Below are 72,089 nucleotides of genomic sequence, written 5' to 3' on the forward strand. Positions count from 1 at the left end.
CCGATTGCCACATCATTGGCATACAAATATTGCAGTTTTTCATTTTTGGTGTGTCAGACATGTAAACGTTGAACAAAATAGGCGATAGTACGCTTCCTTGCGGCACACCGGCTACCGGGGTGTATGGATCTGAGGTGCTATTTGAAATATGGACAGCATTTTTCCTTTTAGGTAAGAAACTTTTACTGATACGAATAATATATTTAGAAAATTTAGATTAAATTAATTTATAAACCAGAGCGTTATGCCTGATAGTGTCAAAAGCTTCTTCTGAATCTAATAGTACTAATCCTGTAGATTTTTTCTAATTAGTGTTTAAAATTATGTCATTTTTACGCCTGTTTAGTTGTTTTTTTATAAGAAGACTTATAGGTCGGTAATTGGCAGCTAGGCTACCATCCTTTCCTGGTTTTGCAATTGCAACAACTTTAGACATTTTCCACTTTGTTGGGAAATATCCCAGTTTGAGACAACTATTGAAGATTAAAGTTATAAAAACAATTACATTATTCGGGAGATTTTTAATGGCTCTATTATTTATTTGGTCTAGACCAGTAGATTTCTTTAGTTTGAAATTTTTGATGATGTTTATAATTTCTTTAGGTTTAATAAGTTCTCTGGGACTAAGGTTCGGAATAGGATGATTGAGAAAGGTTTCTACTGTGCGATTTGCTTTGCTAAAAAGCGTAATATCCGAATCGAATCGTAATACGAATCGTTTTCTTGCGTGCTGTTTTTTTCCATTACATATTACGCTTTTTAATGAGACTAAGGATCGTATCAGGTACCATTATGTTATACTTTCCTGGAAGTCTTTTTGGTACAGCAAGATCATGCGCTCTGTTAATTCCCTTCGTAATTTTATCAAGCAAATTATCAATTTATTCATGTAATGTTGAAGGGAATAGTGGGGAGTATTTATTTAAATTTTCTTACACATCCACATTCATGGTTGTTTATGTTACTTATATTGACTTCCATTGTCTGGATTGTGTTTTTCAGATGGTTTTTGAATATATCCCAATTGGCATTAGAATAATCGAATCTTAGTCCTTTGGGTTTAAGAGTAGGTGAGAGATTTTCAATATTAAATCTGACTGGTAAATGGTCTGAAGTAAAATCAATCGATGTTAGGGGATCTGATAAACTATGTTAATTATTGGTAACTATTATGTCTATTGTTGATAGGTTGCACTTGGAGTTACTGGAAAATATGTTGGTGTATTTGGGTGGTATATAGAAAATATTCCTTTTTGCAATTCATCAAAGAGGATTTTTCCTGCTTGGTTTGAGGATACATAATTCCACATCCTGTGTCGTGCATTGAGATCTCCTCAAATAAAAAAAAAACTATTATTAATATTTGTAAGAGCTTGGAAGTCACTTTTGAACTTTACCGAGTCGGTATTAGCGCCAGAGTGGTATACTCCAATAATGGTTATAGGACTATTGTCAGATCGAACTTGAATGCCTATGGCTTCCAGTACCCTTAAGTTAAATGAGGGTAGTAGCTTATGCCCTATGTTGCTTTTGACAAGTATCAGTATCCATCCTTTTGCAGTATGTATTCTGTCAATTCTGTATGTTATGTAATTAGCCACACTAAATGCTTGTTCGGGTTTGAGGAACGTTTCACAGACGGTCATGATATCAATGTTGTGTTTTTTTGTAAGTAATTAGAAAGTTCATTTTTTTTGTTAGTAATGCTATTTGCATTCCAGTATGAAACTACAAAACTGTTACCGCCTGCCTTCACGGAAAGCAGTATTTTTGTACAATTTTGAAAACCACCATTATTTGGTCTTCTTTATTTTTGCAGTTCCTCATGCTTGAGAAGGTTTTTTTTTCAATTATTTCAATTATTTCCTCCGAGTAGAAAAGATAATTTTGATTACTTGCTGTCGCTTTGGCATAGGAGGTATATGAAGATCGCTGCGTTATTGTCATGTTAGTATTTGTGTTAGGTGTGTTTATTATGGAAGTTTGTTTTGATGGGAGATATAGGAATTTACTATTTAAAAAGGGTACCAGTTTTTGTGCCTTTGGTCTAGTCTGTGATTTTTCAGCAGCTGTTTTATTCATGCGAATCGGGCATCCAAAGTAATTCGCAGTATGGTTTCCTCCGCAGTTAGCACATTTTAATTTGTGCGTCGGTATAATTCCGTCAGTTGAGTCTGTGGTGAGACTATCACGCAATCTCGCACGCAATCTCTCTCGAAACAAACGCCGCAGCATAAGCCGCATAAGTTCGGATATCCCTATTCGGGTATCCTAAATGTTAACCAATGTTAACCTGAACGCTTTAGGCGCAATAAAACGCTCTCTACCATTGTAACCGCGAACCCAACCGGACGTGTTAAGTATTCTTCTCCAAATCCGAACATAGGTAAATTCTTATCCTGGTGACCCCAAACGCGAAAACTCGAAAAGTTTAAGTTTCGACTGCAAAAATTACAATCGTGTAATTTTTCGTCGCGTAGTTTTACATCCGTGTAAAATCGTGTAATTCACCGTTGCGTAATTCATTTCCGCACAAATCGCAAACCTCTCGCGTCGCGTGTACCACGTGTTTTATTAATCCACTTAGTGAACGCGAGTGTTAAACCTTCGACACGATGACGGATCCCGAACCAGGAAAGATGACCAAGCAGGAAGACGCGGGAACCAAAAACCAAAACGCAGAAACAAAATCAGTGGCAAAAATCCGTGGAAGTGGAAACGTGGTTCGTGTGCTTAGAAGCGGCATTCTGTGTGAATAGTGTGATTTCGGACAAGCACAAATTTAACGCGGTGATAGTAGCACTTAACACCCGCGCAAAATTTTTCCATTACCCAATATCCAAATGTAACAAGTCGACCTTGGCTGATCGATATGCTACCATAAAAAAATCGGTAATTGACTTTTATCTGCCGTCGGAAAACCAACGCCTCACAAGCTTACTCTCCGGCGTCGCGCTAGGCGATCGGAAGCCGAGTGTGCTTCTTTCCGAGATGCGCAGAATGGCAGGAGAAGGCTGCTCCGATAGTGTCCTGTGCAACATTTGGTTACGCGCTCTACCGACCACCGTCCGTTCTATCATCGCCGCTATGCCATCAGCATCGCTTGACGACCAGGCCAACGTGGCCGATAAGATACTCGAAGCACCCACCAATGCCATTTACGCCGTAAATGAAATCGATGCACCTGCAATCGCCTGCAGTTTAGAGGCTCGTATCGATGCACTCTCTCGTCGCCTAGACGAAGGTCTATCTGCTTGATCAGCTGATCGATACCCGTATTCGAACGCACACAGAGATCCCCGATCCAGACAGCGCCTTCCGCCTAGACAACCATGGGGCCAACGACCTTTTAGTGCCACGCGGTCACGAACACCATCACGAGCCACACGCCGCTGGATCTGTTGGTTCCACTATCGCCATGGAAACAAGGCAGAGAAGTGGGAGAAGGAACATTCTGACGATCCACATACTAAATGTATTTTTTTCGGCGAGCATCTCCCGGTTTACTCCCGAAAAAAATAGTGCGTTTCTCTCTCCGCGCGCGTGAAACTCTTACCGGCCCAGCCGAACCCGTTAGCACCAGCTAAAACGCATCCTCTCGGGAACCCCCAAGCAGCACCAACTCTTCTTCACACGCCAACACAACGTTAAACACATCCAACACCAGCATCAAGCTGAACCCCAGTAATTCTGAAATCATCGAGCGAATTTATATGAACGACAGCAGAACCAACAACAGATTCCTGATCGACACCGGCGCTTTCGGCCATACCACCGTCTTACAAGGACAGAATGAACCCGACGCCAGCTAGAAAGCTCTTCGCAGCGAATGGAAGCTCAATCGGTACGTACGGCACTAAGAACCTCACTTTAGATATCGGTCTTAACCAAACATATATGTGGCCTTTCACCATACCAGACGTAGAATCTCACATTATCGGAGCTGATTTTTTAAAGCACTTTGATCTGCTAGTAGACATTAAACACAATCAGCTGATTAAAAATAAGACCGTCATCACTAACACACTACCAGCCCACGTAGCCGTTAGTAGTTCAAGCGATAGTTTCTCCCATCTAATATACGAATACAAGGATATCACAATACTCGACAACAAGCACAAGCCGGTCAACACAAACGTTACGCACCAAATAATCACCACCGGTCCACCTGTCTTTTGTCGCCCTCGTCGTTTGGCCCAGAAAGATTGCGCGAGGCAAAGATAGAATTCGATTTTTTTGTCAAAAATGGTATTTGTAAACCATCTAAAAGCTGTTGGGCAAGCCCTTTGCACTTAGTAAAAAAACCTAATGGGAAATGGAGACCATGTGGAGACTACAGAAATTTGAATGCGATCACTGTACCGGACCGTTACTCCGTGCCTCACATCCAAGATTTTTCGACAATACTTTTCAACAAGAAATTTTTTTCCTGTATCGACCTACAACGTGCATATCACCAAATCCCCGTCGCCCCTGAAGATATACCAAAAACCGCAATTTCAACACCTTTCGGGTTATTTGAATTCAATTTGATGACATTTGGTCTACGAAATGCTGGTCAAACTCTGCAACGACACTTACACTCTATCCTGGGAGATTTAGATTTCGTGTGTCCATATGTCGACGATTTATGCGTTGCATCGGAAGACAAAAAGCAACACCAACAGCACTTGCGCACAGTATTCGAGCGCTTAAGAAAAAATGGTTTAACCATTAACCCCGAAAAAAGCCAAATTGGCCGTCCAGAGGTCGAATTCCTCGGCCATCTTATAAGCGCAAAAGATATCAAACCGAAACCCAGTAAGGTACAAGCTATCCTCGACTTTCCGAAACCAGTCATAGCGAGGCAATTGAAACGTTTTCTTGGCACGATTATTTTTACGGGCGGTTTATACCACACGCAGCAGAAAGCCAGCAAATTTTGCACGGCATGATAAATGGTAACATTAAAAATTAAAGTGTAAGGGGCCGTTCAATTATTACGTAACGCTAAAATTGAGAATTTGGGACCCCCTCCCCCCCCCCCCCCATTGTAACAAAACGTAATTAATTAATTAATACGTAATATTTTAGCCCCTCAATTAATTACGTAATATTCTTCTTTCCACGCGATTAAACGCGCTTCGACAATGTGCATTAGCAGCAAAAAAAAGGGTCCAACTCGTATTTCCGAAAATGAAGACTTGCTACGTCGATTATCTTCCTGTATCGAGGATTTTCGTCAGGTCCTCCGTCAACAATCACTACGAGGATTGGCTTTACGTTTCCTTGGTATTGCATGATATTGTCGAACTCAGGTAGTCCTACTAGTCTTTCATTTTATTTGAGATTGCATTTCGCCATTTTTTCATTTTTTATATATTTTTATATATCCTTTTTTTCATATCCGACGATAGCACAACAATTGGTGCTAGCACAATTGGTACACTTACCCTATCGCTAACAAACTCTCTGTAAAAAATCGTATTACTGACATAAACCGCTAGGCAACAACAAGAACAAATAGGCTTATTTACTGACGCCATGAATAACTTTTCAAAACAATTACAAATACAAACAATAATGATACAAAATGAAGAATCTGAGACTAAATCTAAAGAGAAATTTATACTTAACGTATAATGTATAAAGGTGCGAATACAAATCACACAACTAAAATAGACCCAACCAGTGAGGTCGAAACTATGCAGCTGTGGCAATGATGAATGACGAAAAATAGAATCATCAATAATTTAGCCATCTGACTTACAACTTATTCTATGTTACGTAACATAAACTTGAATCCCCCACCCCCCTCCCTCCCCCTATGTAACAAACCGTAACGTGTGAAGGAACCCCCTACCCGCCCTAACAGCGTTACGTAATAATTGAATGAACCCTAAGCACGATTTAGCACACGCAGCTTTGCTAGCACATCCTTCACCAAGTGCAAACCTCGTCTTAGATGTTGACGCTTCCAATCATGCTATAGGAGCTGCACTTAACCAACTGACCGCCAAGGGTATCGAACCATTAGCTTTCTTTTCGAAGAAATTGAGACCTGCATTACAGAAAACCAGCACTTATGATCGCGAACTTTACGCTATTTACGAATCCGTCAAACATTTTAAAGACCTTTTGGAAGCTCGCGAATTCATAGTATATACCGACCACAAGCCGTTAACTACAGCGTTTCAGCAGAAGCTCGATAACGCTAACCCCACACAACAAAGACGACTCCTTTTCATCAGCGAGTACACAACCGATATTCGACACGTTTCCGGCAAGCACAACCTGGTTGCTGATATGTTAAGCCGCATTGACTCCTTGAGCACATACATTGATTATCACCACATAGCCGAAGCGCAACTAACCGATACCGAACTACAAGACTTTTTAAGTAACCCACCGGAAACAACATCACTAGTACTTAAAGCATTGACAGTACCAAACTCTACCAAAAAAATATTTTGCGATATTTCAACAGATCATATTCGACCTTTCGTTCCTAAAGCTCATAGAAGAATGATTATCTCCAAGTTACACAACCTATCGCACCCCGGTATAAGAGGAACCACTGACCTGGTATCAAAACGTTTTGTTTGGTCATCTATACGAAAGGAATGCAAAACGTTAGTAGAGACATGCATTGAATGCCAAAAAAACAAAATAAAACGCCACAACAAGTCGCCGATCACTACTATAACTACACCGAACGCACGAATCGCACAGGTCCACATGGATCTAATCGGCCCACTACCACCATCAGATGGAAGTCCTATAAGTACATAGATATATCCTATCTTATCCTATAAGTCCTTTGCCACCGGGCAGCTCGCTGAACCGTGATGCTCAGCGCACTTGATGCAAACTGGAGGTTTGTAGCAGTTCGCAGCACCGTGTCCGTAACGTTGGCAGTTCTTGCACTGCATTATTGAACTGTTGTTCGTATAATAGCGCCATTTCACTATCTGGTGGTCAAGTGCTCTGATCGTTCGCAACACTTTGATGTCAACAGAACCTTTATGAAAATGTAGAAGGTACGCAGCCTGATCATCGTACCGCTTGTTTTTGATATTGAACTTCTTTGTGGATGCTGGTGTGATATTCTCCTCTTTCAGTATATGTGGTACCTCTTCCAGCGGCTTGTCGGTCAAACCCAACAGCACGATCTTTGTGGTTTTGTCGTCGTACAGTTGGTACGCATGAAAGTCTGCGTGCGCTTCCTTTAGGTAGTTTATTACCGCTCGAAAATCATTGTTGGTTGTAGTGCGTACCAAAGTCCCGTTACTTGTAACAGCTATCGTGTATCCTACTACACCGGCTGCGATATTTTTTGTGTGGACATCACCCACGTTAGTGCTTGCTATCACGATTGGTGGTGGTGGTTTTGTCGAATTTTTAACGCTTGTAGTATTGGTGTTGATCTCCTGATCCTCGATCGTTTGTAATATGTCGAACGGGTTATGTTCAGTTGTTCTTCCGTTTTTTGGTGGATTTCCAATGGTATCCACCGCTTCATGTAGCATACTTAGAGTGATCGATGACCTCCTCTTACTTATTGCGTGCTCTTTAGCACCCATTTCTGGGCGAAAAAGTACACTATTTGATTTCATAGATTCATGGATCATGAGCTCGAGGATTCATGAATCTCTGAGGATTCATTAATCTATGAAGATTCATGAATATTTGGAATTGAGATTCAGATTCATTCATTCAGTTCAAAGATTCATTCAGATTCATGAATCTGAATCTGAATTGCCCAACACTAATAAGGTGGATAAAGTGGTCAAGGTTTATAGTTTTAAATAGTCTACAAAATAAATGTTTTTATGTATTATCAAGTTTATTACCATGCTTCTTTATTGTCTTCACTATTGTTCCGCTATTTGTTTTCCGTCGATAAAATTTTTGTTGGGTACATGGCGTCATCAGTAGAAGGAACATCCGATACAAATGTGTTATGGAATTAAAACCCGATGAGAAGAAGGTTACCACCGCAGTAACACCAAACGGTATAAAATCCTACCTACTCGTAGCACAAGAAGTGTAAACTGAGTAAAAAGTGTTATGTTCTGTACTACTCAACTGATTTATTTAACCCAACTGTGATTTACGTTTAACAAAATATGTGAAAATCGTACGCGGGTTGTTCTACGTGTTCCTCTTTGTTGTACTCTCAAAACTCTACTACACTGGGTTGCATCGCTTAGCTCCGAATGACAGCGCTGCGTTCTCAACTGTCAAACATAACAGTCCTCCCCGCTTAAAAGAGGACTACGGTGAAAATCGTTGTGGCGGACGACGTGTTCTCTCTGAGCGGCGCGGTGGCGGTGGTAGGTCTTGGCAGAAACGACTCGGACTGCCTGTAGGTGTTGCGAACGGGGTATCCGATGGGGTAGTCGTCTCAGCTGGCGTTGTTGATGAACTGCATGGTTCCGGAGCTGTGGTGGGCTCGAAATAATGCCGACGACGCGTCCTTAGGGTTGAGCCAGACGATGTAACAGGTTGGCTGATAAGTCTCCGGTCTAACGAAGAAAAACACATTTTATTGTCAAAATTCGTTTTTATTATTCAACATAGTTCCCTTCAAGAGCGATACAACGATTATAACGACCTTCCAATTTTTTGATACCATTTTGGTAGTACTCCTTCGGTTTTGCCTCAAAATAGGCCTCAGTTTCGGCGACCACCTCTTCATTGCAGCCAAATTTTTTCCCTGCGAGCATCCTTTTGAGGTCTGAGAACAAGAAAAAGTCGCTGGGGGCCAGATCTGGAGAATACGGTGGGTGGGGAAGCAATTCGAAGCCCAATTCATGAATTTTTGCCATCGTTCTCAATGACTTGTGGCACGGTGTGTTGTCTTGGTGGAACAACACTTTTTTCTTCTTAATATGGGTCCGTTTTGCCGCGATTTCGACCTTCAAACGCTCCAATAACGCCATATAATAGTCACTGTTGATGGTTTTTCCCTTCTCAAGATAATCGATAAAAATTCTTCCATGCGCATCCCAAAAAACAGAGGCCATTACTTTGCCAGCGGACTTTTGAGTCTTTCCACGCTTCGGAGCCGGTTCACCGGTCGCTGTCCACTGAGCCGACTGTCGATTGGACTCAGGAGTGTAGTGATGGAGCCATGTTTCATCCATTGTCACATATCGTCGCAAAAACTCGGGTGTATTACGAGTTAACAGCTGCAAACACCGCTCAGAATCATCAACACGTTGGTGTTTTTGGTCAAATGTGAGCTCGCGCGGCACCCATTTTGCACAGAGCTTCCGCATATCCAAATATTGACGAATGATATGACCAACGTTCCTTTGACACGTTCCTTTGATATCTTTAAGGCCTCTACTATCTCGATCAACTTCATTTTACGGTCATTCAAAATCATTTTGTGGATTTTTTTTATGTTTTCGTCGGTAACCACCTCTTTCGGGCGTCCACTGCGTTCACCGTCCTCCGTGCTCATTTCACCACGCTTGAATTTTGCATACCAATCAATTATTGTTGATTTCCCTGGGGCAGAGTCCGGAAACTCATTATCAAGCAAAGTTTTTGCTTCCACTGTATTTTTTCCCTTCAGAAAACAGTATTTTATCAAAACACGAAATTCCTTTTTTCCATTTTTTTCACAATAACAAAAGTTGCTTGACAAAAGACGCTTTGTCTCACAAACTAATTGACATACAGACGTCAAATTTTGACACGAATCATTTGAAGGTTGGTACTATATAAAAATAATATGCATTTAATACTATCGGCGCCATCTATGTGTCATACCGGGGACTTATCAGCCAACCTGTTATTTTGAGGCAAAACCGAAGGAGTACTACCAAAATGGTATCAAAAAATTGGAAGGTCGTTATAATCGTTGTATCGCTGTTGAAGGGAACTATGTTGAATAATAAAAACGAATTTTGACAATAAAATGTGTTTTTCTTTGTTAGACCGGGGACTTATCAGCCAACCTGTTACGATCGTGCCAAAGCTTTCGACCATACCTATGTGTGCCGAATGGAGATCCTTCAGAATTGACGGGCGGAAGATGCACGGAATCACGACACGATGCTCGAAGAGCAAGCAATTAGCTACCATATTGTACTTTGATTCTGGCGCTTTGTACACTACTTGACTTAGGTCTCGTCCCATTTCCAGATCCTTCAAGATTTTGCCTAAGTGTTCATCCTTCCGTGTTTCACGGGCGATTTGTTCCGCTCTGATAGGAAGTTGTTGAATCTGATGGAGTACAAAACCTTCGAATTCGTCTTCTCCGTCATTTCCTCCTCCGAACAAAGACAATGTGTTTACATCTGAACGTTTCTCACTGCTCGGTATGCGTGAACAATAATCAGCGTTCTTATTATCGTTCGTGGATCGATACACCACTTCGAAGTTGAAGTGTGCAAGATAGTCGGCGTAATTTGCCATGCGACTTATACAAAGTGTCGGCAGTGACTTATGGGGATGGAGAATCTGCGGCAATGGCTTGTGATCCGTCACCAACGTGAACGTTCTGGCGTATAAGTGGTTGAAAAACTTCTTCACGGCCCACACGATCGCCAGCGCTTCTTTGTCAATCACTGGATAACGTTGCTCCGTTGCGGACATAGTAAAGCTCGCGTACGCGTTGGGTCTTTCTAAACCATTGTTCATTCTATGGGAGAGTACTGCTCCGAGTCCTGTCTTGCTTGCATCCGTTGCTAATATTAGAGGTAGAATAGGGTCGTATTGGGTGAGAACTTGTGGTGAAATTAGAGCGTTCTTAATGTCTCGGTAGGCTTCATCTGCATCGGTCGACCATTTGATCCGATCCGTGGCCAGTAAGTTACGAAGAATATTTGCTCTAGTTGATAAGTTCGGAATATACTGCGAGTAATATGTTGCTTTACCCAAAAATAACTGTAACTCCTAATGATTCTAGACATTCTAGTGATGTGGTGGCAAACACACACTTCGAACGATTCAATTTTAATCCGTGTTCCCTGATTCTGCTAAGGATGCTGGTTAATGCTAGTAGCAGCTTTGAAAGTCTTTTGCAAAAACGATAATGTCATCGTAGAAACTCACGACATTTGGCAGACCAAGTAGAATTTCTTCCATCTGACGTTGCCAAATTTGCTGGTATGTTGGCGCCGCCGTATACAGCTCGTGTTGGTCGAATTAGACCATGGGTGGTCGTATTTAACGTTAGCACTTTCGGAATTGCGTATCAATTGGTAAGTGGGTGTATGCATTTGTGACGTCCAGATGACAGAACAGAGTGGCACCCTTCATTCGGTTGAAGATACTTTCGATGCGTGGAATAGGATGCTCATCTATTATCATCATAGGGTTTACTGTCGGTTTGTAGTTCCCTGTTATCCTCAGCTTACCATTCTTCTTAACTACCACGTGTGTTGGGGATGCCCATTCCGAATAATCGACCTTCTCATAAAACCCTGGCTTGATTTTATTATAGATTTCTGCTGCATACCTATCTCGTAACGCGAGAGGGACGTCGCGTGCCTTCGCGAACACTGGGGTGGCATTTTCTTTCAGGTGCACTTTTGCTGGGGGACCTATCAACTTACCGGGGAATTCACTGAAGACAAGGGCAAAGCTGTCTAATAACGTAGAGAGTTGCGTTTCTCGATCTGGAGACAGTGGACTTTTATCTACCGTGTGGACTGGTGTACGTGCAGAGAACATCCGATTTAAGTCAATCTCCTCGGCGAAGTGAGAAATCCAGTCGCGTCCCAAAAATGAATCATGCGTTCCAGATACCACATATGATTGTTTCTGATGCGTTACCGATCCGATGGTGACATGAACCTTAATGCGACCGATACAGGTGACACGATGTCCGGTGTAACTGGAAAATTGGTTGTCACTTGGTTGCAACACGAAGTGCGGTTTGATCGCTCTCAATGTGGACTCCGATACGATCCCACAAGGTGCGCCGGTATCTAGCTCCATTTTCAGTGTCTTACCGTCAATTTTCACTTTTACCATCTTCTTATCACCCGATGCAAGATTGTTAATCCGATTCAGCCGTTGCACTTGATCTAAAGACGTTGGCGACTTTCGGTCGCGTTCCGGAACATTACGTTTCGACTTACCCGATTTGCAAACTTTAGCGATGTGGAAGCGAAACTTTCTTGTTACACAGGTTGCATTTCGCGCTACGGAAGCGGCACTCGCTTCTGAGGTTACCACCTCCACAGCCGTTACAAACAGCACCGTGGTTGCTGTCCGTTTTGCCATAAGCTCTGTTCCTTGGGGCGTTGTCGTAAGCTTGGTTTGCGATGTTCCGGCGTGTCTGCGATCTTTTAACCGTTGGTTTTTCGTAACCTAGCTAGTTAGTTGTCTCAGGAGCAGATGTATTAATGTCTCGAGCGATTTTATGGGTGGCTTCCAACGCCAGAGCGACGTCAAGGGCGTCTTGGAAGGTGGACGGATTTTTTGCGATGATCTCGTCACAGATATCACGATCTATCAACCCATGGAGCATTTGTTCTATCGGCATGCGGTCCAGAAATTCTCCGTACTCACAATAAGCTGAACCTTGTTTCAGCTTTAATACATATTGTGCAATCGACTCGCCTCGTTGTTGTACAATGGTCCGGAATTTGACACTTTGGACGAACTTATTTTTCTTTTCGTCCCAGTGTGCCTGGAGAATCTTGCGCAGTTCCGTATATGTGACTTCCTGCGGTTGTTTTGGAGCAAACAAAAATTTTAAAGAAGAGTTCAGCTCAGCACCCATATGCACACGTGCGAAATCAGCGTACTGAGGCTCCGGGATCTTACTGAGTTGAAGCGCAAATTCGAATCTATTGAAATAATCCTCAACTGTTGCTCCTTCACTGGAACGGAACTCCGGCATACTGAATGTCGGTGGTTTCGGGTGTGGAGCTACGCCATCTGCACTAGGACTGCGTAGGCCAGCACTTACTTGCTCGATCGCAGGTCCGATTGACGCCTTCAGTGCCTGGACGAGCATTCCGGATAGCGCCTCCATCAGCTCCTTGTTTTCGATATCCATCGTGGACCGTTTTCTCGGGTAACAGCGCTAGAGCGTACTTTTCACGAAAGGTTATGTGTGCGCGTGGTGACGCTAACCTCACTTTTCATTTAATGCACTCTAAACTTCGACAAGATCAACATGTAACGGTAGCAGCCGTTTTTTCTAAACTAATTCCACTGAATATTTTGCGCCACTGAGGCATTCTCGTACTGAATTCATGAATGATCTGATTGAAAAACCATTTCTGCTAGTGGTTTGAAGTCTGTACTTCATTTGCATTTCACTTATATACTTTGCTTTTTTGCACGGCAATGATCCACAACGGAACGAATATTGTACACTTACCTGATGGCGCGCTTGGCGTCTGTTGGTTCCTAGCTGGTTTTCCGCTTCCTATGCTCAGTTGCTGTGCCATTCCTTCCTGTACAGTTTGTTATGTTTACGCTTTAACATACTCCCTTACTGATTTTTGTGCTTTATTTCATAAAACAATTACATTCGACTCGTTGCAAAGCAGATGCGACGCAGCTTGGTGGTGCCAGTTTGTTTTTTTTTACAAATCCAAATTGTCATCGCATCAATTCTCATTCGCTCTCTTTCTTTCAATGTTCTATCTCTTTCCTTCCACCAGTCTACCGCAAAGTTTGGTGCTTATTAGAGATGTACATGCTGAGTAAGAGTGAGTGAGTGATTTGAAACCTTCGAGAGAGTGAATGAATATAAATCAGCACGAAGAGTGTTTATGACTCCTTTAACCACTCTTTTGCGTTTATACTCACTCAGGAGTGAGTAAAACTGTTTTATCACTCTTTGGATTATAATCACTCTGTAAGAGTAAGTAAAAGAGTATTATCACTCTTTGGATTATAATTACTCTGTAAGAGTGAGTAAAAGAGTATTATCACTCTTTTGGGATGGTAAGTACCGAGTGTAATCAGGAGTTTCGAAGATAACAGGAGTAACCCTGCTCCGAAAACGATAAGATCGGTAAGGGTGAAGTAGTTCGTTACGAACAGGGACATTCACGAAACAGCGATACAGAAGGACGTGCGTGTGAGAGATGGGAGAGTAAAGTACCGTTACAAGAGGATGAGTGAGAAAACGTGTTTTATCATTCTCTTTGGATTTTATTCACCGCCCGCCGAGGACTTCGGGTTAGTAAGAGTGAGTAAAATGTGTTGTTTCTCTTGTTGGATTATACACATTGAGTAAAACAGAAGGAAGGTAAAAGAAAGTATTTTATTTTAGTGTTTATTATTCTTTTATTGATAATGGTTCATTATAAAGAAAGGAAACAATTGGATGCAATGGGTCCTGTAGAGTGACTGATGGACAACAAGAGTTTTTTTCGTTCATTTTGATACGAAAAACCGAAAATAAGAACCGTATTCCAATACATTTTGAATTTAACGAGGAATGCAAACTTGTAAACATAAATCATATTTCATTAATTTTAGCAGTCCTTGAAAAAAACAGTTTGTATTAAAAATATAGAAAAAATAATTAATCACACATACAGATTTATTCCAATAAAAAAGGAGTGATAAAACACTTCTACTGACTCTTATTCATCGATCTCAACCCAAAACGAATAATAAAACATTGTCACAATCTTTTACTCTCTCCCTGTTTTACTCATTGTTTACAATCCAAAGAAGGTGATAAAACACGTTTTCTCGCTCATCCTCGGTGCTTACAATCCCAAAAGAGTGATAATACTCTTTTCCTCACTCTTACAGATACAGATACTCTTACAGAACTACGTGATTATAATCCAAAGAGTGATAAAACAGTTTTACTCACTCCTTGGTGAGTTTCTAGTCGGCACAGAGAGTGAGAGTGAGTATAAACGGAAAAGAGTGGTAAAAACATAAATGCAGTGTAATATTTTTTAGTGAGTGAGTAAAGGATTCAAATTTTTAAACTCACTCTTTGACTCCGATTCAAATCATTGAAAAGAGTGATTATTCTCATCTCTAGTCGCAATTACGACTGCGACTTGTCAAACACTATACAAAAAAAAAAATTGTCAAATTGTCCAGATGTGACGACCCATGTATAGAGTTTGACAAAGTCGCAATCGCAATTGCGACAATCACTAACTGTGTAGAGACAGTCTAACATGTTAAAAAAACATAATGAATGAATGAAATAGATTTTAGATTTACAAAAGCAACATAAAACCTATAAAAAAATAATAATTAAATAAATTAAATTAGTTAAATTAAAATTAAATTAATAAATTATAGAAAATTCAAAATATAAAGTCAATGATTATGCTGAATAGAAAGAAAAAGTAGATAATAGATTGTAATACGATCTTTTCCCGAGTTACGCGAATAATGCGTGCCAGAGAAACTCGCTTAACTTGAATTTTTGCGTAACTCGGATTCCCTTTATAATATCGTTTATAGTTAGTATTCAGTGATCGATTTCTCCTTTTCACGTTACGAAGCACATAAATAGTTGATATCTTCACATTTAATTCAACAATTACAATAAGTTTTTATCCAAAGTAATTTTTTAAATATTACAGTGTGAAGTATTTTTGGGAAATTTGAAATTTGACACATGCAAACATCAATTCCACATACAAAATTGTACAACACGAATTGTAAAAATTTTGGGATTCGCGTATCTCGAATTCGCGTAACTCAAGTGCCGTGCAATTTGGGAAAAGACTGTACTTCTGGCAAAACAGGGCTGCTGAACCAAGTAGATGTTTTGTTCCAATTTAAAAAAAAAATGCGTTTAACACGTTCAGAATCCAAAACCCAAATCCAAACACGCCATATCACCCAAATTTGGGAAATGCCTTATGGAAATCACTTTGAACGATTTTGACATGGCATAAATATAAATAAATATCGTGAAAATTGGTTGTACGGTTTCGGAATAAACATTGTTTAGTTTCATTTTGTCGTTCTGAATTATGCATTGAGCGTTTAATTTGAAGAAAAGATTCATAGAATCAGAACTACGATTCGGGATGAGAATCCCTGGACCACCACAAATATTTCTTTCATTCTTAGAACATTATCAATATTCCAGTATTGTCATGTCTGGTCAAGAAAAGTCTTAATCAATATTAACTTTCATTCGAGACACGCGTTTTTGTGAGGTTGTAGCTAAGATAGCGTTGAAATATTTTCATTTTTATTCAGACAGCAACAATTTCGAAACACATCCTATTTGTTACTTTAAACATCTATTTAACACTACTAATTTGTGGACGTGCACTTTAAGCTGATTAACCAAACCAACATCATGAAAATGTAAGCTTATCATTGAAAATTCAATTTGCGCATTGTGATATGTATATTTTAATGATTCGTCTAAGTCAGGGGTCTCCAAACTTTTCAATCCGCGGGCCGCATTGGTTAAAACTAAGATAGTGTGGGGACCACTTACACATTACAGGGCTTTACATAAGAGAGGATATGGCGAATACAACTTATCGAACACAAACAAATAGGATAGACATGAAGATAGATATTCCTACAACAAACTTTACTGAATCGCTAGAACTATATATGGTTAGTTAGTTAAGAATTTTTTTATTGTACAATTTCTTGATGTGACATCACATTGTCAATTTAGAGTAATGGGTACGATTGATAATCTTTCCGCTTTAAAAATTGATACAATTTTTGCTTTAGCGTAACTAAGTGTTCTGTTTTTATAATTAGTGTTAGAACTTGATAATGTGAGAAAAATCATTTACAAAAAAACTGCAGAACGTGCAGAAAAAAAATTTACTAAATTAAACTGCATCTATAGAAAACCTAATTTACCTACATTAACTAAACCTACACCGAGATTATTCTACTAATTGTTGTAGAAATGAATTTGTACTAATCTGGCATTTGCTGTAATATTTACGATAAATATGGTCGCTATAATTTACAATAAGAAGTTTGTTTTTCTGTGCAGATCGATAGTGCGATACCGTGGTGGTACATTTAAGATAATTTTTAGTAATTTGTTTTGACAAATTTGTAACTTCTTTAAGTTTGTTTTGGCGCAAATCTTCCTTACAAAAACAACGAATAGAACTGGATATGGTACCGGGTGCACTATTTAGTGACAGTCAAATCCGGTCGTTTACGTACAAGCTGATTCAAGAGTTGTACTTCAAAATTAAGTAAGAAAATTCACCAATCACCAATAATATCATCATCGAACATAATTTTAAACCGACATTTTAAACAAGCCTCGTGTAAAACTTAGTACATTAATTTCATAAATTTTATCTCAACTCTTGAATCCGGCAGGTACGTAAACAGCCCGGCCGGATTTGACATTCACTAAATTGTGCCGCCGAAGCAGAAAATTGTAAATTTTCCCGTAGCATTGACTATCCAGCTACGGGTAAATAAAGTCACAGAAAGCCATAAATGGCAGGCCTAGACCTCTTGAGATTGTTGTACCGAAAAAGAAGAAGAGGAAGAAATTGTGCCCGTGACTCCATATCCAGCGTTTGCGGTTCAGTCAAATATGTTGTGTTTCACTATCAATCGCACCGTTTATCTTATAAGCTTACGCGATTCATTAATTTGGACTCGTCATATTCTATCTGTTGTAAAACCTTATATCTTGCGGGTAAGTTACACAGATGCTGCGCTCGAGATGATTTTTTTTCACATTTTATAGTATTAAATGCTACTAACTAGTACAGTAATTAATATTTGAACAGTTAAAAAATATTACAACTTTCCTATTCCTTGTATAATTAGACATTTTTATTAAAATGGTAACATCAGCAATTGCGTCGCGTGCCGCACTGGAGCCTCGCCAGGGCCACATCCGGCCCGCGGGCCGTAGTTTGGATATAATGATATAATGCATACATCATCGACGGTAAAAGCCATCAAATTATCATGTCCAGGCAGGATAATTAAAAAAGCCAATGAACTGCAAATTAAACAAGGTGACTTTCATAAATTATAATTAACTGAGGTAAACTATTTTAGCATTTGTGTTTTGTCGCTGACGCTTATATATTTTGCCATGGATCAGTGTGCTATTTTACCGAACAATTAAAAAAAAGTTATAACTCTAAGTGAAATTCAGTACAGAAATAAAAATTCATAACTCATGATTTAGATCCCTGAGGGAAGCAACGTGTCTTAACTTTTAAAATGTTAGATACTTTTAACCCGAAAGCTGGATGTCGTCATTACTTCAGAGTCGTAGGTTTGGAGCCATGGGTTCAGAGCCATGGGTTCGGAACCGTGGGTTCGGAGCTGTGGGTTCGGATCCGTGGGTAAATTTTTCGGAGCCGGTCGATTGACGGCTCCGGTTCCGGAGACGTTTTCTCCCATCACTACAGTGAATACGATCCAATGAAAGTGAAAAAAACACGTTTTCCCACTCATACTCAGTAATTACAATACCAAAAGAGTGATAATAATCTTTAACTCACTCTTATATCTTTCTCTCACTCTGATCATAATCCAAAGAGTGATAAAACACTTTTACTCACTGCTGAGTGAGTCTCTAGTCGGCACACGAAGTGAGAGTGAATATAAACGTAAAAGAGTGGTAAAATCATTAATGTAGCGTAATATTTTTTAATGAATTCCAAATGAGTAAGTGCATGTTTCAAATCCTCAAATCCACTCTTTAACTCTGATTCAAATCATTGAAAAGAGTGATTATTCTCATCTCTACCTGGAACCTTTCAATGCTACTCTGAAAAATGTTAATATTTTAATTATTTGTTGTTATGTTCTAGAACATGCTATAAAAATTACTTTCCGACTGATAAAAGTAAAATGATGGTGATTAACTGATGGCTGATGCTTTTAGGTAGCAAGGTTTGTAGTTCAGTGGTATGGTGGTAATAGCGTTGTTGGCCGTACGAACGCAGGGACGGTAGTAAATCGCATACCGATAATGAAAATAGTAAAATATTGTTTATGATTTTCTATTTCGAATAAGTATAAGTAAAAAATTACATTTTCAATTCATGAAAAAATGAACTTACATCCATATTCATTCAACCTTAAGTCAACACCGAGTTAGTATCAACTAGTTAGTATCAACAGATATTTGTCTTAAACATTCTAACATGTTCCTTACATGCGTCACGTTCACAATTTTGCCGAGCCGGCGCAGAAAGAATATGTTCCTGATTTCCCATTCACATATTTTTTGGATTCAGTGTGGTTCTTGTCGTTAGACGAACCAGGTCAATGGATCCTCCTTTGGCTGTCCATAGTATAACCAATAAAAGAGCCAGTGTTAGCTGTATAAAAATGTTTTAATAGTGGTAAAAGTGATCCAAAGGCTTTGACATAGTGACAGTTACGTTCAACCAAACGAAAATTCTTTTTACATTCAACCGCGATGGAAAACTACATGGATTCGTGTAATACTAGATGCTGGGTGTTTGCATTATTATTAACCAGCGTTGTATGTTACAGTAGGTTTCTAATATAGTTTATGTGCAATACATAATTTCTATTTGCTATATGTAAAATTACATGCATAGCACGGGTTGCCCAGTTTAGTACAAATAAGTATAAAATATGTGTGAAATAATGTTATTTTGTGTAAAGTAGGTGATCTCATCTAGCTCTATCGTGGATTCCTTGATAATTTATTCTGAGGTGTCATTATTTATTTACTACCGAATGTTTTAATTAAATAAAAATCAATCCTTCAACATATTTCTTGAAGTAAACTGACAATTAGAGTTTACCACCATCAACACGAAAAGTACGCCAGCATATAGCTTTAGGCAAATCTAACAAGATTACATTCTCTATCGGAAAAGTATCTTCCCTTCAATCAGCTTTTAAATTGAATGATGAACTTATTAGATTCACCTTCATAAATCGTAGAACGTTTATTACTGATATATATTAACTATCCCTGAATTGAAAATTAATTGCTAAATTAGCAATTAGCTAATTTGTAACAGATTATAAGACTTTTTTGATATTCAACGAAGTGCAGCATTGCTGTTAAATCGTTTTGGGCTTCATAATCCGATAAAAATGTGGTGCTTAACCAAAGAAATATAGCAGAAAAAATTGAACAATTAATTGTGTTCATATGTTTTGAAAACATGTAAAATGTTACAGTATTGTTAGGCCAGAATGTTTTTTTTATAAAAGGGTATTTTTATTCGGTTCGATTTTAATTAATAATTTTTGAACGAAAATTCAACATTGCCATAAATTAGATGTCTATATTGTTTTTCCAACGTTTGTTGGTGAACATAGATTAATATAAGGAGCTTGAGCTTACGTGTTGAACAAAACGAATCTTTAAGCGTAGTTACAGTTCTAAAAAAAAACAACTGATGTAATGAAAACTGCAAAAATCTCGTAAGTCAGTTCAGCTCGCCGTATTCATTTTAATCACTTACTATTTAAGTGATTAAAATGAATACGGCGAGCTGAAAGCTCACGTCATCAGTGGTGTATAATGTACCGACAATATGCAACAAGAGCAAACTCATACAGTTACATAGAGGTGGCCTGAACATCAAATTTATTACGTGTATTTGGGACATTGAACGTATTATGCTGCCGATGACTCGATGTTTGTGGACCACTTGCTTTGTTTTAATGAGATTTTTTTGCACGATACCCTTAAATCATTTGAAAGATGACAAAATTGTGTTATTCCTTCTTTAGTGGCACGACATTCTCAAGTGCTGGAAACTTTGTGTTCAACATTTTTGATGTATTGTGATATATTAACCCCACATTAACTAGGGCTGCCATTTCTGGCTTTCTATGTGTTTCTGTTTTTGTGTTTATTTATCTGTACCTGTTGTACCTGACGGTCAGTCCTGCGTATGGGGGATTGATCCGAATGGGTTTTTGGTCCGGTTCGTTTAAGTGAAGACCGGCGCCGCTACCATCATGCTACTGGACCACCAGCTTAAATCCAGGAAAAAATATCATCTGTTCTTTTCCTGGTACCCTGGTGCTTTTTTCTTTTAATTTTTCGTTCAAAACACTTACCAATAAATTTATTGGTAATTTGTGGGAATATTAACATCTCATAAATCACTCGAGTCAATATGTCAAACTTCCCGAATGGAAAAGGTACTGACTGCAAACTTTCCATTTATTCAACCGCTTTAATCTGGGTAAAACCGGCTAGAACAATGCTATAATTGTTGTGCAGTTGATTGGATCTTTTTTTAGGAAAGTAATCAAACCTTCTTATTAAATAAGGATAACTGGGTATGTCATTTCAAGTAGAAAGCTAATAGCCGATAGTACTTCAAACAAAAACTATCGTTAGGTATTATAGACTATGGTTAGGATAATATCGGAAAATTAAGTACGAATTGGAATGAAATTGAAAGAATAAGTGTATGATAATTTTTAAAGAATCATGGGATGAAAAAAAATCAAGCTAATGTTTTGAGTTTTCGTTATAGCTACCATTTTCTTCTTGTTCTTTATGTATCCTATTATGCCTATTGCCATACTTGGCTTAATAAAACTAATTAAAAAATATGCATGAAATGATATGGATATATGATATGGAAAAGTATGGATGAAGTTGCAGCGATTTTTCATACTAGTGTTCTACTACCTAGAGGAGAACCCAGCACTGTTTTTTGTAGCGCTACTGGTCAATGCTCGTCATGTCGAACATGTTCGTCATATGTCAAAAAAGTTTTACAAAGACCAGAGTGTCAAGTAGTAGCCTTGTTATGGTCGTCATAGTGCAGCAGAACAGTTCTGGCAGTGAAGTGCAGCAGAACAGTCCTGGCAGCGAAGTGCAGCAGAAAATAAACAGTGCGGCAAAGGTATCCCGGAGGTTGAAGCAATCGTCCACTCAGTTTAGAAGTACCTGGACAAGATAGAATTTGTTTCGCGAAAGTGTTCATCAATAGCCGGCATCGCGAAAGAAATCGTTAAAAATTAACAGTCGTTAAATTTTAATCGAAGTCCTTAAAAAATTGCTCGACTTTTGTATGGCTAACGAGATGAATTGACAGTTGCTTAATGTGAAGCAATCGTTTACGTAGCTCCAGTTATTTTGGTGTCAACAAACCAGGCATTGAGTGATACAGTTGAGGACATATTTCATGTTGCAGAAAGGCTAAGATGATCTTTCAGCAATAAAGGTTGACTTATTTGTAGTATTAATGAGTATACACCAAAGAACGATGCATGATTATGTGGACAATTTTTTTTTCATTTGTTAATTTTAACTACAGGCTCTAAGACGACGTTAAATAAACGATCGTGAAAAGCGTACGCGATACAAATTAACAGTCGTTTATTCAACTGCTCCAAAATTTTTTCCGTGTTTCCCATGTGCCTTCGCGGATAACTTTTTTAACAGTCGTTTATTTTAACAGAAATGAACAACCAATAAGTTCTGTTAAACCAAAACTAACTTTTTTTTTATTCAACAAGGACGGCCAGGCCGTATTGCTTACAACTATAGGGGTACCTTAATCTATGATACAATTCACATTCGTTTGAAGACGTTTCCTTCTCCAAACAATGAATGGTCACCTTATCCCGGGTGTACTCGGCCGTGTTGCTGCGTGATATCAAAATTAATATTTAACGACTGTTAAAATTTGCTAACTGTAGTAAGTAAGAATTGCAAAAAAATACATGGTTAGAAATGTAAAACTATACTTCAAAATGGTTAATTACACCGTGTTAACGAAGACCACCATCCCCATAATGGCATATGGCATAATATATACACCATCATTTACATTTGCATATACCGTTTATATATGCCATTTGACCTATGACCACCCGATAGGACTTCACAACATTTTTCTGGAATGCTTATTAAGCATAGGATTCAAGCGAACTTTATTCCATTCCATTAGCTTCAATCGTTTTTCCTCTTCTATATTAGCTCAACGACTTCATCAGATCTAGGTCTGCCATTTCTGGATATCTTTGACATTATTTATACGTAGCTGGATAGTCAGTGCTGCGTACGGGGGATTGGCACGGATGGAATTTTGGAGAGGTTCTGTCATGTAAAGACCAGCGACGCTACCAATACACCATTGGGCCATTTTTATTTCAGCGTCGTTCAAAATTTGTTATTTTATATGCAAGTTAGGTCGTGCTTGCTCAACTAGCGAACAGTGTGCATGGGAATTGGTATCGGTTTTGTTATGGGAAAGAATGGCACCGATACCAACAACACCATTGGTCCGACAATGCTATAACAGTAGTATTTTATTGCGCCAATGTCTCCAAGATTCGAAAAGCATGAAAACATCTGGTGAGCTTCTGATTAAGGATCGTTTATCTCAGGGTTTTCTGTGTATGAGAATAAAACGCATAGTAATATATTAAAAGAGAGGGACAAAATAATACTTTTTTCAATATTGTTTTTCGACGTTGCTGGAATAATTAATACTTGGGGTTTAGCCATGAATGGTGAACGAAAAAGCATTGAATGTTATGAATGACTAATACGTGATGCGATGTGATCATTTTCATTACTTTTATTCCTTTGTTTTCATTACCCGCCTGCATGTTTGGCTCATAGTTTTTCTTGTCTTGATGCTGAAGTACTTTTGTCTACTTTCAATCGATGAGATAAAGTCACCATTATTATTTTTCTCTTTAAAAAGAACGTCCAGGAAGCCTCCTTATCCAACCACAGAGGTTGCGTATGAAGTAGGAAAGGAGGAAAGATGCGCATAGAATTCTGTAGAATGAAATTAAATTCTTGGTTACCCCTTTCCAACGTATACCGTTCTGCATTCTTTACGCCATTTGTGTGGAATTTCGCTCATTTCGACTATTGAACGACCTAACAGCACAAATGGTTCCAAAGGTATGACTGTGTTCTTTGGATAGAGAAATTTTCTTAGTTGTATGTCATGTCGTTTATTAAAGATTTTTTGATATGCCGTTCTTTATACATGAAAAAAAATCTCTCCGAACATACTTCTTTTAATTATGTTTATCGTATGTATAACGAAACTCCATTATACTCGTTTACAATCATTGTAACGATGATTGAAGGGCTGAAATTTATACAAAAAGACAGCAGTGTGATATATATTTCCTTTGCAATTATTAGCATTCTCATATGACTAACGCATACCATTCTTGATGTTTTAGGTTTTTGAGTGCATTACAATTCAGTTCAATTACAATAACGTACATGAAGGTTTTCCGTAACATTTTATTTCAGTTCGACCAATGAAGGATAACCTCGGCCTTCTCATGTTTTTTTCCAATGATCGAATTCATCTGACATTTTCACTTAAGCTATATGATATAGTTATCATACAATTCTACACTAATTTTATTTAGTGTAGAATTTTGAAAATATGGCTTCTATTTATTTTGCTCTTTCAAACAAGCGGTTTACCAGTGTGGGCCATACATTTTCTTTACGATATTTTGGTATGGAAGTTATTAATAGTCAAGATGAAAATGACAATGAAATTGTATCTTATTGTTGTCCAGCTAATATTTTGTCATTAAGAATGTTCAAAATATCGCTGAAGTTAACTTTGTATCCACAATTGTATCTTTCTTCTACATTGCATTTTTTCTTTTACACATTACATTCAAAGATACGGTCCTCTTTCTTTTCTTCTACCATTTGCCTTCTCATTTTACTATGTAGCCGGATAATCAGTCCTTGCTACGAGGGTTTGATCCGGATGAGATTTTGGACCGGTCCTGTCGTGTGAAGACCGTCACACCAACTAATACACCATCGGATCGGCCTATCGGCTCAGTAATTTCAATCTAATTGAGATTAGGACCAAATTTGCGCTTTAAACGTCCATAGTTTCCAACTAAGTTTTACTTATCAGCCGTAAGCCCAACATGAAGATAAAATATTGAAATTTTTATACATTCAAACATTGTTCAAAGTTTAATTTCAGTTAAGTTTTATCCGTTTGAACAACAAACATAAAAAAGCACCATATCCCGTACAAAACATATGGCCAAATTACTATTTAAAGTACACAACAAATTGGATCTTTCCCCATGATGTAACTCGGGAAATTATTGTAACTTAAAATCCATTAACGTATGTGCTAGGTAATATTTGCAAACATTACAGATTTAATTATAATTATGATAAGTCTCATCGAGTACATCGCGATATATGGTTGTCATAAACAACTTGTTAAACAAAAAAAGTCTCAACGATATTTAAGCTGCAATTAATTTGATGGTTCATTGTATTAATTATTAATATTTTCCAGAGTTAAATCTTTTCAGCCATTTATTCTAGCTTCTTGTTAACATTTTGTATTAAAAGATCGAATTCTTATTTGAACGGCATGATGAATATTACGTATAAATGTTTTCATTTATTTCGACAAGTTATTATAAATTACGTTTATAGTTAACTAACATAACGTTTAGATAAATGGAAAATTGACACCTGTGTGTAATGTATGATTGCGATATTTTTATTCTCATATTCACAGATATATCTTCGGAGCGGCTACACAATCTTGATTTAAACCATCAACTAACCAAACTTCTTTGGATGGTAGACTGGCAAGAAAAAGAAGTATTTTTCCATATAAACAACTCTTTCGAACATGGAAAGTACCGGACATTTAGTATAGGGTTTTCACAGCGTGGAGAACTATCCCGTACAGATTTTTGTGTGTTCTCCTCTGTTCATAATATTTATCATGAAGTCTATGATACATATACTTCTCGTGACAATAAACACCTCTTCATTGATACGGTGCAGAATTGTGACGTTATTCACATGGACGATAATTCTATTACATTTCGCCGTAAGTTCGACACTTGCGATCCACAAGATATTGCTTTTCATTCCGGCACTATGTATCTTGTGTGGTGGCGTATGGATACATTGCTGGATTGGAAAAGCGATTTCACTATGGTGCCAAATACAAGCATGCAAAATCAAGGTACCCTACCTGTACAACTGCTAAGAGCTGATAAGATACACATTGAAGAAAAGTCCCAAGTTTTGAAAAAGTTCGAAGTACACCTGGACGCTGTCGTTGTACCAGCGGTGGAAACAACGTACTGGTGTAAAATACAGCAACTCGATCCGTGGTTGATAGACATCAAGCATCATATCGTTCAGTTTGAGCCATTAATAGACAATGAAGATTTAGTACACCATATGGAAATTTTCCAATGTGTCACTAACGAAATGGAGATTCATACATACAACGGCCCTTGCAAAGATATGCCTGCATCGGGCCGCTTGTGTTCGAAAGTTATGGCGCTCTGGGCTATGGGGGCTGGTTCTTTCACTTACCCGAAAGAAGCGGGACTACCTATAGGCGGTAAAGAGTATAATCCACATATCCGTTTGGAAGTACATTTCAACAATCCGGAACTAAAGTCCGGAACCATTGATAGCTCCGGAATGCGCATCAACGTAGTATCGAAGTTACGTCGCTATGATGCTGCCATAATGGAGTTGGGATTGGAATATACGGATAAAATGGCTATACCACCAGGGCAGATAGCATTCCCACTTTACGGTTATTGTATAGCCGAATGCACTCAGTTAGCTTTACCACAGAAGGGTATAGTTATATTCGGTTCACAGTTACACACACATTTACGTGGTGTACGCGTTCTTACACGTCACTTCCGGGGAACAGTAGAGCTCCCATTAGTTAATCGAGACGACTTCTTCTCACACCACTATCAAGAGATACGACAGTTGCGTTATAAACCTCATGTTCTGCCGGTTAGTATTCTCTCAACCTTAATATATAGTTCTTGAATTGGAACGTAGATAACTGTTCGTTCTAATTAGAAACCATTTTCTAATTCTACAAGTCTTTCGTTTCTAAGTTTGTGAAAACCGTTTCTAAATTTGTGATTTTTTTTAAATTAAAAATTTCTTTAGGGTGATGCGCTAATAACAACCTGTTACTACGATACACGTGGTTACAAAACTGTAACTCTTGGAGGATTTTCAATCAGCGATGAAATGTGTGTAAACTATATTCATTATTATCCTGCAACAGCGCTAGAAGTCTGCAAAAGCTCCATTTCCGATAAGTCGCTACAAAATTACTTTCAATACATGAAACAGTATGTATTCAAAAATTCACCGTTTACGTTTACGACTAGATATAAAACGCATTGAATAACATGAATCTCATTATCATTCATGTAAATATATTTTCAGTGTCGAAAAGCAAAATATATCCTCTGCAAGCGGTCCTCGTTCGGAAAATTATTTATCAATTCAATGGGATGACTCGAAGGCAAACGAGCTGGCCGATACGTATCTTTCGAGTCCTCTTAGTATGCAATGCAATCGATCAGATGGAATGCGTTTCGAAGGGTTTGAATGGGAAAATGCACCTATAACATGTTTCAAGCTACCAGTTCCCGTTTCCGAACCTAGAGCATGTGCCTCTATTCCATCTAAATTGCGCTGGTTCAAATCATTGAATGAAGGTCTTTGTGATAATCTTGGTGACTGCATCTATTCCGAGTCGAAATTGAAGGAATGAAATCGTCCGAAAAGAAGTTTTACAAACAACAAATGTAACTGTAATTAAGTCAGTATTGTGTTTCGAAATGACAATCCAATTTGTTGATAATGTATGCAAGAAGTAGTCTCTGTTCGATATTTAAAAAAATAAATACAACAACACAATAAACAATAAAAAGTAAATTAAAATATTATATGTTACCAGTTATTTTTAACTGTTTATTTCTTTAGGTGATTATTTAACCCTATTCTTGGCTATCGGCTACTCGGGTAGCTCAGACATTTTTATGCTACAAATCGTAGCTATTCAAAACTTGTAATATATGTAACATTCTTGGAACTTTTCCAAAAATATAAGTAAGGCATTATTTAAAAATGCCTGAGGTACTGTTTATAGATTATTTTATTCAATACCCATATTCTTGCCAACCGAGCTTCCCACACAACTTAAACAACTTTAAAGTCGTATAACTTTTTAATGTTTCAACCGATTTGGATGATACATTGGAAAAATGCAAACTATTTATGTTTCTAAAACATAAGTTCTTCAAATTTCAGCCGTTTTGATGATATTTGCTTTCTATTGCAGCTCTAGTTTTCTTCAAAACTATGCGGATTTGTTACATGTATGGGTGGGTTTTATGCCAGCTGGGATAATTTCGCATCACGAGAAATTCAAATAAAATATTGCTGATATCAGCAGAGCAGAATGAATTACTCACTCACGAGGTATAGCACTTCACGGCATTTTTAACGATTTTACATGTGGGAGGGTTAAAATATGCACTATTTTTCGTTTCGCAGGAAAGAGACCATGTTTCCCTTCGTCTGTCCCTTTTATTCCTTTTTTCTCGTCCCGGTCAGCCAACGACCCCTAACCGACTCCACTTCGTGCTGGGCAACGACGCCAACGGCAGCTACATGTCAATTGTCTCTGTCACTGGTCCTAGTTCGAATCGAACCGTTGATTTTTATCAACAATACCCAATAACCCCAATAATACCCAAACAATACCCCATACCTGAAGAGTACAAATTTGATCGAAGCCTCAGGTTGATTGGGTGTCGCGGTATGCCGCGGTCGCCTCCAGCAAAACGACGGGTTAGCGGTAAGATTGAGAACACACGGGACGTCCACGTCCTGCCCACGTCCACATCGAACTTCGTGCAAATCAGAACATAAACGCCTATCCTTTACCGTACGCGCAAGCGAGACACAACAGTCGTACGATCAGCCCGTATGCTCCGTACGCGTCATTCTAATAGAAGCATACGTAAAATTCAGAGAGGATCTAGGATCTTACCCCCTAGTTCCTTTCATTAACATTTTCTTTGCGTTTTGAGCTAAACGAATACATTTATATGATGACGTTAGACAAAAAAGAGTTGTAGAAATGGATAAACATTTTTCTGTGAAACTAATGGTTGCTTTGGAAATGGCTTATGGCTTATTAGTTTGTTCATTATCACAAACTAATACCTTCTATTTCTGCCGGTAAATGTTAAAAAACAGTACTACCGAGCATTTTCGTGTGTTCATTTTGCCTAGTCTAAAATTTGTTCATGTAATTATATTTTTTATATAGGTTTTAGATAAACCATTGCAAATAATGGGGTAGTAAAAAAAATAAATATTGTTCCAAAATACCGGGAACCGCTTCGCAATATGTTCGTGGTGTTTAAACATTCCATCACATAAAAAAACAATGCTTTTCTTCCTAGTTCTCACAACGGTTCGATCACAAACCATCTTTTTGCTATCCATCCTTTTTACTCTACAACAGCAAGGCTGAGTAAGCGGGTGAGAACAAGTCCTCTGATCTGCTCTCGTGAGAATTATTTCCGAATCCTCTTTCATTTCGTGCTTTGTGGACGCCTTGTGGACGCGTCCACGGCAGGACCCAAATTTTTTGAATTTTTGAATGACTTCGTGGATTTCGGATGTCCAGTGGACGTACGTGTGTGCCCAGCCTATGACTTCGTTGATTTCGGACGTCCAGTGGACGTACGTGTGTGCCCAGCCAGTGAGATCTTATTACATTACCACATTGTACTAGTGAATTGTTGCGCTGTAGCGGAACTATTATAAATGGTGGCTAACTCGTCGACCAGCGAACGTAAACAGTCGCGAACCAATGTGTTTGTAATGATGGAAATAAATTAACCAGAGTTGTAGTCGTTATACCAAGCAAAAAAGACGCCTTGACTGTCCTTTGTTACATTTAATAAAACAAGTGTTTTTTTATAGCACATTTCCCATAGATGCGACCGCAGGCTGTCTTGAAATCAATGAAGTTTTGGTATTTTCCACAAAGCAAAGATTTAATTACTGGTGCGTTTTCCTTCAACATAACTAACTTATTCAATAATTGATTTGATAACATCTGATACAAACTGTAGCGATAGACGTAAATCTGCGGATTTTTCGAGACAGGATCCAGTAGGCAATATTTTTAGAGCTGTATTTTTTCAATTGCTGGAACAGCTCAAACCATCGCATTACTTATACACTGTTTATTGCTATACCACCTACTTATTGTTGCCAGATGATATGTTTACAAGATTGTGAATTACATGAATTGCTTTCTTTCTCACACCATTCCCTTCGTTCGTGTATGAGCTACGATTTTTCAACCAGCATTCCACCAACCAATTTACTTAAAACAATGAACTTACTGCAACTGGCTTACTGAAACAAAACGCACGCCACACTGCCGATCCGGTCTGCATTAAGACGCTGTATTGCGCTTTGGTGCGGTCAGTGCTGGAATACGGTTCGGTAGTATAGTGGCCTTCAGCTGCTCGATCTTTGGCCCGTTTGGAGTTGATCCAGCGAAAATTCACGTGGTTTCTGGAGAGTCCCAGTGGACTACGAGGAACGCTGTGCGCTGCTGGGCCTCGAGTCGCTGAAGCAACGCAACTGCAACGCCCGTTGCCAACTGCAACGCCTGCTGTTTGTGGCCGGGCTTTTGGACAACCGGATCGATTCGCCGGCGTTTCTATATATGCGTGAAATTCGACGTTGAAGAACGCCGTATTCGCTTCGGCTGCTCTGATCCGCTTATTCGCCTATGCCTTTAGTATAATGTCATTTGTGCTCGCCATCAATCTGATACATCGCGCGTCTCGTTTTTAAACTATATTCGTGCCGTGCGACCTTCTACGTGTTAAACTGACAAAAACTGGACGTGACATAAACGATGCATTTTGTGTATGTCATGTTTTCCCGCTTCATCACAAAGCATCTGAAGTCCAAGTATTAAAAAACTAAATGAAATTGTGTCACCAAAAGCAAACAAATTTGTATTTGAACAGCTAAAGATTTGATTTATGTATGAATATGTGTAGCCTACTTGTTTTAAAGCAAATGAATTGTTAATTGATTTGTTATTCATTGAACTAAAGATCTAAGATAAATTTATTTAAATAATGTCACCATGTTTTGTTTCCATGTGTAATAAAATTGCATTAAAATCAATTATGTTTCTTTTAGATTGTTGTTTTCGTAAATTGTGTCATAAAATGGGAAGTTTTGCAACGAATATTTTCAATAAATTCAATTAATAGTTTCAATAAATGATATATATATATATACACTCGTTACTGCCAAAAATAAAACAAAAATATATTTCTATGACATTCGCCCAGATGACAAGTATCAACAATAGCTACTATTTGCCGTTCAGAATCCAGAATTACAGAATCATTTATGCTCGTTCATAAAATAAAACATACGCATTCGAAGTTACTAAATTTCCTTCAGATGTTTCGCTGACGCTGAAATGAAAAAGAAGGTTTAATTAACAGTCAGTTTTATAGATGCTGATAAAATAGTATTTCTTTGCTGTATGAAGAGCTCGTTTTTTCGAGTAAGCTTCTCATCTTGATTAATTTGTTGCTTCGAATTTGTTTTTTTGGTTGTTATGGTTATGTTCGTCAATGGCGTGGTAAAAGTAATATTTTTATCATACTCATATCATACAACAATTTAAATTTAGTACAAGCATCTGTATAACAGTGAGTTAATAGATGTTGGGATATTTAAATGGGAAAATCCAACAATACGTACTAGTTATCGTTAAATTCATTCCATTCTTGAATTGTTGGATGCTTGCATACCGCTACATAATGACCACCAGCAGTAGACCCTAAAAGTATGAGCTTAGTGAGTAATACAGTGTGGTATTGAACTTATTATGCAGACTACCTATGTGATTCGAAATTCCATACAGGGAGTAGTAAACGGGCCCAGAAATATCTTCAGATGCATACGGTTGAAGATTCAGTTCCCGTTTCTTTGTTGGAAATTCTACTGTATTTGTTAGTTTGCTGAATCGAGTTTCTGAAAATCGTTTTAGATCTATTTGGTTTTACAATTGAGTGGAGTATTGACAACAACACATGTGGTAGTTAAAGTAAAGAATAAAATAAATTAAAAACAAAAAACCTTGAAAAGGATACGAATCACGAGATACCGCGGGAACCGTTCAATTGTCAAGCTTTTAGTGCACTTTCGTCGAGTTTCACAATTAGAACAAGTGGGCTGATCAATACCGTCGAGGATCTCTTCTTTTATAAACATTTCGAGACAATTTTCAAGTTTACATCGCGAATTTGTTGTGGGCAGTGGTAGACTGCAAAAGAAACATTAAGGTTTAAAGTTTACCTTAAGATGTAATCCATTACTGTTTTTCCAGACCAACTTACCTTAAATCCCAGAAAGGATCGAACATCGTACTCTCGGTATCGCAATGTGTGCACTTAAGAGTACTTCTTAGTTGTCCAACAAATAAATCTTTTATGACTGAATTTTCAGCTTTTGAATACCATTCCCAAAGCATATCTGCTTTAACCCGGCTGCTGTAATATGAAAACATACATCCTGTTAATAGCAATCAAATGCCAGTTTATCAAATTAATAACAGATAATTGGAAATTTGTGTTCTGTTATTTTTAAGTAAGAAAAAAACAATAAAGTAATGTTTAATATTAGCCGAAATAATTTTTTTTCTTCAAAAATAGATTACTTTAGATTCAATCAACTGCTATTATAAAAAAAATAAAGGGATTTTTATCAGCGTTTGGATGCTGTTCGAGCATTAGCTAAGATAAGCTTAACATATTCTTGATTGGTAACGTATAGTTTTAAGGCTTAGAGAAAATATTAAGCTTCAAAATATAAGTCAAAAAAACCATTGCAAATTGCATACAGCAAATGAGCTGAAATAAACACTTTTTTTAATTATCCATTTTTTCAAAAATCTCGTGTTATAAAAGAAACTAAGGCAGGGCAATTATTGTAACTAAAACAAGAAGGTAAAAAAATATTTTCGCAAATTTTTCGTTTTCAAATTAGGTTAGCAAGAAACAAAGACGACATAGACCTGTGGTAGATTATACGTTAACACATTGTAAAAAGGTTCAACTAAACTTGACCCGTACTTCATTGCATCATCGATTTCACCTAAAGGATCTCGCTTGACAGCCACGTTCAATGCTCCGTGTAATGAATCAAGGAAAAACCTTAGAAATTCCTGAGCATCTTGTTGCGCTGACCCGGAATACATTCGGTGTTTGCTAGAGAAAGCATGTTTTAAATCTGACGGGTTAATGCTACGTTGTGATCCACTCCACATATTTTTAATTAATTTTGTATATTCTGTAAGCAAAAGACAAAAAAAATTACTTTGTAGCTGTTACTGTATTGGTTGTTAATAAAACCAACGGTCTGTCTTTCATTTTAAAAGCAATTTTTGTGTAACTTTTATTTTTTGGTCATTTATGTTGTATAATCACGTCAGTCAGGTCAAGTAATCCAATAATTGACTCTTTATATTTTCTTATAATCCATCTTTAATCTATATTCCATTCACTTCTGTATTTTATGTGTATTAATCAATACAAAAACTATATTCGAACCAAGCAATCGTATGAGCTACGATGACGATGAGCTACGATGGATATTAACAAAATAATGTTCACAATTGGACATTAACAAATTGCAATGTTCAATTATTGTACAGCAAATTTTGATACGATTGCATTTATCGTCTGAATGAGCTTGAATCGTACATTTTATTAAAAATAACACTGAATAATGTATGCTTAGAAGAACGTCGACAACAATAAAGCACGATTGTCTTAATAGAAAATCTAGTTTTTTTTTTCGTTACAATTGTCAGACCGTTTCGGCGGAAAATCTAGTTGAAATTAGTACAATTGAGAAAATTTATTTAAACTTACCTGCCAGTATGCGGTGGTCCTTGTTTGTACCTAATTCGGTTGATGGTTGACTTCGAAGAAATGATGTAAGCTCGCGAGTATGACTGAGACATTGAATCATAGAGTTCATGAAGCATGTATTCCCGATATTCCACAAACCACAAAGACCTTAGGATAAACCAAACGTAGTTTTGTAAAATTTTTAGCATTTCTCTGGACATAGTCAAAGTCATTGCCCACACTTTTAATAAATACAATACTTCTTCTTTACACAACATTACAGACACAACATCCCCAAGATGTATAAGTCTGCTATTTCTGTTTTTTTTTTTCTTTTGTTACTCGGTCAATTTTGCTAACGGGGGAACGGTCCGGAATGGATTTTGGACCGGTCCTGTCGTGTCGACCGGAAGACCGACCGATACCGGGTCGCCCCCGCTATAAATTTCACGCAATTTAAAAACTAAATCTTGAAATAAAACAGTTGGCATAAATCTTACATTTTTATATATTTTTTCGTTACTTTATTGTTTTTCGTGTAGTTATACGGACAAGCTGTATGTAAATGAATTAAAACAGTAGGTGTTTATTAGGATTGAGGAAGGACGGCTTGGTGGTCAATTGCTAGTGGCACGGTTCTTCACACCACAGGACCGGTAAATAATGTCAAAGAAAGTCAGAAATGGCAGGCCTAAACCTCTTGAGGTTGTTGTGCCGATGAAGAAGAAGAGGTGTTTATTACTCGTTATGAAACCATATTATGCCAAGATAAACTATGTAACATCTTTTGACTCGGATAATACGGCGAGGATACGTCATAAGGAAAGTAAATAAATACAAATATGTTTAACTCGATATGCATTAGTACGTTTAATTAACTCATGTTTGGGTAATGCTCTATGGAAATCACCAAGCACACGGCGTTGAAGGGGTTAAGCGTTTGTTTAACCCTAACCCTCTTTGTCCCCCCTCCTTAATGATCTGGGAGATTATTGTTATAATGTGTGTTCTCTATAACACATTTTATTTATTCTGCAAACTATATGTTCTGTTACTATATACAATTGGAAAATGCGTTACATCTTTATAATCTTGAATTTGATAAGTGTTGTGAATATTGAACCCCACAGTACAAATGTCGCTGATTAACGATGCAATAATAAAATTTAAATAAAATATAATTCAAATTGATCATTTTTTTCATCGACTACGTAATGACAGCTAAGTTTTACGTAAAAAAAGGTACTGTAGAACTCAAAGATGCTCAAAGTAATAAAATGGTATATGTTATGATGAGTCACGTTTAACTTCACATACTCTACCTGCTTTAGTGGTGCGTGATGAATCATTAGCGTCCGACAATCGCTCATAACTGGGTTTAAGTGACGTGGACAATCTAGACGACGATGTTGAAGTATCCTTTTCCGTAGTAGATTGGTCATGGTAATTTCGTGATGATTTGACAGTGTTGTGCAAGTCCACACTGTGCCGAAGCTATGTTATGGATGAAGAGAGCAACAAAAAAGGTTTCAACTGATAGTACATATAACTAAATTAATTAATAATTAAATTAATGTATAATAACGCAGGATTAAGAATAAAATAGGAACATAACTTAAATGTGCAATATAACACATTTCTATGTGATGCACTATATATTTTGATATATTTTTAATCAAAACTAAAATCAAGACATGAAATTTTGATAATAGATAAATACTCATTATTATTTTTTAATAGTCTAAGTTGAATTTGTAGGTTTTACAAACACTGTCTAAAAAGACTAAATGTAGGAAAACGCCAGTTTTGCCAATACGTAAGTCTATTTTGTTTTTGTGTGTGTTTGAAAACTGTGTTTTTTATACGAATGAACTTAATTTGAATGTAGTTAAGAGGCGATTGTCATTCTGTCTACAACCACAACAAGTTATCAGACAAGCAGTGGTATGGTGGTATGTGGTATGTCCCGAGGAGTGTAATAGTGTAATAGTAAATAAGAGTATAGTGTACCAGTTACCAGTGCAGTATCGTGCTGTTTATCCTGTTATCCCTTTCCTTTGTTGTTCGTGCCTTATATCTTGCTTCCTTGTAGGTAAGTCGATAAGTTCATTGGTTTTGTTTTTTGTTATCCAATAATTATTATTTTTAGTACTAAAAATAATAATTACAAAAAAAATCCTTTTCCGATCTCTGTGGTGATCTGACTTCATCCGATGATGAATACCCCCGGAATACCCCAGTGACCCATAAAAAGGGAAGTCGGTCATCCAAGAGGATGAAAATGTAACAAAAAAAACCGTTGCGACTGGTGTCCTGTCCCCGGATGGTGGACAGTGTCACCGCAGCTACTTGATCTCGCATCAGATGAATTTCCGATATTCATGATGTCCGATAAAAAAGAGCTGGACATGATAGCAATAGCATCGTCCTTGCAAAAAAGTATTCGGCAGTGTCGGACATACTTTGCGTCCGCCCAAATAGAAACCGTGTCGTTGTAAACGACCGAATACAGGCGAACGCCATTGTGGTCTGGTGTGGTGGAAGATCTCGACATTCCAGCCGAGGACCTCCTGAAATACGGAATGGGCGGTTTTCGTTCTTTTGCCACACCAGTGGTGAAAGTGACTGAGGTCTCTTCCATCGTAGATGGCAAGAAGTTGTATAAGGAGACCCGTTCAAAACGAGTCACTTTCGAGGGAACGATACTACCGGGTTTCATCGTGTATGAGGGGCTTCGTGTCCCCATTGCAAGACCCTTTGTCCCCAGGGTACCTACCTGCGAGAAATGTAGCCAGATCGGTCACTCAAAGGCGTTCTGAAGCAAAAGGACCAAATGTGTCAAGTGTCAGGGTCAGCACTTGTACTCGGAATGCACCGCAGCGCTATTCAAATGCGTTCAGTGCAATCAGCACTAGCACGAACTTAAATCGTGCCCGGTGTACAAGAGGGCTTAGGCTGAGCTTAAAAAAGCTCAATATCAGCTGGCACGTGGTTCCTATGCTTCGGTTCTGATGGGTGGCCCATCAAGCGAAAACGCAATCCGTCTCTTGGAGGAGGATACTACTTACCCCAGTACGGAGACAGCGCGCCCTACTATCTCGAAGTTGTTGTGAGAGTGAAGAGGAAGGTGATTCGTCGTCGCAGGAAGGCCCCAAAGAAGGCTACACCTCCCATGGAGAAAATATCTTCCTCTCTAAGAATGAAGAAAAATTTTCCCTCCCTGGCAACTCCTTATCTTGCAAGTGCCCGTCCATCCATAAAAGTTAAATCCCGGCAAGACGAGACGCTCCCTTCTAGTACTATCCTCTTCCCAGCATCCAATTCCCGACCCAAGCTGCAGCAAAAGCTGAAGGGTCGTCGTCAGGCTTGATTGATTCATTGATTTCAGTTCTGGGCATCCCAGAGCCACTGAAAAGTATAGTAATAATGGCGCGTCCTTTAATACAAGGCGCCCTGAAGCAATGGCTTACGCAATGGCCCGCTCTGAGTACGTTAGTACAATTGGGCAACTAATGCTTCAATGGCTAACATACTCCAATGGAATTGAAGAAAGTTTTCTTGGAAAAATTACCCTTTTTAAAACCCTGGCAGGCTAGCATAAGCAGCCGTCTCTGAAACCTGGCTTACGCCTGATAAAAATGTAACCTTCCACGGATATAACATCATCCGTCAAGATCGAATCACTGCAGGTAGGGATAGCCGTGGTGGTGGGGTGTTGATTGGTGTTCGGAGAAATCTACCCTTTTTTCGCCCCCCTTCCCCTCTCTACAAGTTATCGAATGTGTCGCAATACAGGTAAAGCTAGGCGATCTTGAAATATCTTTTGCATCTGTCTATATCCCTCCAGAAGCCGGGATTGAAAAAGAGAAGATCACAAGGGATCTTGAAAATATTGCAACGGATGTAAACGGCTTTAAATGGTCTTCACTGGTAGGAATCGTCCGGTTGATAATCCTACTGTTAAATGTGACCCGACAAGAAATATCAACTGGACGAGATACAGTGAACTAACGTCAGCTTCGCTGCCATCAGTAACAACCAGTTTTGATCCATTAGTAGAATAAAAACAAACTCGTTGAATGTATAAACGAGTGTGTCCTTGAAGCCCAAACAAGGGGACCGCATCAAGCAAAGGCCTTTAGCAAACCTCCTACTTCGTGGTGGGACAGAGATTGCTAAGCTGCATTCGTAGCCAAGAGAATGGTCAAAATAGACGTCATGGTTCCAATGCCCTATAACAGTATAAAGCATTGAAACGATCATGCAGAAATCTGCTTAAAGCAAAAAAAGAGGCTTTTGGCAGAAAAACGTCGAAAGCCTCCCGCCTTCGCTCAGTTCGTTGTGGAGCATGGGTAAAAGAAGGCAATACAGCACATTCATCAACGAGAGCGAAACATTTTCAGGAGAATAGTTCTATCAATTTGCTGTAAGAGTCTGTCCAGATTTCGTTCATGCGCAAAAATTTAAACAGCATGCGGCTTCATCCTATCATGGACTCACACTTCAGTATAGTCTAACTCTCTTTAGCTCTACTTCTTGCAAAAATTCTTCACCAGGTCTGGACAATGTTACTTGCAAATTACTTCAAAACATGCCAGACGTAGAATCGTTTATTGAGCAACTTCAACAGGATGTTGGAACTCAATGTCGTTCCGCAAGAACGGAGAGAGGTGAAAGTAGTCGCAATTTAGAAGCCTAGGGGTCATACAGACCTATATCTTTGCTTTCATGCTTGCGCAAGCTACTCAAGAGGATGATTCTTTTTCGGCTGGACAACTGGTTGGAACCCAACGAACTGTCCTGTACCCAGTTTGGTTTTATATGGGTACAAACGTTTGCTTAGAGCTTTTTGTCACAGAAATAGAGTTGGCACATACTCGTAAATAGATGTTGGCCTCTGTATTTCTGGATATCAAGGGGGTGTTTGACTCTGTATCTATAAATATACTAGGTCAACAACTTCAAAACGCAGGGTTAAGTACAAAGTTGAAAACTTACCTTTGTAACCTCCTTTCAGAAAAGGCAATGACTTTCGATAATTGTCTGGTTCAAACAAGACGGATCAGTTACTTTCACAAGCGTCCGAATACATACTTCATGAGCATACCGCAATGAGCAGGCAGCCAGTTAAGCGATATTCGAAACAGAGGGCTTAGTATATCCAGGATTTTGCGGATAAAGTAATCAGAGCTCTTTATAACCTCTACGGATTTCAATGCTTCGACAGCACTAAGGCTGTCTGTGAATATAAAATACTGATCCAGAGGACTTGCACTTGTAAGTAGCAGCGCATAAAAGATAGCAGCAAGCTCAGCTACATAGATTGAATATGGCTGTCTTAGCTTGTGGAAACCCCTATTATAAAATACAATCCGTGGCGTCCGTTAAGACAACCCGTTACAAGCGCATAACGGGCTGAAGGCAAAAATGTAGACCTCGCGAGTATAACACGCGTGATTGTATGGAGGATGCGTGATTGTATGGCATGCTTTCAAATGAATATTAATTACGAAGAACACCCCCGATTTAGCAGGTTCTCTTCCATGACTTGGGAAAATAATCGTTTATAGCATAGAAAAGGTGAGCGGACCAGATGGAAAACATGTGTCAGTAAAGCCAGTTTTTTTGTAACATGTAAGAAGTGAATAATGAAAGCAATGTGTATTTGTGTGAAATGATTTCGTACTGAAAGGCTTGGTTAGGGTGGTTTGTGTATCTATGCTAATAAAACAAAGAAAAACTGATGAAATAAAAGTAGAAGAGTACAAAAAACCTTCGAAACGAAACATATTTATTCTTCCAACCTGCTATAAAGAACGCGAATGTTGAGCTTAGAAGTATTGTGTGGAGCGATGAAACACAATTAGTTGTGTATTCTGTTAAAGAAACGCATGTGGACAACACAATTTTTTTCATTTAAAAGAGATCTCCATATGCGAAGCAAACTGAGTGTATTCTGAGATCAATCATTGACTTTTTTCCGTTGTTGATATTTTTGTGTTATTACAAAAAAACTAATTTTCCATCATTTTAATCTAGCGGATGTTAGGGAAAATAGCAAGTTATAAATAGAAGTCAAGATTCTAGTTCATAACTTATTTTATAGTTTTACTATGAAATAGAGTTTGTTTTTATAAGTTTCAGGGTTTTCAAGATATGAATGGTATGGGTGGTGTAGCCATATCGATCCCACAAGACAGGACTGCGAGAAAATTCCATTTGTACTGTTCCCCAGTAGCACAGACTGGCTATGCGGCTTGACCGTTTAAACGTAAATATAGGATTTGCACGATTCTAGGTTCATCATATTTTTTTTCAATTCGAGGTTTTCAAGATTTTTTGCGTCCTTAACACGGTTCAAATAGATTCATCATCATTTTGGAACAACAGGTACGGTAAACATAAACAAGGTGTTGTTCATGCGCACTTAAGCGATTCCTCACCATCTACGATTGTGGTGAAGTAATGTAGAACATGTGGGATGCGTATAAACTTGGGAGGTTTCACAAACTCCGAGTAGGTCGTTAATTCATTCGTAGGTCGAGTGATATTTATATCGTACCATTTAGCACTCCTTCGTATAAACATTTGCAATTTGAACAATCCCTGGTATGTTGATCTACAACATTCGACTGTACACTTTGTATATATTGTGTAGCTTGAGTTAAACCAAATAGCTTTAGATTGAAACCATTGTATTCGTTTTGCTTCGTCTATATTCATTTAGCTATGCTTAATTGTTTGAATGAATTGATGTTTTTGGTTTTTTTTGTATGTTAAAAAAAGTTATGATTTGAATAAGTATTATTATCCTTTATTCCTTTCATCTTTTTCTATGCCAGGATGTCAAGATTAGTTGTTAAGTTTAGATATAGAAATTTGTAAATACAAAATATTTTTAAATGTAAGCTTAAAACTAATCGTAATATTAGTTTTAAGCTTAAATTATAGCGAAGAGGGAAATATAACAGAAAGAGAAAGTGCATAAGAAATATAAAATGAGGAAAGTAAACTCAAATAAAAAAACATAGGAATCCTAAACAAAAAGACGACAACGCAAAGCAGAAACAAATGAACACTAATTAAACAAATATGAATAACAATTGAAAACAAGTATGTTAAAACTCCACACATTCCGTGGGTAGAACGATCACAGACATAAATTGCGGAATTCCAACTTCTCATGCTGGGTGATGAGAATAACATCGGGGACACGATCTAATGCGGTTTTAAAACCAGTGTAAACTTCATTTGCCTGACGGTCTGCATCTGGATGGAAATACAACATTGAAATAAAGTACATGAGTGTGAACAGTATGTTTTGGGGGAACATTTCGCATAGGGGCTAAGTTGGGTATGGACAACATATACAAAGGCTTTGGGGAACGTGTACTGTTTAGTAATGCCTCGGTAGTTAAACACTACATTACAATTGTTCTTCTTAAAGCTTGGGAACAACCTGCAGGATTTCCATAATGAGAGGAAACACACAATGATTGTAATGTGTCTTATATCTGCTTTGTTCTATTGTGTACTAATGCTGCTATAATACAGTATGTTAATTAATGTATTCTAGATAAGAATAGTATTTTCTTCTTTATCGGCACAACAACCTTAAGAGGTCTAGGCCCGCCATTCATGGCTTTGTGTGACTTTATTTACCCGTAGTCGGAAAGTCCGTCATGTGTACGGGGCATGTAATCGCATTTTATTCGCATTTTACATAATGTTAAAACGTTGAACAGCATTTCTGGAAAAGATGCGAATTGACTTCTAAATATTGTTAGTATTTTACAAGAGCCTACATTCCTACACTACATTTAACTACACTTCATTTAAGTTCCTGCTATATTTAAGTTCTTACTACATCAAGTGCTACAATCTTGTTCCCTTAGACTATTTGCTTTTCATATATTATTTATAATTTTAGGTATTTGATGGTTTTTTTTTTTAAGACTTATCAATTACTTTTCCTATGACTACTTGTCGTTTTATTTTATATGCATCGGTCTATACCTTACACAACCGTATTATTTGTATTTGTATACGGATTTTAGGCTATACTGTTACATCAAAACACTTCGTATCTAAAACCTTGAAATTACTTTTTTTTAACCTCTTGAGTATGACCCATTGTTATGTTAGTCGAAATTAGAGTTGGTGTGCTGTGATTTAGTCTTTTTAAACTTAACTTCAAAAAGTGTCTATTAGCAATCCTACCGTGTTTTGCATTTCTGGATACATTATAAAATTAATAGAGATTTTATTATAGTTAATAATTTTATTATAGAAAAACGCTAGTCATTTTGCTTTATTGGATGTTTGCTTGTGTAGTGGTAGCTGCACAGAATTCTCACCCGACAATCCCGGTACCAAACGTCACTAGGACTGTCCATCGTCAGCAAGATTGACTTTCCAACGACATGTTATCAAGTTATGTTAAGACAACCAGGCCTAGCTAGAAATGGAAAGACTCCGAGTTAAATGCCACAAATGAAAAGTTTACCTGATTCATCCATCATTTCATATTATTTTTTCTTTATTTTGGTATTAAGAGCTAATAGGTCATTTTATTACGTAGACAGCACGCCTATGCAATAAGCTATTCAGCTACCCACGCGGCCATACTTCAAAAGTTGTAATATTGTGCCAGTAACCTACTGTTATTAGCATCTCGATTGCATGTCCTGCAGGTTCTGAGTTACAAATGACTTTGCCATTGACATGAAAAGGTATGGTGAGAATACTAAACCATTTTAGAATATACTCACATGTCTAGCGATGTTATATTGCAGGTTGGTTTTCTTATAGATAAGATTCTTCAATAATTTTTCAAATTAAATGATTTTTCGAAGGATACGTTATAGGCCTTTTGATTTTCAATGATAAAATTATAACTGGTGTTTCAAGATCATAAAGCGGTTGTGTATTGGTAGTGACGCCGGTCTTCACACGACAGAATCGAGGAAAAATCCCATCTGGACCGATTCTCTGTAGCTAGATCTGACTATCCGGTTACGTTGGAAAATAACTAGATATGGTCTTGGCATTTCTAACAAAAATAAAACTACTAACATAAGATGTTGACGGCGAGTTGCCAATCTTAGTGATTTTGTCATTTAATCTAGAATATTTTCAATCGCTTCAGATTTAAGCAACAACAATTCAAAACAATAATAGAATACATGGTTGTGGCCGAGCACACCCGGGTACGGTGACCTATCACTGTTTGGAAAAGGAAATGTCTTTAAACGAATGTGGAATGTACCTTACATTATGTAGTACGTGTGGGCGTCAATTGTATATTGTATAATGTTAAAAAATATGTTAATATGTAGTCAAACAGTCAAAACCACAATATCATACGTTTACTTTACGTACTGTAAACATGAATATAAAATTGTGTTTATTAACAAAAAATGTATTTCTAAGGTACCACTTCGAATGATGTTTGCCAGTTAAAGGAAATGTTTGATCAAATGTGTACAATCATGCTACGACCTATTGAGAAAAGAAAGTAAACACAATCAAACAGAAACACAATCTGTAATGAAAGCTTTACACTCTTTAGTGATTTATGTGAAATAGTTGACCATCTATCAAAAGTTGTAGGGTAAACTACGTAGTATGAATAGTTATTATTTATGCAATGGAATGTGAATTAAGGAAAACACTTTCCTCGTGATGTAAGGCTTTGCATGATCGTCAGAACAAAGGTGAGTTGCGATTGCGAATTGTTCCTGCGAATTTATCTGTATAAAGGAGCATAAACGTTCTGAAAACCTTATGGTAAATATTAGTGTTAAGTAAATTATTAAGCGCTGTTCTACTTACATTCATGGCCTGATCAATATTGCATTCTTTTTCTGAATCATTGTATTCATTTTGCGTGGTGCTAAGGGCATAGGTGTTTGATGCGTGACTCACGCCATTAACTGCCAAAGCCTTCTTTTCATATCCATGGTCATTGCTGTTGTTCACGATTTTATCATTGTTTGTGTCAACCGTTTGATAGTTATGAAAACTGTTCGTTTTACTTTGGTTTTCTTCTTCAAACTCGTCATCATTTATACGCTTTACGTTTCTGATGCTGCTTCTGCTGTTTGCTTTACTAGTAGCGATTACATTGCTATCGTTCATTACACTTCTGTTTTCAGGGATGTTATTTCCACTTTCTTTCCTTATTTCTTTATCCGGAATTTTACTTGTACCGCATTTTGGTTTTATGCGTATCGTGGCTGTGACCTGAAGCTCTTTCCCATCGTTTGCTGTAACTTTTGTTTCGCCGACATCTTCGTCACCCAAATCGTCGGTCGTTACAATTGCAGTCACTAACGCTGAAGCCGATGGTTTTGACGTCACAACTGAATCTTCTAGTTTACAACTGTCATTGGTTGATTTGTTTTTGCTGTTTGCATTTGTCAAGTTCTGCGCCGAAGCTGGGGGGCGTAACCTGATTGTAGCCTGCGTGAATGATTCCTCCACGTTTACGGTGATGTTTAAGGATTTCATGACATATGACGAATGATAATGTTTGCGGTAATATTTCAAAAATTGTTTTTTGCAAAATGTATTCAATTTGTTGTTTTATATTGATTTTTGGTATTAATCATTGGGAGTATTCTTTCTCCGAATCAATATTGCGTAGTGATTTGATGAGATTGTGTAATGGCGCAAATGAGGTCCATTTCCATGAAACGGACAAAATGGGACAGGAGTTAATATGAATTGGGATAGGGTACGAAATAATGAATATGTGTAACAAAAAAAAAGAACATTAAGAATTAATAGCGTTCCTAGACAGTTAGGTTGCTATAACAATAGGTTTATATTATGTGAAGGTATAAAAGTGTAAGCAACAAAAAAAAAACAAATTTATAGGTAGTATTTAATGTATTTGCTGCTAACTACATCAGGTATGTACCATGAATTTTTGATATTGTGTAGTCGATGGAACTGCTATTTTGAATAAGTTAGTTAATAACTAAAGTAAGTATGTAAGTAATTAAGTCCTTGGTGGTGTTGCCCAGTTCATGATCATGGATGCATTTTTTTTATAAATTTTACCTTTGCTGGCACTTTTACTGTTTATCATACAATCTACTTCAACTACTTTTGATTAAACGGCACTTTTATTTACTGAATAGCTGAAAAGTCAGTGTTGCGTACCGAACAACTACCTCTTGGGGCGGCATGATGGTAGTGGTGCCGGACTTCGCACGAACGGACCGGAAGAAAATCCCACCCGGATCAATCCCCCTTACGCAGGATTGACTATCCAGCTTCGTGTAAGTAAAGTCACAGAAATCCAGCAGCGGTTATTGTGCCGAAAAAATAAGAAGAGAAGAACCTGGTGCCGCTACCACTACGCAATCGTACCAACAGTGAAGTAGAATTTTTAGATCAGTTACAGATGAGCGATTGGAACGATTGATAGTTATGCAATAAAGAAAACCAACTTTTGAAAAATTTCTTCGAATTTGATTAAGCATAATTTTTATGCTTTTTTGCTAATAATTCTAAATAATGCTTAATTGTATTGTTTGGTCCAATTAATCATTTCATGAAAATTCATCAAACGCGATTCTGCACTGATCGTCAATATCTGTAGTGTGGTGTAATTTGGTTACCCCCTGTACTGAGAATAGCAATCGACACACACAAGCAACACACGGTGTATACGCTTCAGATAGCTAACCGTCATTCCCATTATTATTCCAAGAGCTGCCAAAATTCTCCTATTACGAGACCTGTATATTCAACAGACCTTGCGTTACACATTTTGAATTAATTTGGAAACTGATTACAAACACTGTAAGGGTGTATCACAAATATGAGTTATAATTCACGTCAATGATCTATTTTATATATTGTGTAACTAGTAAACATGTTTACCTTGCTGTTATAATGATGTCTATCTTCGGGAGAAACAACTAGCGATGAGTCTTTGTTCAAATTGGAATTTTCTTGTAAGCTTCCGGTGTAATTTAAACTCGATTGCGTTATGCGTGACGCAACGCTTGATGAAGGTTTATAAGTAGAGATACTATAGCGTTGATAAATTTCCGCTCCACTTAACGCTGTGTTACGTAGATTCGAAACGTAGTTACCACTGTTTCGTAGGCTGGTCGGTGCTGTAGGTTTAAATAAAAAAATCGAATAGAAAGGTAAAATTATAATAATGCAAGATGATGCAAATCTTACAGGAACAATTTAAAATATAGATAGGATGCTATTATGATCAATTCTTGACACGAAATTTAGTGATGATAAAAATTTTCGCATACATCCATTACAATCGTTAAATTTTATAAAACAATGAAGCAGAATGGGGTAAGGTAGTTTGAATAATTCAAAATAGAGGATAATACCGTAACTGCTGACCGTCGATGAATATCTACTGGATCTGTTGCTGTTAGTGGTTCTGCGTTCGTTGTTTTTTATACTATCGATATTACCGTTTGTGTTGGGATCGTCGGTATCAACAGTGGCTTTAAGACAATCAGATGTGACTTCTGAATTTTTGCTGATTGTACGATTCTTGCTGCTATAATCACGTTCTTCACGTCGATGATAAAGCGGAGATGAGGTAGTTGACGTAAACGGTGAATCAAAACGATAAGTACTCTTGCGATAAAGACCACTGTTGCTAATACTGTATGTCTTATTACTGCTCAGTAATGGTGAATAATATATGCGATCGGAGTAGTTGGATCTTGTTAATGAACTGGAAGGCGGCTGAATGTATCTACTGCCACTAGATGAATATGCTGATATGACTGGCATATTCCACCTTCTTGTGTATTGAAATAATTTTCACTGAATTGTAGAAACCTGTGCCATGAAAGAGCCAAAAGAAAAACCAATTAATAAAAATATTCGTCCTATGTTATGTTGTCATACGTGCAATGTATGAAATGTAATTTCATTGTAACGTATTCAATACGTGTTATGTTAGATTTGACACGCTAAACCTAAAGCATGTAAATAGAATGAATGATGAACAGATATACGATAGTGGTTCAAACCTGTAAAAAAGACAGATAAGATTCCTCATTCATATTTTACTATACTGTTTCACTACAACAAAAGGAAAACGAGCACGGAGAATTCGATATGGTACATGCAGGTTCAAAGTATCAATAGAGTCATAGATATACAGGTTAAAAATGCCAGAAGCTTATATTTCTTTGAGGAGGATTGGATGTTAAATTAGAGGAGGTGAAAGTATTGGCGGAGATTTTTGAGATTTGTGATTATATTTTTGATTGTAAATCTCAAATAATGCACATTACTATTTCAGTCAAACAGTTCGATGTGCTCGTTGAGAGAGGCTAGACAAATCTCACTTCATGAAATATATTTAAAAAATACGCTTTTTTGATTTTTGATGAACATGTTATTGATATACGCAATTTTTGTATAACTTGATATATTTTCTCTATATCTAGCGAACTACAGTTAAGCAGCTCATGTGCAACAGCAGTTTAGCCTCCAAATGCGCAAACCATATGCAACACAAAAATCAAACTGGTTGAAGGGATCATAAACCAATCATAATAAGCATCAGAATTGCCGATGAGCAGAATTTTATTTTATTGAGCAGGACCAACTCTGATAATTTAGTATGAAAAACAGGTATTGCACCATAATATTTAAGAATATTACGGTGACACCTGTTATTAGGCTACAATAACTAGTTATAAATAAATGTATGAAACACTATGGCAACGCCTGGTATTTGACTAAACTAATGACAAGTACATGAAAGCGTTATGGAGACGCCTGGTATTTCTCTACACTAGTTACAAATATAGAAGCACATATCGAACTCTTTTTAGTTTAAAAAAATACCAAAGTCAAATGAAGGGAGTCGTTACACATACTCAAAGCTAAAACTAGTTAAACCCCTTGACACAATTACTCACGGCTCGCTTTGTTCACTGTTGTTGTACACCTTTGTTGAGTGTTTTAAGTTTAAAGACAGTAAAAAATTTCTGAACATAACTTGTGAAATATTGGTAAAATGTAGGTAGATGTATGTAAAACATAGTAAATGTGTGTAAAGTACGTTTACTTCTTCCCAATATCGGTAGTAGGAGCACATTTCACCTATTTATTTATTTACTTAAATGAAATCTGCCAACAGGCTACTTATAGTGTACTTACTAAAGATAATTAACTAGTCTTAGAAAGATAACTCAAATGAAAGGAAAGGAAAGGGAAGATCTATGCAAAGGAAGATCTATGAAGATATCGGAAAGACGACAACGAGAGGTGGAAATCGAACGAAATCGAGGTGAGACAAGGAGTACAAATACGCAGTACAAGTAGAAGAGGATCGGCGCGACTGACAGAAAAGCGACATCTGGGGATAATTAAATGTGGGCGGGTACGGAGAAAACGGCTTGGAATATAGCTAGGAATTGAGGACAACAACGTAGGGGCATCAATATAACTAAGCAAGAGGGAAGTAACAAATATAATTTGTGACTGGAGCCGGCGGTCTTCGAGAGATTAAATACAGAGCAGGCGACATCTGGTCTTGGCCCTGGCGAGGCAGGGAAGCAGAGGAACTATAAAGGAATTTGCGGACCGCAAACCTGGTGAAGCATCTCTGCACCCGCTCAATACAAAAAATCACCGCCCAAATTACCGAGCAAAACTCCAACCAAGACCTAACTTGCAAGCAGAACAGTGTCTTCAGACACAGTGGATTAGAAATATCCTGAGCAATACGATTTAATAGACCAGGCGTCCTCCATATCTTGCTGACTATGGTGTCGATCTGATGCGTCATAGTGAGAACACTTTCGAACCAAACACCTAGGTCCGGTGAACGAGACACGGTTAAGCTGGAATTGATCTGGGACATACGAAAGGTGCAGAGGATAGCGGGAACGAGAAAACGAGATAATAAGGAAAGAGAGAAAGCATTACCAGCTGATGAGATTGGAAAAACGATTTTCACATCACATTAACGATTTTACACGATCAAACGCGGATTTGTAATCCGTGTAGATAGCGTCTACACACCGAGGGAAATATGGACAAGGATAAGAATAGGTGGAATAATTTAGCAAGTAACGGGACAAACAATGAGCTACATTTTTTCTGCAAGATTTTTACTTTACAAGATTATTGCAGGGTTACCACCCAGGAGAAAAAGATTGCTTAAGTTTATTGATCGCAAGCAGAGCAGTGTCGTTGTTGACGACCAAAGAAATGAAAAGATTACAATGAACTGGTAAGGGTCTAGCAGCAGTTGTAGTTGTCTACACGTAGTTGTAGTTGTCTGCCTAGCTAGCAGTTGTACTAGCGGTTGTAGTTGTTTGCCCGATCGCAGGAGAAGAGAAATTACCAGAAAAGTGCTCCGTGAAGAGAGCACAGACATCGGTATCCGCCGAGACTGTGCCGCCATAACAAAAGTAAGGAAGTAGGTCTTGCGAACTTAGTTAAGCAATGACCAAAAGGATTTTGGGTGAGAATAGTGGCGGAATTAGAGTCTATTAAAATAGAGGGAGTATCTGGCACGATTGTAGATGCGGGAAGCTGAGGCTACATATTTGAATATACAGGGGTTATAGTTGGTAGAAAAACTATGAAGCCGACGGAGAGCACGCGTCCTGTCACTGCGAATAGAACGAAGAGTGTTGTCCGCCCAGGTAGGGAAGGGGGGAGAAAAGGAGGAGTGACAGCATATAGGGAGAGTCGCATGTACTATCATGCAGAATTGATCAGCATTGACGTTAACAGTATTGGGGCAAATCATACTCTATGTTAGAAAGCTTAAGCTTTTAGCCTGTATTTACCAAATATGCAGGTACCGGGCTGTATCATTCTGTACAGATTCGTAAAGGACATAGCATTTTGACATAAAGAATGACACTAGGGATCATTTTTGTAAACTTCAATTTGAGAAAAATCGATTAAAATTTAGAAATTTTATTTCGAGAGTGTTCTTTATACCCGATATTTGTAGAAGTTTCGATTAGTGCAATCCATCAAAATGACGTAGGTATGACGACGAAGAAAAAATAGGTGCAGGGACAAAGAAATCACCTGCACGAGACCAAGCAATGGTAGGTTGATTGAATGGTAATGGCAATGGTATATCAATTCGCCTATGTTAGGAATTGAGCCTGACACTTTTCAAACTACACGTACTAAACCGCGTCAGATCCCATCCGACCGATTTTTGTAAGGAATTGACAACAGGCGCAAACTATGCCATAATCTGACGACTTGCCAAACTGTGTATGAAGTTTGGTTGGCAGACCGCCGGGTAATGAGGTATTGTTGTTTAATGCATGTGGGATGTATATGACACCAATCAAGAGACGAAGCCCCTTGTGGTGGACGAAAATCCACAGCAGTTCCAAGGTAGGGTCAAAAACGAGTATTTACGACGTTGTAAGCCTCGTCCAACACGCAATGAGGACGCCACCTCCTTTAGTAGCTGTACTATATGCTTACTGCCAGACTATAGTATATAGTACTATAGCATACTGTGTTATATGCTGAACGGTCACAGCAGTGAACAAAGAAGTTATCGTCAGTAAAGAGCGATGACGGTACGGATTCATATAGCCATGTCTCAGAGGCAATAATGACGTCATAACAGGATCCGATTAGTGCCGGTCGAAGATCAGTTAGTTTAGTTCTGATACCACGCATATATTGATAACATAGAGCAAGTGTTGAAAATGAGGCCGATCTAGGTTCAACGATAGTATGGGTTATTGTAATAATTGCGGTTGTGGTAATAACGGCGGGCACGTATTATCGTTGCTGGATGGTGTCGAGAGTGATGGTGGTTGTCTGAATTGGTTAAACCAAACTGTTCCAAACTTTGCAGATAATTGGTGAAGCCATATGGAACGCTCGTGTTCCTGTGAGAATAACATTAGCTGTTGAATATGTCCCGGCGTAATTGACTCGTCTCTTATTGAACTCCTTAAAGACCGCTTCAATCGGCCAGGTAGAGCGAGACAATACTTGGTCCCGGTGCTCAAGCTACATAATTAAACGATTGTAGACTTTTTGACCAGAATTTTCATGTATCTGGCATGTATTTGCGACCGGTTGAAGAAAGGTATTCTTGTGAAAGCAAGGATCAGCATGGGTTTCAGCAATTATACTAGTGTTGACATAATGATATAAAAATTGCTGCGATCATTAACGTATCAAATAGAATAATTTCATGGTTTAAACTGATTCACGTACGAGCAAAATGTATAGCGTTTCTGTGACTTTAAGTGATTCGTTATAAATGTTTCACTTCAAATTTGGTAACTCACAATCAATATTAAAATGAATGACTGATTATCGTTCCTTTTTGCAGTGCACAGTGTTTGGGAAAATCCATGTGGTCTTTTAGCATTACTGGTTTTTTATTTTTTTTTTGCTTCAATCAAATTTATAAAAATATTTCAAATAGTTTGAAGATAATACTGCAAAGACATAGATATTGCGAGGTGGTCCAATTGTTTCAAATCTGCAGGACATCGTTAGAACCTGTAGTATATTGTAGGATTTACCAAAGAACATTATGAAGCATTATAAGCATTCAAGATTTCAACAAATGAAGATGATTTAAGAATCAAATAGGTATAACGAAATGTTCGGTAACATGGAGTTGACTGTAACACTCTATTTAACAACATGCACATACTTTATATAAATGCATGAGAGCTCTTTCGTTGTACCGATTACCTTGTTATGGGTACAACAAAGTCATGATATGTAGCACATCAAGGTAATCTTAGATACGCTAAGACTGACTTAGACTTAAGTTACCCAAAGTTATGAACAATAGGGCCTAGCCGCCCTTCTGGAATAAAAAAATAAATAGTAAAACAAACTATGACAGCTGGTCGTAAGAGAACGATTCTATGATCGTGTTAAAAAACAGCTTAGTTTGCTTTTATTTGAGGATGGCTACGTGCTTGATTGGTATGATGAAGATTCTAAAACTAGCACAAATTAAAATCACAGTCAAAAATCAAACGTGGTGAAATCCAATTCAACAATGGTGTTTTAGAATACTCCTTAAGTTCTAACATAACGGTCTGCTAAACTGTAGATGATTTTATGAAGTTCAGCTCTTGTAGCATATTTACTATTCATTTATCGCCTTTGCAATGCTACTAATACCCCGTCTGCCTTGTCTATAATTAGCATTGCTTGATTTTCATTTTTTTTTAGTTTGATAATCTATCCTGCGTACGCACCAAAATAACCGTTGGCCTCAAAATACGACTTCCAAAACACACGCAGTTTTTCTCACTAGATCAGTTTGCCACGATGCGCGCATGCTCACACATCTTCAGCTTTGTGTTCAACGTTTCTTATGGTGCGCAATCGTTTACCTTCTTGAAAGAAACATTTTAAGGCGAATTTGCTAAGAAACTAAATTTTTTAGGTAGTTGCTATTTAATGATTACACCAATGTAGGCATTTTGCAAATGATATAAAATAATAAGATAAGTCATTTCTCCTCACAACCCAAAATGAACGGTTTAATTTTAGCGAAAAAAACACCGTGTACGTTCTCAGAGAGAGAAATTGAAGCATGCGCACATTCCATCTAGCTACATGTATTTCAATAACCTAAAAGAAAGGTTTACGCTAAATGAAAGAGTTAGTCCGAAACGATGTCATGGTCTTATAAGTTTAACGATTAGTATTTATTGATTAATGTTTTGTTGTATGTCAGTGAGGTTTATTCTAACATCTCTTTGGGAAGTGCACAAGTCAATATTCAACGAAACTAACTTTAGATAAACCATTCCACTAAAACAAAGAAAATATCAGACGCCTCACTATGTCCCTTCGCCCTTGAAAGCTGTTTTCGTACCATATGCGGCCCCGTTTAGAACAAAGATAATCGTAATTTTTTGTAACACTCTAATATCTGTAACATTCGTTCCATTTGCGGTAGTCCTTTCGCTTTCCTTGCGGTAGTGCTTACAATTCCTCACAAAACAAACAATACAATGCGATAGAAATATAAGAAACGTTCCTAGTTTTGTTCATGTAAAATGTTAGAAATAGGATTTTTCGGAAGATCCGTAAAGGAAGATACTGTGGAGGAACAGTTCATAGGAAGCAATGGTAATGTAATCGAAATTTTTCCTTTGTTTTTGGAAAGGAACGAAATTGCTTTTGTAGAATGACGTTATAACATGTGTCATAGAACATTTATGAATTTTGTTCCATCGTTCAACGAGTTGAACGACACTCAACACTCAACATGTATCGTTTCTCGTTTCGAGAAGTAATATCACATGTTTTATTTTATTGAGGTGAGCACCAAACTTTACAATACTGTTGATCGTGTTGTTATATTCTTACGGTATAACACTAATTGATTGTGATTTGATTGATGAGATTATTTGCTATCTAAAACTCAAGCATAAAGTTCATTGTTCACTCCATTCAATGTCTTGAACAAAAATTGTTGAACAAACAGGGAGTGTCGATATAAAATCTTAATGGACTATAAAGTAAAAAATGCCTTACAGTCACACACCTAAAAGTATTTGAACTACAGTTAGAAGCTCGCCAACATGTGTCAAAAGATTTTCTATAAAAAAACGGTATCATAGCATCACATAACCTAAAATAGCTACGGCACAAAATCAGAATTCCGTTTGAACCCCGACATACATACGAAACCACTTACGTTTTTCTACACACACTACGCAAAAGCGATCACCATCGAACAGTTTAAAAAGTTAATTGCATTATTATATTTTAACGCTCACACCGGGCAGCACCGTCTTTGAACAAATAGTTCACAAGTATGATAGGTGGCACAATTAATGACGATAAAAATGATCATTGATCTGCGACTATACCATGGGTTTGTCACTTTACTACTTTTATTCTTTCGCGAAAACTCACGTTCAATTGTGTTACTCTCTCACAAGACTGAATTAAATTCGTAGTGCGATTTGATCACACTCTCACGGTACTCCAACATCAGCGGTTCATGTCATCGCCGACTAAAAACTGTGACTGAAATCAAGCCACAAATAGATTATTCAACGCAACCCACTGAGAATACGAATGTAGAGCGAAGTTTTCCTCTCACTAACTTTGAACTATATTTACAATAAGATAAGAGACGAAAAATGCTGCCTGTGGATTCTCTCATTAACCCCGATTTTCTACTACGTTGCATTGCCTAGCGGATCTCTAATAAGTAGGTTGTAATACAAAATAGACATAGTCCAGCGTAAAAAAAGAAAACAACACAATTTCGACGTAACATGGTTTACGAAGCGTTCCACGTTTTAATTTAAGCATTTTTTATATTATCCAAAAATGAAGAAAAAATAGCCTCTAGGTACAAAAAAAGGAAAGCCCAATAAAAAAAATTTTGCAAGGCCGTGATCATAGAAGGCCCAGAACTATAGCGTAACATGTGCTCCATTGACATTCGAGCAGGAAACTACGCTTTTGACCTTTCTGTCAAGTTTATCCATGCAGTCCTTCTCCTAGCACAATATGCCTTATTAAATGAGGGCGCAAAAACTCTCATTTTAGAGAACATTTTAAATTATTTTAAATTATCGAACTAATTTTTTATTCAAACCCGATCGACAAACGGTGTGAAAATTTTTATTTAAACTGAAAATAATTTTCGATGCTAACGTACTTATAATAACTAAATTCAACCTTGAGCTATGTTACCGTGCTCCTAGACGTATAGCGATAATCGCGTTTGCGATTTCGACTGTGGAAAGTCGCGATGCAATCTGTGCAAACAATAAATCTGTTTCTAACGTCATCACATTGCTTTTCAACGATTATTATTTGCTTTTCGGCTACTGTGCATCACATTTCCGTTTATTTATTTTTTTATTTTTTTCTCCCGTAGGTACGACTAAAAAGATTATATTAAACCACAGTTGTCCTTGTCAATGAATGTTTTCCCAGTAAAGACTATTTACTGGTTACTTTGCCGCAGTCCAGAAATGTATAACGGAGATCACGAAACCCATACGGCGAAGAGCCATCATGTAACAATAGTTGGTTTATTAATCCATGATGTCGACATTACCATGATGTCGACATTAGAAGAAAACAACAACATTTTGAACCCAATTATTTACACAGATAGCCACATAGCTTGCAGTATTATTAAAAGAGAACAACAAAACAATCACATTGAAAAAACCATACATAACATACTTAAAAGACAGCTGTCATAAGCTTGTCATAAGCTAAATGCGGAAATAAGATGAATGCCTGGACATATACACATAGAAAGAAATAAAAAAGTGGAAAATTAACCACAGAAGGAGTAAATGCGGAAACAGTGCTTAATAACAAACTGAGAATGGTGAACGTTAGGCAGATATAAAAAGGAAAAATAATCGCGGATACAAGGGAGTGGTATAAAGTGAAAGTAAATATTAGAGGCGGAAAATTTGCAAAATATCAACCACGGGACGGAACAACGGGATACCGGAAATGGGAAAACATTTCATATTTCACTGTTTTTCATATAAAAATTTACAAAAAGCAGGGAAAAGTATTGAAGTTTTACGGAAAATACTTTGATGGAAAAATGGAGGAACAGTGACGGAACTGTTACAAAACAGATAGTAGAGTTTATGCAGGAGATGAAGATCACTATACGAAGAAGAAAGAGAAAGAATTAGCAGGGCATATGACTCTAGTAGTCGAAAGCCAATACATAACATAATTAATTCCTTATTTAATAGTGTATTTTTGAATTGTACATGCATAAATGATAATCATAATAATTCAAGAGAGAGATTTAAGCATAGAGATATCATTTGTACGGTGTGGCATAAAATTTAATGTAATATTAAAATGTAAGAACCTTTGTTAAGGTTGAAAACGCGAATATCGCTTAACGTTCAGGAGCACTGTAGCATCACACATGCTTTAATTTTGTCGTATTCGAACAGTTCAATACCGGAAAATCCTTAATTCTTGAATACTTGTTTAAGCATTGTATTAAAACTTAGCCTGTGGTTATGAAAAAAAATATCGATATACTAAAAATGTTCCGCTAGAGGTTTCGCGTTCACATTAGTTATGACTAGTGTTGTGACCAACTACCTTATTTTGATGAGGTCCGATTGAATTAATGTGAATAAATAATAAAAAAAATACATAAATGTGTGAATAAATTAGTTAAAAGGATTCACCAATAGTTGCACCCCTCCCTTCGGAGTACCTCGGTCGAACCTGCACGCTTTGAAACGGATAAAAAACACATACGATACATATGCTTTAAAAAGTAGAGGCCACAGGTTCGGTCAACAGGACTGATAGTACAAGGTAAACTGAACTCTTCGTTACTCCCCGAGGTGAAAGCAATCGCAAACATAGTTAAGAATCACATAGACAAAAACATCTTTAAATGCGCCGGGGTTTGCAGCAATTTGCATTTGAGATGCAAGGAATCTCCCAGCTGCAGCGATCGGAGGTTTTGGGTAAAATATTTCCTTCCGACCGTTTATGGATAACATTTAACGGAAGACCTCAACTCTCCCAACACCATTCAGAAACGATGAGCATAGCATTGTCTTTGTTGACATAAAAGTCCTTTCATCAAATGGTGGATCTATTCCACACGGAGAGCCAGTTGATCGCCAACATAACAATATTATTCAAAGGGCAACATACATTTTCTATAGGCCTTTGCTATAGATCTGGCCAGACGGCGTAGATTGTTTCTTTAAATTATCCCAATTGTTTTTTTTATTTCCATTCAAAATCAATCCAACAATGGGGCCAGACCATTATCGAAAGGGTAGTTGAGGGGGCATGCTGTTGTGCGTTGCTGTTAGTTGCAACATGGCGTGGAGGGGTTCTTTTGGCGGTTCTTTGTTCAACATGTGGAACTGTTATACCTTGCGGAAGAGTTAAAGCATTGCTGTGACAATCCAGATACGCTTTCCAGCATAGCAACTTGCTACGAGGCTCTAGGCGGTCGCCTTTTCCGCCCAACGTTCATACGTTAGTATCAATCGACTGATTGATAGGATCACTAGTTAGTTCTGAATTTTGTTTTATTCAAAACAGATCGAATGTCCGAATCATATCCAAATCCGAAAGGAAGAAGACACATTGTATCCGACACATTGTACCTTGAGCGTATGCGGTCCCGTTATCTTCGCGTGTATGCGAGTATATGTTCATACATTGCATACACACATACTCTACGATCTACGTTTTATGTATAGCGACTAATGGGCACGAAAATTGCTACGAGTGTCTTTTTTGTTTTTGTGATATTTCATTAAATAAACATGATATTCTCAATCTGATCGGTCGTCGACAATCACTTGGAACAAAAATAGAAGAATGCGCTAAAAGCACCCTAGCCTCTTTTTTCTGAATTATGTTTTGGTAGCAATCCCCATTCATCATCAATATTTTCCTTTTAAGCATCAGAATGCAAATGCAGCAACTAACTGCATGATGACAATCTAATTGTGCATCCAATAATGATTCTTATCTTCGACAAGAATGAGAAGATGACTTTTTATACAACATTTGAACAATAACAAGACAAAATAACTCGGCCGATTACACCCGGGATAAGGCGACCTTTCACGGTTTGGAGAAGGAAATGTCTTCAAACGTTTGTGAATTGTATCTTAGATTAAGCTTCCCCGTTAGTTGTAAGCAATACGGCCTGGCCGTTCTTATTGAATAAAAAAAAAAGACAAAATAACTGGCATTTTTTAGTCATATACTCATTTGTAAGTTAACAGCTACGACGGCGAGTCAAAACCTTACAGGGTATTTGCATCATCCGATGCAAGTCAATTGTCTTACTACTTTTACTCCCAAACTGCGTTCTTATACATGCTCCAATCAGCTGTGCGTTAATGTTAGTTGCTACATGAATGCATACAACAGCACCTGCCATAAATAGGCATCGGACTAAGTATTTTTCCTTTGCATTTTGAACCCAATAAGGATGGTATGGTTCGTTTGGTGCATTTCGAATGACCAAAATGCACTCAAACCAATGTTGCATATCGACGCATCGATCGACGCGCTGATCATACAACAAAACCCGACGCGTTTGCTTACCCTTAGACTGGGACTCCGTGGCCGCATCGATTCGCCGTCGAGGAAAATTGGTATCAAATGGTATAATACAAAAGTTCTGTTCTCGTTCTTTCAACAGCTGATCCGTGCAATCATACGAATGCAAAAATATCTGTCACACTCCTCTTCACTATGCACGCACTTCCACTTCCGAGCGCAAAACCATCCAACCATTCACACATGCAGAATAGAGCAATGCACACTATCTTCTCCTACAAGAGAAAATAATACGGAAGAGGTGTCGAAAATGGCGCGCAGGTTAAGCATACTGCCTATAGCTATAGAACAGTACTGCGGTAGTGTACAACAGTAGAGTAGAGAAGTGTAAGATAGGTAGGGGAAAGTAGAGCAGAGAAACACATATTTTTTGTTCTCTCTCCCTGCGCAGGGGAAAAGAGCTCCAAAGTCCAAACGAAGGAGAGATTCGTCGTAAATTTGAGTGATAAGTCCCAAAAACTGCTCACTCAACTCATGAGTCCATAAAATGTGGGTTCCTCGATGGCCTAAACTGCTGCAAACCGGAACTATTTGGGGCCACATTTCGGAGGATCACACTCGGTTGAAAATAGTTCCCAAACTCCGGATTTTGTTCCCTTGGGTAGGTCTAAATGTTCCTCTTGGGCAAACTCCGGATTTTGTTCCCTAGGGTATTCGGGACCACATTTCGGAGGACCAAACTCGGTTGAGAATAGTTCCCAAACTCCGGATTTTGTTCCCTTGGGTTGGTGAGCGATCTCACCACGACGGCGTTTTTAGCAGCATTATGTCGCTTTGTTGCTCGTAGAGACAGGATTGCCGAGTTGCACTCGGACAATGCGACGACGTTCAAGGGAGTAGCAAACGAATTGAATCGCATTTACAGAATGTTGAAAACGGAGGATAGTGATAGAAGATTGATTTCTGTTTGGTGTGCGAACAATGAAATCGGATGGAAATTCATTCCTCCACGGGCGCCTCATTTTGGAGGACTTTGGGAGGCAGCCGTAAAATCAGCTAAAAGGCACATTGTAAAAACGATACGAATTAGTAGCATCACGCAAGAACATATGCTTTCCCTTCTGGCACAGGTGGAGCAATGTCTAAATTCGCGTCCGATAGTACCACTATCGAATAAAACGGCCGATTTAGAAGCCTTACCACCAGGCCACTTCCTAGTAGGGTCTAACATGCAAGCGATACCAGAGATCGATTTTTCTAATGTTGTAAACAATCGATTAACACAATATCAGCACGTGCAGAAACATGTTCAATCAATTTGGGCACGATGGTATCCAGAATACTTACAGCAACACCAGGCTAGAGTAAAGCATTCTAATGCGTCCCCGATAAAACTAAAAGTAAACCAGTTAGAAATTATAAAGGAAGACAACATGCCACCTACCGTGTGGCCGAAAGGGCGAATAACAGCCCTACATACAGCTAAAGACGGTGTAGTAAGAGTAGTAACACTGCGCACTGGATCAGGAAAGGAAATAATTAGAGCAGTCAACAGACTTGCATTACTACCTAATCCGATTGAGCACTACTAAATAGAAAACGGTTTCAGGAATTGATATGAATTATAGATTTAGTACTAAGTAAAAGAATTCTCTTTTGGTGGCCGGAATGTTGGAATTCTAGGGTTTGTTATTATTATACATTATACATTACATTTACACGACGCGTACGGGTTGCACGGGTCGCACAGGGTGTGCGCTGAGTGCCAGTTGAAGGCAGCTTGGTATCCATTGTTCACCACAATTCACTGTTCAAAAACTCATCTTCTTTAGCTTCAAGCAATGGTATATCATTATTTTTAAAAAGTTCTTATTGGTTGTGAGCCGACTTTTAGTTGATGCATCAACTTCTATTTTTTCTGTTGGAGCTTTGAATTGAGTTTTCCTAGGAAAGTTAGTTTGAACATTTGGTAGAGTTGTCCCCTATGTATTTGTAAAAATCTTTTTACCATTTGCATTAGGTGCATTGTTCATTGTTCTGTTTGGTATTTTGAACGAGCCGATATCTGATGTTTCACTTCGGTTAATAGAGAAGAAATTTTGTCATATGCGATAAATTCAACTCAACAGAACTCCAAGGTCTCTGACACAATTTTTGCGCTCAAGAGCGGAGTCGCTAATGGTGTACTGGTAGAGTAATGGGTTGCGTTTTCTGGCAAACGCTATGACCGCACACTTATCGACGCAGAGCTTAAGGCCGTTCGTGAAGCACCAAGACTGGAACATACTCAATGCCTCCTGGAGAAGCAACTGGTCTGCACGGTTGTAGATAGGAAGAAACAGCTTTGCATCGTCAGCATACAATACCCATTATACGTGGTTGATGTATATCACGAACAGTAGCGGGCCAAGATTGCTACCTTGTGGCACTCCGGAGCAAGCATTGATACGGCGCGAGGTGTGGATTCCCATCTTCACTTGGTAAATTTGGTCGCTTAGAAAGGACCGTATCCAGGCCATCATTTGTACAAGAAGACACAGAACTTGAAGCTTGGCAAGTAGCAACGAATGCGGAATGTCAGTATACACAGCATCGACCTGGAGATCTGCATCAATGGACCTGTGGCAGACGCTAACAAATTCCACTAGGTTAGTGGTAGTCGAGCGCTTGGGGACAAACCCGTGTTAAGCGGCACTAATGTGGTTCGAAGCGCCAGCAAGGAGTGGTTCGTACATTAAAAGCTCGAATACCTTAGCACAGGCGCAAAGCGAAGTGATGCCACGGTAGTTGGAAGTAGAGATGTGCACGCTGAGTAAGAGTGAGTGAGTGATTTGAAACCTTCGAGAGAGTGAATGAATATAAATCAGCACGAAGAGTTTTTATGACTCCTTTAACCACTCTTTTGCGTTTATACTCACTCTTACTCTCTGTGCCGACTAGAAACTCACTCAGGAGTGAGTAAAACTGTTTTATCACTCTTTGGATTATAATCACTCTGTAAGAGTGAGTAAAAGAGTATTATCACTCTTTGGATTATAATCACTCAGTAAGAGTGAGTAAAAGAGTATCATCACTCTTTCGGGATTGTAAGCACCGAGGATGAGTGAAAAAACGTCCAGAAAACGACAGAACGGCGGGCGATGAATAAAATCCAAAGAGAGTGATAAAACACGTTTTCTCACTCATCCTCGATGCTTACAATCCCGAAAGAGTGATGATACTCTTTTACTCACTCTTACAGAGTGATTATAATCCAAAGAGTGATAATACTCTTTTACTCACTCTTACAGAGTGATTATAATCGAAAGAGTGATAAAACAGTTTTACTCACTCCTGAGTGAGTTTCTAGTCGGCACAGAGAGTAAGAGTGAGTATAAACGCAAAAGAGTGGTAAAAACATAAATGCAGTGTAATATTTTTTAATGAATCTCAAAAGAGTGAGTAAAGGTTTCAAATCTTTAAACCCACTCTTTGACTCCGATTCAAATCATTGAAAAGAGTGATTATTCTCATCTCTAGTTGGAAGCATTCGATAAATCGGCCTTTTTGAATACCGGAACTAGCCATGCAGTTTTCCAGCAGGCAGGATAGACACCCAATCGTAGCGATTCGTCAAAAATTTCAATCAATATGGGGACAACCGTTGCGGCGCATCGTTTCAAGATAGATGGCAGGATTCCGTTAGGACCCGGTCTAAGCGATGGTTTAAGCCGTTCGACCGCCCGAGTCAACAGTAAGCACTTTATGTGCGTTTCACCGTCAGCAGTATATGTGTCAGCCACCATCTTTAGTAACAGCAGTCGACAACCAGTACCTAGAATGCAATCGTTGACGATTTCGACAATCGCACCGATCGCGATTTACCTAGTTATCGAAGACGCCGAATCAACAAAAAACCTTTCCCCATCCAATTCTCTTCCGATAACCAAATTGTTACAAAAGTTAATAAAATTCACTCTTGATTTAACAGCAGACACGGCTAGTCGTCTTTATTCCAATACCCGAAAAATTAACTCCCGCAAGACCGACGATGCATCAATCGATCGGAGATTGGGGACCATGGCATCCATTGGAACGTTAGATAATGCGTCTTTTACCTGGTTCTGTTCAATAACGTTCGGAAGAAAAGTGTGAACAAAGCGCGTAGCGAAGACAACACAGACTCCTGCTGGAGTGTTACCATCGCACCCATTTAAGCTGGATTGAGGATGTCCACAGGATTTCCGCTTGGAATTGATGAAGCTCCAAAGTACGCGAGGGTTCCGACGGGAACATGTGCCTAGGCGTCGCATGGCCTGGCCTGGTAACGGATCCTATTGTAGCGACGGTAAATCATATGAGTTACATTGTAGTTACGCCGAGATGCACTACACCTTCGTAAACGTTATTCACGAAAAGCAGCAGCCTTAGTCGCTTTCAGTCCCCGAAGGGTCCGGTCACTCCACGTCTGTGGACCACGTCTAATGCGTTTAATTGGAATGGCGTGACATCAGCGACTGCAAGGACGAAAGAGCCGTAGTTAGAACATTTGAAACCATCAGCGAATGATGTGACCAACGCTACAAGTCTGCTGATGTCAGTGCGTGCGTAGTCAAGGCAGGGTATTGGAGCAATAACATCCGGGTTAGATTGTGGCACACAGAAAACGGTCTCTAGTGAAGGATGATAACAGTCTAAATTAAGCATACGAGTACTGCAGGTGACAATCGGTGCGCAGGCCGATGCTACAGCACTGTTCGCAAATACGAGATCCAAAACGCGTCCGGAGGTGTTGAGGCAGTGGTTGAGTTGAAAAAGACCGTTTCGAAGTATCCCATCTGTGAACCGAGCAGAAATCGCAGATCCTGTACGAAGATTGTAAGACAAAAACGGTAAATCAGGATCAGGCTGCCGAATAGCCAGGCATAACGAGCTGATACAGTCGTCGAATTCACGAAGTGTAGATGCGTTCGCAGCCAGCCTAGGGGGAAGATAAACCGGCGCGATAAAAAGACGAGAGTCCTCAAACTGAATAACAGCGCAAGCCAGCTCAAGCGAAGAATAGTTTGAAGTAGAGCTGGGAATATCAACTCATTTCCAAGATGCAAGTCAGAGTGAATGAATTGCATACAACAGTCAACTCTGTACATAATGCACATAACTCCCATAACTCTCCCATAACGGTTGAAAAATCAAATTTTCGAAAGAAAATTTTTCAGTTCTGATACAATGTATTCGATTTAATGTTTATGTTGCCGATGCAACATTGTAGCTTGTCGCTAACTCACGCTTGGTATCTATTCAGCGCCGTGCCACACGTTTTGCGCATCGTTTCTGGGATCGCGACTTCGACCAGCAGACCAGGTGCCTGCTACTTGGACTGCTAAATAGCAGTATTGATTCTCCGACTCTCCGACTCTCCGAGTTAATTTGAACGTACCACCTAGGTTTTTCCGTGCTCGGTCAATGCTGCTGTGTGCTCATCAAGGAAAAGCATGCTGCTGACGTGCTCATCAATGAAGCGAAAACGTCATTTGGATCTTTTGACCCCTTCATGAAGACAAACCGTACTCAAACTCAAACCAAACCAATAATCCCAATGTATTCTCGTCTCATAGTGCTATCTCATCATTTTGTTGTATTTTTTGTACTGATCGTCAATTCGATGTCGAAAGGGCCTCTAAAAGGGACTCTACGTTCGTGCCAAGTGGTTGCAGATTGTGAAAAGTTTATCAAGGAATGGAGATCAACTGAACATAGATTGTACAACGAATATGCACCAACAAGTAAGTACTTATCACATACATTAGCTGGAACTGTTGAGAAACTCATAATTTTACAAACTGACAAGGAAACTCATTCAACAGGATTTGCAGGGACCAACATACATTTGTGTTGTCCCAGCCAGAGACGCGAGTAACAAAACAATGGCATGGTTTACGGCGAACGATTGCTCACGAGCTATTATTCGTGATGAACTCACATCCCAGTTTGCATGCTATACAGCATACCCTAATGTTTGTATTCCACAATTTTAAACGATCGTCAATACGACGGTTGCAAACCATTTAATGTGTTATATGATGTGCAAAAATTGTTTTCTTACATGTGTGTTATATATATATAATTACGTTGCACGTGTGTGTTCTTGACTCACATCCGTTCGTCTGCATGTCATCCGATCAGTGGAGCTAGACGACATTATCGCCGATCGTTGGAACTTCTCCCCTACGGAAACGGTTGCCCTCTTTATCACTTGACTCTCATCCGTTCGTCAGAAGGCTAGCCCCACACAAGACGACACCAGTCATCGATCAACGCAGGTCTTCTACGGAAGAAGTCTTGCAGCCCGATACTCCGGAAGCCAACACATCTTCTTCATACGCGATTCCCACTTTTCGCAATAGATAGCAATTAGTTCCCGAAAGGTATAAAAGAACAGGGAACATAGATTTAGGCGATTCATTTCACACTTAGTTTTGTACTGATACGTAGTGGTCCCGCGAGCTGCCACTAATAACCAAAATTTTTTTTTTTTATTATAACCTGTGGTGAACCGTATAATTATATATACATTTTTTTTCGTTAGAACGACCTGTATCGACTTATTTTACCACGTAGCCGGATAGACAGTCCTTGCTACGGGGGATTGGCCCTGCTGGGATTTTGGTTTGGTCCGTTAGTGTGAAGACCGACGCCGCTACCATCATGCCACCGGGCCGCCCCAATTTAATGTGTTATATGATGTGCAAACATTGTTTTCTTACATAGAAGTCGGTAATGTTTTATAATGAATCAAATTGTTTAGGTATTTAATATTTTTCTAAGTTATAAATATATTGAATCCCCTCAGTTGTCAACGCATATCATCCCTAACTTGGAACAATAACAAAACAAACTAATCGATCGATCGATCGGTATAGCTCCATACAAACCTCCCTGTCGGCCAGATTGTAAAGTCGGCTCAACCCAACCCTAGTTTCAACCAATACGATTCGCGGGCTGAAAAGTTTGGAGACTCCTGGACTAGTGTATGAAAAAGAGATAGTAACTAGAAACTCTAGTAAATGGTACACTTCAGACCTCAGTTGCCTCAGGCGGAAATTATACAAAAAAAAAATTAAAACCAGCTTTGGAAATTTCTGTCGAATAAATCTTTAGAGTGCCAGATATCATTGAGATATCATTGTATGTTTATGTGTATATGTGTTTGTTTGAATGTTGTTTTTGTTCTTTACACAGCGTATGTCTGAGTTAGTGGGTTGTAGTTTGTTTTAGCACTTGTCATCACGATCTTAGATGATGATGATAGTATTTTTGATTAAAAAAAAAAAAGAAAAAGAAAATAGGAGTGTCAACATTTGGTTGAGACACGCGCGCGCTCAGGTGACGATTGGAATGCCCCTTTATGGACTTTGACTAGACTGCTTTTGAAGTATCTCTTAGGGAGTTTAGGAAAGTAGAGGATCAGAGCAGTAGTTTTTCAGACCATTAACTAAACGAAAAGGAAATCATAGAGCTTGTGATACACCGTAAGTCTCGATGTTGTTTAGAGTCAACATGAGAGTGTGTGTCAACCGGGATGAAGCACGTCGGAGTGGAAACCGTACTTAATCTCCACTCACAGGTGACAGGGACTGCCACCAGGTGATGTGTGCGTTCAGTTCAGATTGCTGAACACCAGACCAACGATCGGACGTTGAGGGTCTCCGTCCTAAGAAAAGTTTTAACCGTTGTTTGTAAAATCGTATATTCATTGTGTTTTATGTAATAAATTGTATCGTGTAATCAAAGATACAACAGTGGCGACGAGGACGACTTAATCTGCGGACTGCAAGTAACCAATATCAAGCAACGGCATGAATTTCAACGATGACGCGCGGCAGCCATTGCAAAACGGTCAAGAGCAGCAGCAACGGGTCAACAACCCGATGGAGCCGAGTGTTGGCTGGCTTCAGGAGCTGTTTAGGAGACAGCAGGAAATGATCGTGCAACAGCAGCAAGCGTTCATGGTGCAGCAAGAAAAGCTGATAAGCAACGTTCTTGCGGCCGTTACAACCCAGGAGAAACCCGTGAGTGCGGAGCAAATCGTCGATCTACTAGCCGGAAACATCAAAGAGTTTTGCTACGATCCCGAAATGAAGGTTACGTTCGCCGGATGGTACGCGAGGTACGAGCCGCTCTTTGAAAAGGATGCAGTAAAGCTCGACGACGATGCGAAAGTTCGGTTACTCCTACGAAAGCTTGGGCTGGCCGAACATGAGAGATACTGCAGCTACATCATGCCTAGGAAAGTGAATGATTTCAACTTCGAGACCACAGTGAGGAGTATGAAAGTGCTGTTTGGCTCCCAAGAGTCAAAAGTGAGTCAACGTTTCAAGTGCTTGCAGCTTAGTAAGAATGCTACGGAGGATTATGTTATGTTTGCGTGTCGTGTGAAAAAATACACTGTTGAAACAGAGCTAGCAGGACTGTCTGAGGAAGCTCTTAAGTGCCTAATATTCGTGTGTGGATTAAAGGACGAAAAAGACTCAGACATACGTATGCATTTATTGCGTAGGATTGAACGTTCCTTTGAAATCGGTTTGCAGTAAGGTGAATTTGGCGCAAATATCCAGCGGCAGTCTGAGGGAGAAATTTCCAAGGCTGTTTTCGAACGAGCTTGGATGCTGTACAAAGGCGAATGTTCAGCTCAAGCTGAAGAAAGGAGCGACTCCTGTGTTTCGGCCGAAGCGTCCAGTGGCGTATGCTGTGTTGCAGCAAGTAGAAAGTGAGCTGGAAAGGCTGGAGGAAGAAGGTATCATCACGAAGGTGGATTTTTCGGAGTGGGCAGCGCCAATTGTAGTGGTGCGGAAAGCAAATGGTACCATAAGGATTTGTGGCGATTATTCAACGGGTTTGAATAACATGCTGATGCCTCATCAGTATCCGCTGCCATTGCCAGAGGAGATCTTTGCCATTCTAAGTAAGTGCGCATTGTTTAGTCAGATTGACCTCTCCGACGCTTTCTTGCTGGTAGAGGTAAATGAAGAGTACCGTTAGCTGCTAACCGTTAATACGCACCGAGGGTTGTATCGATACAATAGACTTCCACCAGGAGTGAAGGCAGCGCCAGGTGCCTTCCAACAGATTATGGACACGATGTTGGCTGGACTGGTGGGAGTAGCAGCATATATGGATGACATTGTTGTAGGCGGGGAAGATGAGGCAACTCATGCACAAAACCTAAATGCAGTTTTAGGAAGGCTTGAAGAATATGGATTCACTATACGAGAGAGCAAGTGTAGTTTCAACAAGGAACAGATCAAGTGTCTGGGTCATCTGATAGATGAGAAAGGATTTCGGCCAGATCCTGATCCTGATCCCGGAAAGATTATAGCCATAACGAAATTGCCGCCCCCTACAGATGTTACAGGAGTGCGATCATTCGAACATCGAAGTTTGGAAATGCCGATGTGCTATCTCGATTGATTGCAAGACATGATAGACCGGAAGAGGATGTCGTTATTGCGAGTATAGAAATAGAGAACGACGTACGGTCGATTGTTAGCAGTGTTAGTAAGGCTATACCACTAAAGTTCTGTGATGTAGAACGTGAAACAAAAAAGGATCATCGATTGCAAAAAGTGCGTGAGTACATGCAAAATGGGTGGCCGATGTTAGAGCTAGACGATTGGGAGCTGAAGAATTTCCGGTCAAGACGTGATTCGTTATCGACGTACGGTGATACTATTCTTTTCGGAGAAAGGGTAGTAATTCCTTTATCGCAAAGGGATCAGCGTTTGAAACAGCTTCATCGGGGGCATGAAGGAATGGAAAGGATGAAGCCGCTCGCCCGCGGTTATGTATATTGGCCTGGTTTAGACAAGGAAGTAGAAGAGCTGGTCAAATCGTGTCATTCATGCACATTAGCAGCTAAAACACCAGCACATAGTTCACCAGTACCATGGCCTGAAGGGAGCGCACCGTGGCAAAGGGTGCATGGAGATTTTGCAGGCCCGATAGATGGAGAGTATTTTCTCTTGGCTGTTGATTCCTTTTCGAAGTGGCCAGAAGTAATCCAAGCAACTAGCATTTCGTCGGGGACAACGTTTGGCTTATTACGCAACATGTTTGCGCGGTTTGGTATGCCTGCAGTGCTGGTTAGCGATAACGGTACCCAATTTACGAGTGCAGAATTTGGTGATTTCTGCAACACAAATGGCATAGAACATCTACGCACGACTCCTTTTCACCCCCAGTCGAACGGACAAGTAGAGAGGTTTGTGGATACTTTTAAGAGAGCATTCAGCAAATTCAAGGAAAACGGATGTACGGTAAAGGAAGCAGTCGACATGTTTTTATTAACATAGGAGAAGCACACCAAGCAAGCTGCTAGAGTATAAAACACCTGCAGAAGTAATGTTCTCACGCAAAATACGCACGTGTATGGAGTTAGTGAAACCCCCGAAATAAAACCAGTTCCATGTATAAACTCCAAGGTCCAATGCAGAGAATTTAAAGAGCGAGATCCTGTGTATGTAAAGCTGTATCGTAGAAACAAATGGACATGGGTTTTAGGAGAAATCACCCAGCGAGTTGAAAAGGTGATGTATGAAGTAAGGATAGAAGATGGTAGGAAAATGCGATCACACATAAACCAAATGCGCCAAAGAAGCCTATCCAACAATCAGGGTGATCTAAAGGCGTCTACCCAGACATCCCCAGCAGCAGGTAGTGCAACGATTTCACCAGTACCGCCTCCACGCCGTTCTTCACGAGTTCGAAGACCTGTACAGTGGATGGCAGCGTACCAACGGTATTAAGAAGGGGGGATGTCAACATGAGAGTGTGTGCCAACCGGGATGAAGCACGTCGGAGTGGAAACCGTACTTAATCTCCACTCATAGGTGACAGGGACTGCCACCAGGTGATGTGTGCGTTCGGTTGACACACTCAAGGAGAACGGTCTTTTAGATAGCTGAACACCAGACCAACGATCGGACGTTGAGGGTCTCCGTCGTAAGAAAAGTTTTAACCGTTGTTTGTAAAATCGTATATTCATTGTGTTTTATGTAATAAATTGTATCGTGTAACCAAAGATACAACATTTAGTTACTTTTTTTGGTCGTCATTTCGGTCTCACCACCTACTGGTTATGTTTATACTTTTATTCGAAAAGGCTGTGTTCAAATTGAAAAACTTTAAATAGTCACGTGCAATATCTACGCGATAATTTCATCCATCTATCATTTTTTTTTTCTTATTTGCTTTGTACTAAAATGCAAAAAATCTACAACAAATTATTTTTTCATCATAAACAATCCATGAAATGATTGTTAATCAAAGCCTAAAACCTAAAAAACGAAGAAAATAACTAGCACATTGTGAAAAATGTTGACTATGGAATAACCAGTCATTTTGACCGGTCGCGGCAGAGTTGCAAGCGTCAAAGTGGCGATAGTATTAATGTTAAATTTAAAAATTCTGATGTGTGTGAAAAATCTTGTACAAGTTTTCTGAACCAATCGACTATTGGTAGACTGAAATGTAATGATTATACTGAGTCTGAAATCCTCCAGGCACACTTGTGCAATATTAGAAGACCAGCATATTATTTACTCTCGATATTTTCGTTCTAGTTTAATATAACTCAAATTTACGAAACCATATTCTAACGTGAAACGTACTAACGACTAGAACATTGTCGCAAAACTTTGAAAATTATGTATAATACTTTTTTTGGCGTATATAACGACCTCCTTTTAGTTCGAAAAGGATCAAAGTCAAACTCAGAGGGACGTTATACACCAGTAGTAACTTTTCAATTATGGCACTGAGGACAATGCTATTTATACAGATAGTAATGGCTATTAATAATTATTATTATCTTAATCGTAACATTGACGATTGCATAAATGATTATGTGCTTGAAAACATCGGTGAGGACGAAATGGAGCAATAATGTGAATTGTAATGTTAATTATGCTTTATAATAATAATATTTTTTATGCTGAGGAAAAAAATAAAAAAAAACTTTTTTCCAAAAACATAAAAGAATTCATCAGGGGGGTCGTTATACACGCTAAATACGGTATTTGACATTAACGGAATTTTCCATATTGTTAAAACTACGCAATGTGGAACGGCACGGTGGCATAATGGTAACGGCGCCGGTCTTTACACCAATGGACCAGACCAAAATCCCATTCGGGCCAATCCCCCGTAACAAGAACTGACGATTCTGCTACATGGTAAAAAAGTCGATACGCAATATGCATCGATATGCAATAAATCAAATATTCAATTACAATAAAATAAAAAATCAAACAGCGTGCTAAATATAATACAACTTGCTTTTCGTATGCTACTTGGCTTAACAGACTTAACAAAAACACGTTTGTAATACAAAGGACGTTACATAAAGACACATATATTCTTACTTGTTGTAGCAGGGATATAGAATATATTAAGATGCGCATCATGTTTACAAAGCATCGAAAATAATACAAGTAATACGAGATTTTGAACGACTTATTTTCGTATCTTTAAGCTGGCTTAACATTTCTAAATCTACACTCGAAATTCTAAACATTTAATAAGCCCCTTTGATTAAACATCTATGTTGAAATGTTGCGTGGTTGGATTGTTTGCTCATAAACATTTTGAGCAATTGAAGCTTTCTTATTTTTCGTTGGAGATGTTTAATACAAATTCATTTGAAAACATATTTAATTTTTCTTAGACATATTGAGAAAGGGACATTAATCAATGATTTGTCTATCTTTTTTTTTCTATTTCACGCATACTGCAAAATATTTGTTTGTTTATTTGTCAGTACAACATATTCTGGTGAACACTTTTAGAGTTAAAATATTTGAATCAGAAGAATTACCGAACACTGATCTGTGGAAGTAACTTGATAGTGCTGCTGCTAATTGAACAAGCTGTTGTTGATGGTTGCAGATATTTGCTGAATTTTTCTTTCATAGTACTAACAAGAACAATGAATTCACCTTGCTTATTACTGAAATCACCATGCATTGATGAACAGTACGCATATTACACGTCACACAAAATAAGTAACAAATTTTCCAAGATACGTATTGCGCTAGAGACAATTAGAGCCATATTGAAGAATTGGAACGCCCACAATAGCCGTTGTCACACGCACAAGAGTCACATTCTAATCTTGTGCAGTGGTCAGCAGCTGTAATGAACTTCGTCAATTTTAGCTTTGGAATACGCTGTCGTTTAAACTTATTTTAGAAGAAGAAAATGACAAATTTATATTATTTCTTCTCGAGTTGCTCATAGAAAATAAGATTAATGTAATTAATTTGTGGCGTCCTAAATTAGGAATGAAAAATACACAGCTTTCTTAACAACTTTAACGTAGAATCAAATTAACGGTTCATCGATGCTTTTGAATCACTTTTAATGCATCATTGCAGGTTTTGCATAACTGACAATTCTGATTTAACATTTAGCAACCGCATGCTCACAGAAAAATAATCCAACACTTAGTAAATTTGACACCAACATAATTGGACGTTAATGACTCAATAGCACATAGTCGCATTCCGCACCACTATTCTCTTAAAGCGAACTGTTTCAAGGAACTAGCGAACCAAAACTGAAAGCCAATACCCACTACTCAGACCTTTTATAATTGTCCCATGTGGTACTACCACACACACACACACACACACACGATACGTGTACAATGTGCTATCTAATTATACCCAACCGATCGTGTTCGTGTCTCCCTTACCATTCTTGTCACATTTCCATCATTTTTTCGTATCCTCCTAAGCCGTTAGAATCGTTTTGGAGTTACGACGATATTTTTTTAGATATTATTTACTGGGATAGATATTATTTATTTTATTTACTAATTCTTTGTATTATTTAATGTTGATAACAAACATGCCATGTTTACAACTACAGCATAACACAACTTAAGGATAGAATATAACATTTTGCAAAAGTGTCATAAACGTGCAAAATAACTCGCAGTCTTTATATAGCTGGAATTACTGTGATATTTTTAAATGTTTTAATGTTGTTATCAACTATTTAACGAATTTCTAACGTTCGTCCATTATTTTCATCTTCATTGATAGTTGCATAGGTGATATGTTATTACGGTAATATTTTTATTGCTTATCATTAACACGGTAAATGCCTTTATCCTGATTTTAAAATATTTTTTTAAATCAAATTTTTGTAAATTTTTTTTTTGTATTATTTTAGAACTAATAGGAATACAGTATTATTCTAAAATATGTTGTCACCAAATATAGGCTCGTCTACACTTAAATCAGTCAACTGATCCTAAAGCCATAGCAACGATAAACTTGTTGTGTGAGTGTAGTCTGAATTTTACAGTCTGTTTGGTTAAACATACAAGTATATAAGACTTCCCCTTTCCA

General features: G+C 38.4%; 3 protein-coding genes and 2 pseudogenes across 4 annotated transcripts in view; 4 read left to right on the forward strand and 1 right to left on the reverse strand.

The window, feature by feature from the left end:
* LOC128711125 (uncharacterized) overlaps positions 1-1,833 on the forward strand; it is an 8,875-nt pseudogene extending 7,042 nt beyond the window's left edge.
* A 1,499-nt stretch (positions 1,834-3,332) lies between these two features.
* LOC128711136 (uncharacterized) lies at positions 3,333-5,506 on the forward strand (annotated as a pseudogene).
* A 13,833-nt stretch (positions 5,507-19,339) lies between these two features.
* On the forward strand, positions 19,340-27,449 carry LOC128714707 (tyramine beta-hydroxylase). Its single transcript, XM_053809588.1, has 4 exons — positions 19,340-19,415; positions 25,413-26,671; positions 26,834-27,021; positions 27,119-27,449. Exons 1-4 carry the CDS (start codon positions 19,340-19,342, stop codon positions 27,447-27,449), a joined length of 1,854 nt encoding a protein of 617 aa, XP_053665563.1.
* Positions 27,450-31,136: 3,687 nt separating this feature from the next.
* Positions 31,137-46,437, reverse strand: LOC128707423 (ubiquitin carboxyl-terminal hydrolase Usp2-like). Of its 2 annotated transcripts, none has more exons than XM_053802385.1 (11): positions 46,023-46,437; positions 45,547-45,785; positions 43,486-44,115; positions 34,974-35,145; positions 33,673-33,819; positions 32,872-33,088; positions 32,137-32,289; positions 31,891-32,063; positions 31,637-31,789; positions 31,499-31,577; positions 31,137-31,206 (listed from the first exon to the last, which is right to left on the reverse strand). In XM_053802385.1, the coding sequence occupies exons 1-11, from the start codon at positions 46,435-46,437 to the stop codon at positions 31,137-31,139; spliced, it is 2,448 nt and encodes an 815-aa protein (XP_053658360.1). The 2 variants fall into 2 exon arrangements, with proteins under 2 accessions (XP_053658360.1, XP_053658353.1); XM_053802378.1 differs by having other exon boundaries at positions 43,486-44,130.
* A 19,097-nt stretch (positions 46,438-65,534) lies between these two features.
* The window catches only part of LOC128711146 (uncharacterized), a 20,827-nt gene continuing 14,272 nt past the window's right edge, over positions 65,535-72,089 (forward strand). The window contains exons 1-2 of the mRNA XM_053806014.1: positions 65,535-65,845; positions 66,267-66,640. Coding sequence (XP_053661989.1) covers positions 65,535-65,845; positions 66,267-66,640 — 685 coding nt within the window. The remainder of the gene's footprint in view (positions 65,846-66,266; positions 66,641-72,089) is intronic.

The sequence above is a fragment of the Anopheles marshallii genome, chromosome X, assembly GCF_943734725.1.
Source record: "Anopheles marshallii chromosome X, idAnoMarsDA_429_01, whole genome shotgun sequence".
Lineage (NCBI taxonomy): Eukaryota > Metazoa > Arthropoda > Insecta > Diptera > Culicidae > Anopheles > Anopheles marshallii.

Coding starts and splice junctions, on each gene's coding strand:
- LOC128714707 (XM_053809588.1), top strand. CDS start 19,340: ATGGAAAACTACATGGATTCGTGTAATACTAGATGCTGGGTGTTTGCA. Junction 26,672..26,833: donor ATAAACCTCATGTTCTGCCG/GTTAGTATTCTC, acceptor AAATTTCTTTAG/GGTGATGCGCTAATAACAAC. Junction 27,022..27,118: donor TACTTTCAATACATGAAACA/GTATGTATTCAA, acceptor ATATATTTTCAG/TGTCGAAAAGCAAAATATAT.
- LOC128707423 (XM_053802378.1), bottom strand. CDS start 46,437: ATGCCAGTCATATCAGCATATTCATCTAGTGGCAGTAGATACATTCAG. Junction 45,786..46,022: donor ATCGACGGTCAGCAGTTACG/GTATTATCCTCT, acceptor TTAAACCTACAG/CACCGACCAGCCTACGAAAC. Junction 35,146..43,485: donor ATATTGATCAGGCCATGAAT/GTAAGTAGAACA, acceptor TCCATAACATAG/CTTCGGCACAGTGTGGACTT.